At 40.9% G+C, this 72089-nt stretch overlaps 1 protein-coding gene across 1 annotated transcript; it reads right to left on the reverse strand.

The window, feature by feature from the left end:
- Window positions 1-44586: 44586 nt before the first annotated feature.
- Window positions 44587-48072, reverse strand: barhl2 (BarH-like homeobox 2). Its single transcript, XM_085265669.1, has 3 exons — window positions 47108-48072; window positions 46268-46493; window positions 44587-45237 (listed from the first exon to the last, which is right to left on the reverse strand). The coding sequence occupies exons 1-3, from the start codon at window positions 47658-47660 to the stop codon at window positions 44925-44927; spliced, it is 1092 nt and encodes a 363-aa protein (XP_085121795.1). The 5' UTR covers window positions 47661-48072; the 3' UTR covers window positions 44587-44924.
- Between the last annotated feature and the right edge of the window lie 24017 nt (window positions 48073-72089).

Here is a 72089-nt window from a genome sequence, read left to right on the forward strand (position 1 = left end):
GCTTCCAGCCAAGAGTGATACCATATATGCCCCATAGCTGCAGAAAAGGCTAACATTGTTATCTTTTTCCAAAAAGCAGCTGAGCATGAGAGGTTTTTGGACCAATTTTGTGTTCTCTATTCTTTAAGCACCGGTTTGAGCACCGTTTGAGCACCGGCACCGTTTCAAAAGTACCGATTTGGCACCGGTATCGGATAAAACCTAAACGATACCCATCCCTAAGATAAGATAAGATAAGATAGAACTTTATTAATCCCTCGGGTGGGTTCCTCTGGGAAATTCGACTTCCAAAAAAAGCACAGCAACGACCAAAGTTACAGTTACAGAACTGTTATATATATATATATATATATACACACACACACACACACATATATAAATACAGAGACAAATATAAATAAAATATACAAAGGGGATAAATAGAATAAATAGGAATAAAAAATAAAAATACAAGTGAATTGCACATTTCAAGTATTGAGTCTATTGCACTGTTGACTATTTACAAAAAGTATTGCACAAGGTATTGTACAGTGAGGTGCAGAGGCACTACAGCTTAGTTGTTCCCCCCTCCTTTGTCCTCCTGTTTCCCCTCCCTCTCCCCTCCAGAGAGGAGTTAAACAGTCTATTAATAACAGATATGATTCAATGCAGAGAGGTCTGTTAATACATAGTGAGCGAGAAAGGTGACTGGAAAGGAAAAACTCTATGCATCATGGGAATCCCCCAGCAGCCTATGTCTATTGCAGCATAACTAAGGGAGGATTCAGGGTCACCTGATCCAGCCCTAACTATATGCTTTAGCAAAAAGGAAAGTTTTAAGCCTAATCTTAAAAGTAGAGATAGTGTCTGTCTCCCGAATCCAAACTGGAAGCTGGTTCCACAGAAGAGGGGCCTGAAAACTGAAGGCTCTCCCTCCCATTCTACTTTTAAATACTCTAGGAACAACAAGTAGGCCTGCAGAGCGAGAGCAAAGTGCTCTAATAGGGTGATATGGTACTACAAGGTCATTGAGATAAGATGGGGCCTGATTATTTAAGACCTTGTATGTGAGGAGCAGGATTTTGAATTCAATTCTGGATTTAACAGGAAGCCAATGAAGGGAAGCCAAAACAGGAGAAATATGCTCTCTCTTTCTAGTCCCTGTCAGGACTCTTGCTGCAGCATTTTGGATTAGCTGAAGGCTTTTCAGTTTTTTGGACATCCTGATAATTTGGACCACCCTACTATTACCTTCTATTAAATACAAGAAGCTTCTGCTCAGACCAGTATAATTAAGGCTGTGGAAATCCTGTGCAAGACTTTTCTTCATTGCTGATTGATTCATATTTCATATTGTTAATGGGGATGTTTATTGTGATCAGTGCAGTATTAATTATGATAATCAGCCCGACAACAGTAATTAATGTGGCTGTGGTTCTATTTAGATATCCTCTATTAAAAACCAAGCTTGAGCCACAGAGCAGCTTGTCTGCTGGTTGCCTTTCCCTCACTGCTTCTATCCACTAGAAAGAGCAGCAGTAAACTGTGTTATCTCATCTGGGCCTTCTGTGCCATGTATGCAGTGAGCAGAGACTTGGTGGGGAGGCTCTGTAAACACAGCGTTACAGGGAGCACACATGTCTACCTTCTAAAACATCAGTCTCACACTGAGGCTGTCAAAGACACGAGGAACAGGCTCACAGCACAGCACAGCACAATGGGAACGGACCTGTGGCATCGCTTTCAAATGCAATCAGAGCTCAGCAAACCAAACAGGAAAAAAAGAAAAAATGAACAGCTCAATGTATTTTAGTTGAAAGCGTCACATCTGAAAAAGTACAAATGAAGGTTTGCTCAAAGGATAAATAATACCGTGACCTGCATTTAAGGCAGGTGAACAGAAACAACTCATTGTCTTAAATTTCAAACACACTCAACCAAACGGCAACTGATCTAAAGGATACGTTGAAGAAATGCAATGACTATGCTATTTGAATGAAAATAGTCACTTTGCTCACACTGACATGAGAGAAATATGCGCAGAGCTTTCCCCAACACTGCTGAGAAGCAGTTTAATCGCTCATAAACTTGAGATTTTACCAAAACTAGCAGGTTTCCTGTCATTGTTTCAATACCACCCACTCAGAAGCCAAAAAAAGCAGACAGCAAGAGAGTGAAAACGGAGCCATTTATGGGATGTCTTATACACTGAGCACACATCCTGCCATCAGTCTGAATGTTTTGAGCCCTTAGATGTTATAAAAGCAGTGGATAATGATTGCCGGAGACTCTACCACTTGCTGTTGTTCTCACAGAGACACGGGGCTCTTAGTGTCACCCGTCACTCTCTGACTTTAATTGAAACCATTTCCTCTTCTGTATCTCAACGCCTCATCACAGTCTCCAATGAGCTTCGCAGAGGTGCTCTAAGGCAGCCGCGATGCTAAAAGGATCAGACCTCTGGGGTGATCCGCAGCCAGAGAAGAGAGCGTTTATGCAACGCCTTTAAAGCGACTGTTTTCCTGGCTGTGTGACTGGCTTTGGTCCAGGCTTCCTGTGACTGGGACAGTCAGGGAGCCAAGTCGAAGTGGCCGCTGTGATGTCCTCATTTAAAAAGTTCTCGCTCCGAGTTGTGTGCCGTACAATCCCTCGACCACTTAGGGAGAAAACAGCCGCTTGAGAGGGCTTTGATATGTAGAAATATGAAGGCATCATATTTATCCCCTATTCCCTTCATTGAGAATGCTTGGATGAAAGCAGCAGTGGGAGCAGGCTGAAGGCTGAGGATTAACAATGACATAACATGAAGAGGGGTCTGTCAGCACAGTGACACCTCGTTTCGCCTGCCATTGTCTGATTACCCCAACAGCAACCCACCAATGACAGGGATGATCACAGGAAGGCGGGAAGAACACAACTGTCAAGCTTAGGCTGTAAAGCCAATTCCCACCATTTCTGCTCCTTCAAACCAGATTTTAGACAAGAAGAAACAAGAGAGCAGCAGAGAGTGCGAGAGAAAGGGTGGAGGAGGAGGAGAAGGACAGGGAGAGAGTGAGGGAAAAGGACACACGGACAGCTTACAGGGGATACAAACCAAAAGATTATGGTAATCTTCCCTCCTTTGTCCCCTGCGAAATGTTTTCGTACTACGCCTTTTATCTGTGTAAGAAGGGATGTGAACCTCTTCAGTTAGTGACAGTGGGCACTTTCTGTGTGGTTTCTGGGTAATTAGCACCAGTAGCAGGCCCTTTCTTTTTCTCTGCTCAAGCTTATGGTCTTCTTAGGGACGGCAACAGGGGATTTTCCCCCTCCAACCCACTGTCTGTTCTTAAGGAGCGATTCCCAGCCCGGGCCGAGCCACAACAACCATCTGTTGGTGCTAGAAGGATCAAAACCTTCAAGACTCTCAGCACCACTGACAATCAAATGGACAGCTTAAGTTCAGACAGGTGACTGAATTAATTATACTATTCAGGGTGCAACAGAGATGTTTTCAATAGGTCGGTCAATGGACTGCTCATATGCTCTGCTCAGCTTTTTGTTACCGTGTCCGTACTGCGGGAACACCACCCCCCCACCACCACCAAAAAAGTATAATTCTTCTTTGTTCTAAGAAATCACTCAAATCTTTACTTAAAATGACCAGTGTATTTAATCAATTAAAAGCACAAAAAAACTCACTTTGTTTGATGACGTGACTGAAGCTCTGACTTTTCATTTTCCCTTGGTGGTTATTTGACGGGGGAGAATCTGACTGCTAATCTTTTTCCCATGCAGAGTGACAGAAGCCAAAGGATAAATTGGCTGCTGCCACCACAAACACGCCTTTTCAATTCAAGATAGTGCCAATACCAGATCTAAAAGAACACCCAAAGCTTACGCTCATCATATCAACTGGGGCTTTTGAACAGGGGGTCAAAGGTGGCCCTCAGATAAAGTGCTATACAAGAGATCAGTGGGGCCAGGCCTTCTGCACACTAATAAAAGCACACACAGTGTTAATAGTGATACATTTCTTGACCAGAAGTATCGCCACTGCACTCCTGAGTCAATTTCTCTTCTTTTTCATTATCCTTTGATGTTTTCTTAATTTTTCTTCAACAGCGACTCTTCTCTCCACTCCACTGGATGAAACCTCTTTTTGTTGTGGTTCAAGCTGCATCTTATTGTCTCTGTCACGGGTGCTTTGTCTTACCAAGGCCCGCTGCACCCACAGAAAAGCAGGGGGGCTTCATCAAAGCTCAGGCGAGATGGACTCAACAACAGTGGATTAAGGTCTTCTGCATGATAAAGTCCCTACCTAGGGGTGGAATTAAGTTAATATGTGAAAGAATGTTATTGAGAGGGAATAAAGTGCCAAAAAGCTCTGTCATTCTCTTCGTAATGTCCTAATCCAGCGCCTGACACAGAGACCTTGGGTTGGAGTTTGTTAATCACAGAGATGCCCATCTGTATTCCCTGTCCTTTAAGCTATTTAAACTTCGCCTAAACTCAATTATTGTCCCCGGGAGACCAAAATGGCATATTAAGTTACGTGAAAGGGTATTCGACCAGGGGGAAAAAAGGAATCCCAGCCTTAAAGCGAGTGGATGTCAACGCAGCCAATTTAAGTACAGCTAAACAGATTAAAGGCAGAATCTATAGACTTGAAAAACAACGTGACAATGAGTTAAAGCGAGGAGGAATCTCACTTTCAAAGCATCCTCTAAACTGTTAAGCAACCCAGTCATAGAGGATCTGAGAGACTGTGCCCTGGCATATATTCCTCTATTTACAGCTCACACATGCCTGAGATCACTTGGACCTCAGATATTCAGTGGCTATACACCATTTAATCTCACCCCAGTATAAGTCATCGGAGTGATGGTTGCAGTTTTAATTAAAAGAAAAAATCCATTCCTTTCCTGAGCAACAGTCAGAGCAAATATATTTGCTATTTATTATAAAAGGTTTCAACTTTAAACACACCAAAAATAATGAAAAACAAGTGTTTGGTTTGTAATAGTTCATTTTCTGCTTTTAGGATACTTAAAACTATCAGTATTGGTATTGGTACTGGCAATAGACCCTGTATTTACTTGCTATTGGATCAATATCAAAATGTAAATCTAGTTGGGTTGAAACAAATGCATTTTAGAAGTAAAGACATGACACTCAAAGAATCCCAAAATATTCAGTTCAGTTCAAATGACATCTGCAGGAGGATTTTTTTATTATCAGCCAATGCAACTGTTGTGCCTCGGTACCTTATCAAACCAGTAAACCCGACACTGCGCAGTTACACTGACACATGTGGATACAAGGCCTACAATGCTTTTAATTATTTTCATGTTTTTCATGAGTATTTAGTGGTGAGTGTATCACATTTCATCATGAATACCAACTTTGCTCACTGTTAAGTTGCTTTAAATATGACATGTGAAACAAATGCAAATTGAGAACATCATCGTATTCACTTGGAGATAATGACATAAACATAATATGTATATTTCTTAAACATGTACAAATAATATAGTCAATCATTTCTGTATGTGTGACAATCTCGATTGAAAGTTTTTTGAGATTGGCCCATCCATTCAGGTACACATATATACGGTACGATCATTAAAGTAAGATGACAGTTTAAGCTATGTGGTTGCAGGCATGTCAACTTGTTTTTGGTAAATCATTTTGTTAATTGTTTTTCTTAGTTTACTGTATCCACAAGGTCAACTAGCAAGGCGTTTTTTAGTTCTCTAGCAGCTGGAGTTTGTTTTTTGGTTTGTTTGTTTTTCATTTGACTAGTGAAGCTAGCCATTGGAATTACAGTATTAGATATTTCTCCATTCCTTTAGATAAGGGCTTTGGTGTAACTGTGCACACAACCAATAGGAGGTATTACTAAAACGGCTGCTGAATGGCAAGACTTGGATGATACCTCGTGCCTTTGAACACCATATGATATGATTTACTTATGTTGCACAATAATCAAACCATTCAGTGACTCCTCATGTCCTATGGATGGGAGCATTATCTTATTGGATGAGTCTACTTTCATCAGAAAACAAATGCTTGATCCAAGGTCATAGAATATGATTATTTGATATCAATTTTTAGGGATTTTTTTTTCTTTAACAGGACAAGTTGAACCAAATCATGTCATAAAAATGCCTCAAATAAGAAAACAAAGCCACTGTATCTTCTCATTGTACAAGAGGTCTGCTCCATATGTAGAGTAAATGTCTTTTCATTTCAGCCACATGGTTAAGGGAAAGCGCACTGGTTAAGGCAAATGTAATCAGTTTGGAGCACACAATAATGGCAGATTTGCTTAGAGCTGGAGACAGCATCGCAATTTAGAGTCAAAAATTTCCTTAAATGAAAGAATTTGGGCAGTGAGCTGGAAAATTGCTGGCCTTTGTCAAACCATCCATCCAAAATAGCCATACACGCTTGAGTTTGAAAGGAGATGCTGCTCCCTCTGATAAGCATGGTGCACATCTTTTGTCGCTCTGGGTTGTAAATGACACAAGACTATCCAGAAGTCTGTGGAGAGCCAACTTCTCCCCATGTGGCCTGAATAGTGTGATACCGCTCGGAAAACTGTAAACAGGCAGATTAACAGGGTTTGTCACACCATGATTCACACATTTGCTGTAAAGATAAGAAATGCGACTTGTCCATGCAATGGTGATGTGAATTTATCAGAGCTTGCATAAAGATGCATAAAGATGATAAACTTAACTGACTGTACTTTCAGATAAAATTAAATAGCTCTGAAATAGTCTTGATAAATCATTGTTTTTATTTCTACTCAAGACACGTGACAGAAACATACACTCTTACGCACCTTCAACCAAAATCACAGAGCTCTGATTCTCTGATGATTACGGCGTAAAACATTTTAAACTAAAACAAAATTCAAATGTTTTTGTTTCGGTGAAATATTCCAAGCATGTGCACCAGTGTGCACATCTAGTGGAGAGTATGCTTCTGCTGACATGCTGTATGGAGACATTAACCTGGCCACCATCGTGCCAATGGTGAAAGCTTCTGAATAAAAAGGAGGACACGATTGTCACAGCATGTTTACTCTCTTGGCTTCCCTTGTCTGAGCCATAAGGCCTTCACAGTGCGGAGAGGAAAACTCACAAAGAGGAGCTCTCTAATGAAACGAGAGACATCGGGGATGCTGAATGCAACCCTTCACAGAGGCTAAAAACACAAACCCTAAAAAATTCTACACTAAAGCTTGATACCGTCGTTTTCAATAAAAGAAGAAAAAACGGAGAAATGTGAATGCTGGCTGCAGTTCCCTCTAGATAAACCTTTGAGCAAAAACACCACAGGCTATAAGAGATATGTGTGTCTGCTTAAGAGCTGAGCAGGTTTAATTACTGTAAATAAAGTGGTTACGGCATGTGGCCTAAAGGGAACGCTACAGTCTTCACTTCAAGTCTAAGTGTTTCTTTATTACAACTTCGAACATTTTAAAACATCTAAACTAAAGAAAATATTAATATCTAATGTAATGCAAGCATCCTTGTTTAAACAAGTTTCACACCCTTACTGTCAGCGTGGGCAGCGAGTCGTATTTGCCTAATAACAACTCCAGCTGTAGTTTTTTTATTTATCCTTATGATGCTAACACGAAAAGAAAAATGCACTCCAGTTTGTCTTAGTGGTCATCTCCCCACGGACACACTATCGTCTCTTACTGAGAAGAAGCCCGGCCCTCGGCGTTTAATTTGAAGCACTTTCCAAAGTATGGATCTCCTTTTTACCCTCGAGTGTTAAGGACAGAGAACATCGGATGTAGATAATACTCCAGCGTACACGCAACTGATGTCAAAGATTATGCAAAACTGCAGCATAAAAGTCTACTATTTACACCCAATTCTTAAATTTACGTGTCTGTTCTTGAGGGCTATAATTAAAGAGATAAAGCAGGCTTCGAGGGTAGGATGGGGTAGGAAGACGAGCTCACAGAATAAAAGAAATGACCTTAGGATAGTCAAGAAAGAAAAGAAGGTACACATCTCTAACTGACCACTCATGCTCCATCAGAATCATATTTTTTCCACTTCATGCTTGGTTTGCCAATGAATCTTTCCTCCCTCTGTAAACAAAACACATATTTGCACAGAAAATTGCATATACAAGGAGATGTGCGCTTTACACTCAATGCTTTGGACACTGCGGCTTCTCCAAATGGAGCAAAACAACGGCCTTTATATCTAGTTACGGACAAAGTGCACTTCAGCATGGCTAAGTGGTTTTAGAGGGGGTAAGGACGGAGGTGGAGTCAAGATCTGTCTTGACATTTCTTGCACCACAATTCTGTAGGACAGAGAATCCAAAGACAGATGTGAAAACTTACAGAGACAAGCTTTAAAGAGCATTAAACAAATACACTTTGGAATTCAAACCAAAGGGTGTCACAAATGTATTTCCTGAAACTACCACAGTGGGAGACTCTACAAAAATTTTGATGTTTATTGGTTATAATGTGGCCTCCTTGTTGAGCAGTCTGCAATGTTGCTGGAACACATGGCACAACAACTGTAATGGAATCACATCTGACATGTATATATTCCAACTACAATTTATAAATACCTTAATACATTTTATGCTCTCCCGCACCACAATACTGCTACACTAGAAATAAATGAAAGAAGACATTTGCCCTCTGTCTTCTCGGCACACAAATAAAAGAGAGTTGTTAGTAGGTAGGTATGCTTGCATCTAATGTGGTAGGTTAGAGATGAAAGAAACCTGAGCAGCTAGATAGGAGAAAGTCTGCTCATTAAACTCAAATCCTTAAAAGCTAAGTAAAGAAACAAAGTTCTTCACGTGTACTCTCTAAAATGAGAAGCACACTCACTTTTCAACAATTTCTCTCAGCTTAAGACAGCAGTGAAAGAGCCAGTGATGGGAAAAGGTCAATTAGCTTATTAGAGCCTATTCATATAAAGGTGATTTCATGCTGTTGACATGTAATATTCCTTTCTTGTCCACGATTTGACACTGTTCTTACTAGAGATGGCACGATACCACTTTTTTATGTCCGATACCGATACCGATATCATAAATTTGGATATCTGCCGATACCGATATGAATCCGATATAGTGTTTTTTAATCAACAAAACTGTTTTTTAAAATATCTTGCTGCATTTTGCAAGTCTGCAAGTTCATACTCAAGTTTAAAACAACAACTACACTAAAGCTATTCTGTTATACCTGTATACAAAAAAAAATTTCATAGTTCAGCAATACTGATCAATCTAATAAACTTAGACCTACACCATCCTCCCTATTCTGGTATTTTAAAGAGTACTTAGCGTAAATATTAAGCAACCTAACTAATAGGGTTCCAACTCCCAGCAACAACAAAAATAAATAAATAAAAAATAGGGAACCACCCCTCACGCTCCACCTCATGATGCTTAATCGACGTAATCAACCTTAATTTGATGCAGTGTGAAAAAAAATGCACAGAAATCAATTATTTTTCAAGAAATATTAAATAGATTCAACATCTTTCTTCAACAAAATTGCAGACTGCACAGATGGTACCTTCCCAAAGGAAAAAGTACTATAGCTTACTAGGGTATATATATTAGACTTAATAGTCACTATATACAGTAATTGACTTCTATTCATTTTACATCAAATTAAAACTTTGGGTGTCAGATATTTATTTATTAAAAGCTAGACATTTTAAATGAGAATAAGAAAGAAAAGTATGTCTTTGTGCCCCCTTTTCCCAGTTAATGCCCTATCGGCCCCCCTGGCTAAACTTTGCTAGATCCGCCCCTGCACAGTTACCAGCGTCAGCTACATAGAAAAAGATCCTGGTGTAGAAAGTAATATTAAATAAATTCTAACAACAGCTTATCAAGCTTAAACGTGCTGCTGTTGTTCAGCCGCTGGTTTCCTCTTTCTGGTGCAAAGTGGGCCAAAAACAAACAAGAGAGACGGACTCACGACAGAAAAGCCGATCAGCTGATCATTGATCAGTTTCACGATTGAAGTAGCAGCAGGAGAGCGAGAGGCAGTCGCTCGTTAAGCTTAACGCAGGAATGCTTTACAAACATTCAGAGATGGACTTACACACTTGCTTTACTTCTCTCGGGGATAACTTTGTCGGAGATGAAATGCCAGGTTGCTAGCGAAGCTCCAAATGCTATCCAGACCACAGGTCCCCAGCCGCTCTATCACGTGATGCATACTGCTCCGACATGCTAACTTTCTGAGGTGAGTTACGGCGTGTTGCAAGTTTTGTGAGGTGCTTTCGTGATATTTAATGGATCGGATTACATTTTTTATTTTTCTCCGATATCCGATCCAGTCATTTAGGTCAGTATCGGACCGATACCGATACGTAATATCGGATCGGTCCATCTCTAGTTCTTACATTCAATAACATTTGCAATTTACGCTAAAGTAAACCTGCAAGATAGATAGCTATAGTTAGATATTGCTAGATCAAGCATACTGATACAATTCAGACATTCATCTTTTTTTAACAACGTAAGCCTACTTGGAGGTATGAGGTCAAAAACAATCCACATCTTCAGTATATAAATGCTAATATGGTAACTTGGGTCACTTATGATCATGATCCTAATTATGGTGTATATTGAATTGGTCATTTTCTTGATCTTATTGTTAGGGAGGGGCAAATACTAACTACTAAGCTTTGTTTGGGGCTGCTAAATACACATTTAGATGAGACTCAAAATAAGAAAACATTTGCTGGTGAATCATGATCAGAGTTATGAAGTAACAAATTACAAATACTCTGTAACTGTACTTAATTAAATTGATTTTTTTGGACACATTTTTACTTTTAATTCACACATTTTAACACAAAGATAAATATCTTGATGCACGCTCAATCATCCAGGTAAGGAAATCCCAAAAAGTGGATTCCGTTCATCTGGACGTAGCGTTTGTCCCAATGAAAACGCTACGTCCACATGAACGAAATCCACTTTTTGATATCAAAATCTCAACACAAGACAACTGAGGGAAGTTATAATTTCCTGTCACTGCAGGCCAAACATCAAACCCATTTGAAACAGAAAAATGAAAATGGCGATAAACATATAATCTATTGTGATATAATTATGTTTTTGGTGCGGATGCACTGCATTAGCAACTAGCTCGCTTTACAGAAGAGAAGAGAGAATAAAGGGAGTAAGAGTGTAACAGTGTAACAGGCATTTATTTAAATTTAAGCAGTTGGTTCACACCTTTTTACCATCTAGGGCTGAAATAGCCATGGAAGCCATGATAGCTCATGTAGCATCTGCTTGTATCTAGCTAAATTCAGCTGGTTAAATCCATAAAGAGGAATACCATAGCTCAACTGATCACTGCACCACAACAAAACTTAAGGTTGAAAACTGCAAATCCCACTTTAAAGTCTGGACATGATTATTTCCTTCTTCTTCTTTTTTTACATAATAGAAGTGGAAGCTGCATAAATTCATTAGAATTACAATTTAAATTGAAACAGAGTTTGTATTCCCTCAATATTATTGTACGATCATATTAACAATGTGCTTCCGTTTTGCACAAGATAGATGATAGAAATGCCCTTTAGATTAGAAAGCTAGTTTTTACTTTCATATCTTGAGTACTTTTCAGAGCCTGTATTTTTCCACTTTTGCTTGAACAGAAGAAGCAGCCTTTTACTTCTACTTAAGTGACGAATGTGTGCACTTTTGCCACGTCTGCTCTCTTTAGGCAGAGGTTTCGCTAATCTGAGCAACTGGATAACAATAAACAGAATATACACTTATCAGATGCTATTGTTGTCCTTATATCACTTTTTAAAAGTACTTTGTCATCAACTTGGAAGGTGTAGCTAAAATTGTCTCTCTTTTTTTCCACTGCTGGACCGTACGAGAGCTCGACCTGCCAGCACGAGTCAATCAAACACAGACATGAAAGTAGAAATTATGAAGTACTTGAGATTTTTGTTGGATTTTAATTACATTTTGTACAGAGTGGATTGAATATCACTGCTTGTTCCAGTAGAACAACCAATGAAATCCTACATCAACAGCTCCTAACACAACTTGAATAAATTGTGGCAAGGTGAAGAAAAGAAGAAAAAACACACAATTGGAAAAATACCTGCTGGCATGAGCTCCGGAGAGGTCAGCTCATTGATACCGCTGGCCTGTCAACTGTGGTCTTTTTGAAACAAGGCCAGTCCCAGGGGTCACTGCAGGGTAGCCACTGCCCGTCGACATTTGTGTTACTTTTCAACACCAACCTTCTAAACAGAACATTTGTAAGTTTCCCTTTGTAAAAGGAAATCGTTTGTTTGTCATTATTATGACCGTCTCTGATGCACACTGATTCACTTCCTGTTCATTTTACTTAAATTATGGGTCAAGCATAATCATATCTCTTTATTTATTTTAAATATCAATAAATGATTATCAAGACAACCCAGAAGCAATAGAAATAAACTCAACTGTTGTATGAACTGCACTAATGTATCAATAATAAAGGCCTTTTCTTCTCATGTTTTAATACTGGGATTAATGAAATTCATGCATTTAAAACATGCTTTCAGTATCAATTGGAATGCTAACAAAATTTCAATGTGCCAACAGCACACTGTTCCAAGGCAAAGCTGTGCTGTTGAGGATGTAATCTTAATATAGATGTGGTTACCCTGCTCTTCCTATAGTGCTTAATACTAACGCAGGCAGCCAGGCTCGCTCCATCACAACGTCTTCGCCTAATGAACAGTGAAACGCTCCATTGACCAGGAGAGGGGAGGGCACTGGTTTGAGATCGCAGCAGATCTGTCTACAAGGCTAATGATCATTGCGGTTAAATTCAACTAATTAGCCACATGCATGCCTGCTAAATCTGCTGCTGGTTTCAGATATGCGACAAGAAATACTGAGCTGGTGGTTTCAAACGCGGAGACATCTTCAAGTGCAAAAAAAGATTTCCCCCAAAGGCTCCTGTGGCCGTGTTCATGGCACCCAATATAAGTTAAAGACATTCTCATGCTTATGAGAGAGAGCAGGCAGTGTAATTTAAATTCTGTTGACATTTACTGTCAAGGAGTATTAATTCACAGGCATCCTTTGCTGCATGGGCTTACTCAGCACCAGCGGGCCGCAGGCTCTGGAGAAAGACAAGCTCCCTTTACTGTACTCTTAGCAGATTCCCCCTCAGACTGTTCCTGTGATCAGAGGCACACAACCCCCAACCCATAGGTCACAATGGGAAAACGCAGGCATATAGCCTGGTGGAATGTCAAACATACAGGTTGTGTCCTCTAAGCACAGAAACACCTTCAGACTGCATTTCAGGGACTGTTTCTCATCATCTCAAGTCACCGTAATTCGATATTTTGTTCCATTTAGAGGAAAATATCAACCTAGTTTTCTTCGTGTGTGATCTACTTCTGGTCAAACGTAACTATTATTGGGCTAAGCATCGCAACAATTTCCAGAGGGTAAAAGTAACACAACAATGCATCCATTAAGGGCTTGCAGCTACTATCTGCTATCTGACTGCCGTTTCAATTTATGTAGGCTTTTTTCAAAAGAGCTGGAGAGAAAACGTTCAGTGAGATTTGACCTGATTTGATTCCTTAAAACACACCACAAGCAGATCGATTCTTTGAGCTCCTATGGTTCGCATTTGTTATTCAATTTTCTTTTCTTTTTTCCATCAGACTTTTCTCAGATTCTCAGAGTTTACCACATTCATGTGTGGCCATGAAACGTCCTGAAACAAAACACACATGCGTTCGCATGTTCTTTACAGCACGGTTTATCATGCGCATGTATACAGTTATCCACTGAGATAAAGTCTATTGGACAAGGCTCGTGCATGTTTGAGCTTCTAGCGATGACACAACCTTGAGTGAATAATTCAGCTTTAATAAGCAGATGATCTGGGGCTAAAAACTTGAGGGGGAAATCACAAGCGTTTAAATGTAACAGAGAGCAATTATTTGTTTGCACAAGGCTAATGAAATGTGTATTATATGTGTTAAAAGTACAATGTGAAAAGAACAAGAGAGCATGTAATAACATGATCATGGCTATATTTAATAAGCTATCCAATAAAACATGTGGTTTTGCTCCTTAGCCACTGTGTATTTAAACATTTATAGCCAGGAATCAGAGAAATTTTAAAAACCAAAGCTGATAAAAGGGGAAATTGTGCTCATTCAATTTTCTTAAATTAAGAGGTGTGTGTGAACGAAAACCTGCATTCTTTCTGGTGAATTGTGACCTAAATGGAGGATTAAACTGCGTATAACAGAGCCTTTAACTGCCTGTGCTGGAGCTGTGACAGGTCCTTGGGAGATACACAGAGACTGCTTGCAACACATGTCATATATCATAGCTTCAATCTGTACCCCAACCAGTACCTGCAAGCTACAAATGTGCACTTCTCCTGTCATTTCTGTAGAGACAGAAGAGGAGAGAAAAAAGGGGAAGGGGGGTTGCAAACTAAAAAAGCCAAATAGCTTTGCATTGTTTTGTCTAGCCTACATTGTTTGAATCTGGGGGAACGCTGTGATTTGAAAACATAACCATGCATTTATGTTTTTCACCAGAATGATGCCTCTAGACTTTGTCTCCACCATGAAAACTGAATATAGTCGCTTAGATGAATCAGTCATGAGAAATAACAGGCATCCATGTTGATGGGATTAATTAGTTTTTATTGTTATTATTCAAAAAAAGACTCTTGCCCCCAGCCTCAGTGCGTGCAAATTTGATTGCAAAGATGATTCAGGGAGAAGCGTACAAGAAGCTACAGTAAATCGGATTTTTCATTCCTCATCTTCACCGACATTCACCGCCCATGTAATTTCGCACTTTTGCTTATAGCTGTTCAACCATTCAGTGCATACTTTGGCATATTTTTCATTTCATAATACGGCAAATGTTGTCAGTGTATGTGAGATCTAGGAACCAGACTATTAATCTTCTGAGCCATGCTGTTGTAATACAGAAAGCTGTTTGGCATAGTCTTGCTGAAATAAGCACTGTCTTTCCTGAAAAAAGACACAAGTGGATGGCAACATACAGTATATTTCTCTAAACCCTGTTTATACTATTGAGTATTAAAGGCAAGCAATTAACAACTTGTGTTGCCGAAAACCCCACAGTACTGTTGTACGTGCTGGCTTCCAAACTCTGTGCTGATGAAAATGAAGCTGGTCCTCTTCTTTTAGGATGGCGAATTCCAAAAATCTTACTGAGCACATGACAGTTTCAGCCTGGAGAACGCCTTCTTTGTATGAATGTTTTGTTCATTTCAAAAAAATAGTTTTTAGTAGTACTTTTAAACCAATGCATTGGTTTACGTCTGGTTTAGTGCAGTGCTTGCCCCTTGTCCCAGTCTTGTCCCTTAAGTTAAGAGATTTCTACAGATTCATTCATTTTTTTGACTCTTAAATGATATTATGTAGCTTAGATGATTAAATCGTTACAGTCTTTGCAATTTTACATTGAAAAATATTATTCTTTAATTGTTAAACTGTTTGGTACACAGACTTTTACAAAGCCCAAATGACTCAGACCCAATCCCAGTCTTCACACCCACAGGTTCAGGAACTTTGAGGTACATTGCCGCTAAAACCATGATGACCTATCACTGTCACAATGTAAAACTGAAATCTGCATTAAGGCCTCTCTCACAGACATTTTTGAGCCCTTAATGCACATTTTTTTAAGTCCAAGTTCTGAACACTTTGTCTGAGGGATTTATATACATATCACAGGGCTGCAACATTAAACATGGGATTACCAGGAGAAACTTAAAAAAAGAAAAGACAAGAAACAGGAATGGCAGAAGCAACAGATCCTAACGTTACCAGAAAGGTTTACATGAAATAAAATAATAAGCAAGAATATATTCTGTAACTCACTGCTAGCACTTATGTACAACAACAAGGCTACTGATGGTGGGTCATTTAAGCTAACAATCTAACATTATGATTACATGGATGTCATAAGATGATGTATTTAGGGCTTAAGCCTTAGGGTAAGGACTAGTCTTGGGCCTTAGCCACTTTGGGATAATATTATTATACTCAGCCATCTAGTGTTTTGTCAACTGACCTAATTAGCTGTGTGAAGTCTGAAAGGTGTTACTGGCATCAAATGAAACTTTTTTTTTTCTCAGTGTTTCCATCGGAGATTTGACATTTGATAGTTCATGTAAAAAAAACAAAATGTTGTTCATCAGTAAGAACAAAGCAAAAAATATATATATAATGAATTAAGTGGTCTACACATCTGTGTCTGAAAACTTGAATGTCACATTTGAAATGAAATCGGATGTTTACCCAAATCTCCCCGACAATTACCCGAAAAGACAGACAGTAAGTGTAGCTGTGAATGAGGACACTCTCAGGTCAGTTTATAATATTGCTCAACAGCGTAATTCACTGCTACTGAGTGGATCGGACACCAACTGCGCCTGCAAATTAAATAAATCACTAACCAATAATACCACTCAAGCTCTGAGTGCAACATCAGTCACACTGAAAATCAAAATCCTTTTTGCGAGACCTAGCACCTGCCAGTTCACTTCACCTGGTGGATAAACAGATTTCTTTTTCTCATACAGTATCCAATCATCATATGATACTTCAGCAAATCAAATGGGCATGAAGAAGGATTATAAATATATGTAATTTATATAGAAAACCTTGTTTGGATGAACAGGTGTTATGGGTAAATATCACCACAACTTCAGCTAGGGACTGCAGTAAGGCTGCATCCCACACTGTAATTACAGAATTATCAGACAAAAAACAAATCGCACAAAATAGACTGAACAGACTGAACCATAAACTGTGTACTAAGAGCTTCTTGCATTCTGACCAACAGCGCTGTTTGAGTTCTGGACTAAACTCAGGACAACTTGCAATTTAATTTAAATTCAATTCAATTTCATTTATACAGCACCAAACCACAACAACAGTTGCCTCAAGGTGCTTTATATTGTAAGGTAGACCCTACAATAATAAATGAAGAGAAAAACCCAACAATCATATGACCCCCTATGAGCAAGCACTTTGGCGACAGTGGGAAGGAAAAACTCCCTTTTAATAGGAAGAAACCTCCGGCAGAACCAGGGTCAGGGAGGGGCGGGGCCATCTGCTGTGACCGGCTGGGGTGAGAGAAGGAAGACAGGATAAAAGACATGCTGTGGAAAAAAGCCAGAGATTAATAACAACTACGATTCAATGCAGAGAGGTCTATGAACACATAGTGAGTGAGAAAGGTGACTGAAAAGGAAAAACACAATGCATCATGGGAATCCCCCAGCAGTCTACTGTTAGGATGCCTGGGTCGTTGACCCAGGGGTTTTGAGTTTATTATATTATTTATACTTTCTAGTCTTTGGTTTCTTTGAGTTCTGTTTTATAGTTTATGTCTCTGTCTTCTCTAGCTGCTTTGTCTCCCCTGTCAGCTGTATCCCCTTGTCTAGTTCGCGTCTCTGTGTGTCCTTAGTGGCTATATCCCCGTGTCCAGTCAGTGTTTGTGTCTGCCCTGGTCCCACGTCTCTGTTCCCTCTGTTGCAGTGCGTGCGAGTCTGTGTCTTTGTTCAGTCTGTGTCATGTGTTTCCTGTTTTACTTTGAAAGTCCATGTCTGATGTTAATGTGTCTGGTTTTGCTTCCCCTTGTCTCGTTAGGCCTGATTTGCCCCAGCTGTGTTTCCCTCCTGTTACCCATTCCCTGATTGCTCCCTCTGTGTATTTAAGCCCTGTGTTTCTCTGTGTCCATGTCGTGATCTACCGTTTTCTTAGCTGTGTGTTCTGTCATTTCTCTAGTTTAAGTTTGTTTTGAGTTTTGTTATATTTTGAGTATTAAATTAAAGCTTTTTTTGAGTTCACGTCTGTCTCCGGAGTCTGCACCTTGGGTCCTATTCCTGCCTGCACACAGCCTCACCTAACAGAAGATCGCGACCATACTATGGACCCAGCAGACTTTGAACTCCAGGAGCGACGCCGAGCAGCCTTTGCCCAGCTGGAGGAGGAACTCCGCTGGAAGCCATGGCTCACCCCTGACGTCGGGCGCATTTTCCATGGCACTCGGCTGGCTCTCGGCGGTCCCCGGAGCTGCCAGAAGTCTCCACCTGTTGCTCCGCTAGCACGCAAGATGCGGCCGTTTCAGTTGGGAGTCCTCCGCGTGGCTTCAGGCACTCACGCTCCGGCCTCAGCGTCACCATTCTGTGCACCGGAGGCTCAGTTGCTCACGCCGCCAGCTACCTCTGCCCGAAGGAAACGGCGCTCACGTCACCGTCATATGGACACGTCTGAGCAACCTCAGGTGGTGAGTCAAAAGGACTACACTTTCCAAACTCCACCTGAGCCGTTGAACAGTAAAGACTATGAACTCACCTCAGACACTTTTGGGATTTCTTTTCTCGACGAGGATTTGGATTGGGAGGCCAGTTTTGGTTTGAATCTTCCCACGCTAGTTCATCGCAATAAGCATTCGTCTGAGATTTTTAGTTTGAGGTCTGCTCGTTGGGGTGGGAACAAATTAAAACCTCAGTTTGCCGAGTCTGTTTTTTCTGAGACTGTGAACACTGCTAAATCTAAGACTGTACAGACTGTTAAACGTGGTGGGGAAGGGTCGTCACCTGTTTTTGATGAGCCAGTTTTCAGTGAGCCTGCTCCTTTGCCTTCCGGTGCTCCTTTGCCCAGGGCAACTGCGGTCCAGCCATCTCCTGCACCTGTATCAGTTCCTCAGGTGAGGGGGGCTAGGGCCCAGTTTGTCCCTGCTCCAGTTTCCAGGCCAGCTGAGGCTCCGCTAGTCTCTGCGCCCGTGCCTATTCCGCGGGTGGGAGCGGCTACTGCCCAGCAGGCCACTGCACCGGTTTCTGTCCTCGCTGGAGGCTCGGGTGAGCCCATCCAGCAGTTTTCCGTAGGCTCTGAAGACATAGCTCAGCTTAGTGCTCATCCACCACCTCACCCACCATTACTACCATCTTTACAACAGTCGATACATATTAGACTTCTCTCCATAGCTCAGACATTAGCTCACCTATCGGCTCAGTCACCTGTCTCCGCTGGAGGGTCCGAGGGGCCCGTTCAGCCTCCCGTCTCCGCTGGAGGGTCCGAGGGGCCCGTTCAGCCTCCCGTCTCCGCTGGAGGGTCCGAGGGGCCCGTTCAGCCTCCCGTCTCCGCTGGAGGGTCCGAGGGGCCGCTTCAGCCACCCGTCTCCGCTGGAGGGTCCGAGGGGCCGCTTCAGCCGTCTCTTCCTACTGGAGGGTCCGAGGAACCGCTTCAGCCACCTGTCTCCGCTGGAGGGTCCGAGGAATCGCTTCAGCCGTCTCTTCCTGCTGGAGGGTCCGAGGGGCCCGTTCAGCCACCTGTCTCCGCTGGAGGGTCCGGGAGGACCCAGCCAGCACGTCCCAGTGTCTGCTGATGGTTCTGGCGAGGCCGTTCAGCCACCACCGGCTCCACCGCCTGGTCCGGCCTCCGAGTCTGCGGCTCCATCTGGTCCGGCCTCTGCAGCTTCGCCTGGTCCAGTCTCCGAGTGTTCAGCTTCGTCTGCTCCTGAGGTCTCCATGCTGTCTGTTCCTGCTCGTCCTGCACGTCTTGTCCGGCCTGCTCGTCCTGCACGTCTTGTCCGGCCTGCTCGTCCTGCACGTCTTGTCCGGCCTGCTCGTCCTGCACGTCTTGTCCGGCCTGCTCGTCCTGTCCGGCCTGCTCGTCCTGTCCGGCCGATGACTGGACGTCATTGCCGTCATGGACGGCCCCCTGAACTACGTCGCCGTCGGTGCCTCCCGCCTGGCCGGCCTCCTGAACTGTTTTCTGGGCTCTTGGACCATCAGCCTCCGGGCCGGCCCCCTGAACTTTTTTTGGGACTTTGCCTGGGCCTTGGTGCTGTTGTTTTGGACTTTGTTCCTGTTTTTTGTTCTGTTGCTTTCCGGGCTCCAGTGTTTGCATTTTTTTTTTTTTTTTTTTTTTTTTGTTGTTTTGGTTTGGGCTGTCTGGAAGCCAGCCCTTAAGGGGGGGGGGGGGTACTGTTAGGATGCCTGGGTCGTTGACCCAGGGGTTTTGAGTTTATTATATTATTTATACTTTCTAGTCTTTGGTTTCTTTGAGTTCTGTTTTATAGTTTATGTCTCTGTCTTCTCTAGCTGCTTTGTCTCCCCTGTCAGCTGTATCCCCTTGTCTAGTTCGCGTCTCTGTGTGTCCTTAGTGGCTATATCCCCGTGTCCAGTCAGTGTTTGTCTGCCCTGGTCCCACGTCTCTGTTGCAGTGCGTGCGAGTCTGTGTCTTTGTTCAGTCTGTGTTATGTGTTTCCTGTTTTACTTTTGAAAGTAATGTTAATGTGTCTGGTTTTGCTTCCCCTTGTCTCGTTAGGCCTGATTTGCCCCAGCTGTGTTTCCCTCCTGTTACCCATTCCCTGATTGCTCCCTCTGTGTATTTAAGCCCTGTGTTTCTCTGTGTCCATGTCGTGATCTACCGTTTTCTTAGCTGTGTGTTCTGTCATTTCTCTAGTTTAAGTTTTTTTTTTTTTTTTTTTTTAGTTTTGTTATATTTTTGAGTATTAAATTAAAGCCTTTTTTGAGTTCACGTCTGTCTCCGGAGTCTGCACCTTGGGTCCTATTCCTGCCTGCACACAGCCTCACCTAACATCTACACCTATTGCAGCATCACTAAGGGAGGATTCAGGGTCACCTGATCCAGCCCTAACTATATGCTTCATCAAAAAGAAAAGTTTTAAGCCTAAACTTAAAAGTAGAGATAGTGTCTCTCTCCCAAACTGGAAGCTGGTTCCATGGAAGAGGGGCCTGAAGGCTCTGCATCCCATTCTACTTGTAAATCCTCTAGGAACAACAAGTAAGCCTGCAGTGCGAGAGCAAAGTGATCTAATGGGGTGATATGGTACTATACAGTCATTAAGATAAGATGGCGCCTGATTATTCAAGGTCTTGCAAGCTTGAGTCGTCTTGCTATAACTGTATGCTTCTTTCTGTACAGACTTTATATTCTGGTTGTGCAATTTAAAGCAAAGGGGGAATTTCAGGTAGCTGAGTTGTCTTTAAACCTGATTGAGGCGAACTGTTATCACTGGAGGTCTCTACCAACCTGGTCTAGGTGATAACATTTGAAATAAATTCTGTCTTTGATTTTTGTTTTCATTTCATGACTTGGCAGAGAGTTGTTTGAATTAATTATAACAGTTCCACACACTTACATTAATCTCACAAATGAACAAGAACACAGATTGTTAGTTCACCGGTGTTGCCTTTTAAAACTCACACATTGCACATTACTATTCTTATTTTGATTAAAAGCTTGAGTGACACGAAAATCATCGCATGCCAGAAAACTTTTATTTCATGAATTCTAATTTGATCTCTGCCACAGAGAATGAGCAGGCTCATGCTGGCTTCTTAACTGCTGACACGGCTGGTCAACAAGATTTCTTTCCTCTCGGCGGGTGTTTCTCGACTTGAAATGGAGAACATTGGCAGGACTTAAATTGGTGGCATTTTGTGGTCTTTAAAGAAAGGGGACTCATTAAAACTAACCCAGAGAAACCTCCAAGTTTCCTCCATCATTAGCCAATGTAACAGCATATAAGAGAAGTATAATTATAGATCTGGGTAACTTGTGTTGTCAATTTAAAAGTGATGGAGCTGCATAATACCCAACCTTGTAATATGACCCTCTACCCTGCAGTGCTACCCTTGTTTTAATGAGTGTTAGCCTGAGCAGAGGTATAATCACAGAGATGGTCACTGCGGACAGCACACATATTACTTCTGTCGTAAATCACAGGCTGCTCTTCTTGTCACATTCGGGCCGTGTTACGTACTCTGTTAAATAAGGAAAAATATCTTTGAATGACAGATTGTACCTGTGTGTATCAACTGAGCAGGTGCACAGGTCCAGTGTGATCTAAATGAAGTTTAATTTCAGTCATTTGATTTATTGAAAAGTAATTAGCAATTTATTCTTACTCCTCTGAACACCGATAGTCTGTTTGATGAACATGAAAACAGCCATTTTAAAATCTGTTTTTATTCACTGCAAATACAAGAATTAATTGGAATATATATATATATATATGTGTGTGTAAAAGGGCAAAATATGTAGAATTTCCTAACAAAATATTTGTTAGAATAATGATCCAATAAGACAAAATGTGACTAAAGTATCCAACGCCACAGACTGACACAAATTCACACTGGAAAACACAAATAGAGGCAAATATGCATCTGAGCTGAAATTCTCCTTTAAACTGAATTATCCTGATACCACTGATCGGGAAGCTGACGCCGTAAAAGTAATCAACATCAAAGAACTTTCTGTTAATTTGATAATATGTTACTGATTGGTTATGTTTGCAAGGAGGTAGCTCTGTGATTGGCTTGTCAAGACATTTGTGAGTTGTGAAATGTCCAAAAATGTATTTGCACGAGTAACACAGGCCAAAACCTTGCTTCTAACTTGCTCTGAGTACAAATTTCTGTGAGTGTAGGAAATTGAAATTTGACCTGGAGTACGTTCATTGACAGGACTTATCAGAATATGATAAGTGAATTTGAACCAATAACTTGATGAGGAAACAAAGTGTAGGAAAGGAGACATTCAAAGTCCTGTTTGCAGGTAGGTTCAGCCAGTTTAGAGTCATAACAGATTGCAGTTTTATTAAAATAAAGTATGAACACAAATAAATTCAATACATGATCCTGGTGGCGATTTACTGGTACAGATTATTGAAAACTAAGAAGCACTTTAGCTCCATTATTATTAGGAAGCTGGATAAATGGATTCTGATTTTCATATTTAATTCACCATATTGTCATATTCATGTTGTGGTCTTTTTTCCAAAGAATGCTGCCTCAGAGCTGGTCTGGTGAAGTCTATCGTGTACTTCCTAATCTTTGTAGTAAACCCTTTGTGTAGACTAGGACGTTTCCAAATGCTATGTCTACACTCACTCACCATTGTTGTCTTCTGTTGACATCCAGGCCTTTTTATTTCACCAGCACTTTTTGTTTTTAAAACTGTTGATCTTCTTATTCTCTCCATCTAGCTCTATGTATGTGCGTTTGCATGTGTGTAGAATGGATTGGCTTTGTTTTTGTGTCCTATAGATATGTAAGCTTATGTCACACTGAGAATTCATGTGGCATATAATGTGGGTTCACATCTTTTCCAGACATTTTACCTGCTTAATTTATGAAGAGATAATGAAGCAATTGCTCACATCTGTCTATGAAACACCATTTGAGTGAAATAAAATGCATTTGATACCCTTGTGCTTAAAATGGCTCTAAGTCTTCAAAGTTATTTCAACCTTGAATTAAAGCCATCATTTGCATTTTGGGTATTTAATTCAGTTGGTGGTTACAGACACAAAATTGTGTCTGAAAATTTCCAGAGCCAACTGCACAAAAAAAGCAACTCTTCAACTATACTTTAACTTATTTCCTCACCTAATTTGGGAAACACCAAGCATGATTAAACATTAGAGGATAAGGTTCAAGTAGGCATTTTACCATAAAATTGCAGTCGCCCCCACCTCCCTGAAAAAGATCAAAAAGACGGGAAAAAAGGAGCTGCATAGTAGTGCCACACATGTGGTCAAGGGTTTTAAAAAATTAGCAATGCTCAACTGGAACGGAAGTAGCTTGTGGTGACGGCCACAGCAGAGTTCCTCTAATCATATGTAACATCTACCTCTGGAACGTAGCAGAGGGAGTTTACAATAAGCTTAACCCCTACTTTTATATTGCACTCAGCAGGCTTCCCCTTCCATGTTGGGCACTTTGAACACTATTTTGTTATTCTGACTTCACTTGGTTTAATAATCCGCACTTCCGTGGCAATATTTTTTTTTTTCATCATAACTTGAAGGCCTTTGATGTTTTGTGGAAACATGCAGTTGCTGCTTTAGCTCGCTGGCATTTGTGGAGTTAACCGATGATTTAATATAGAGGTTAAGTTTTCTGACTTTTGTTCAGTGGCTAAAATATAACTAGAGTGACATAGGCGTGAAAGCTGAGTTTTTTGTAAGGTCACGGAAGGTAATTTGCTGATGTAGAGAGAGTGGAGGAATTAGGAGCATTCCCTCCCACCAACTCATTTGATATCGCACAACAGAGGCTGCTTGAGAATTTGGCAGGCGTCATTGTGTGGCGTATTTAGGAAGGGTTGAACTTTCAGGAGGTCTGAGTAAACGTGGGAAAAGACAGAGAGCTGTAAAATGGATGCGAATTAACTGAAGTCTGTACATAATTCTGCATCAATGGCCTCCTCTGTCCCGGTGCTGAGCTCTGAGAAAAAGACGGGACTCGATTGCTCAATATTCATCTGCATTTTTTTTCCTTGGATAGGCACAATATGGCGGGCTTAATTAACTTCTCTCAAAGGTGAAGCAGTGCGCACCATCTGCTGTGAGACAATCACATTTGTATGCCTCTCTGAATAATCCCGTTACTCCATTAAAGCAAACCAGAATGCAGAGAAAGAGAAGTCTGGATAGAAAAGACAAAACTTCTCAATTATATATCACTTTGCAAAGCTTAATAGCATGCGCTTGTGCCCTTTTTCGGTGCAACGAAGGAAAAGTTGAGGGTGAACTTAAAAACAGTCACCATAAAACGCTCAAACAATTATGCATTAAGTGTCCAACTCATTCGAATCCACTCAGATGGGTCCCTCTGATACTTTCAAACACGTTATGGCGAGACAATTTCATTCCTTAATATATCTGAAAGACCACACATCATAATCAAGGGCCTGCTGAACTTGCCCTAAAGCCGGGTCATTATTTGATCTTTGTGCATCTTAATCTGATTATCTCATTGTGGAGGTAAACTTCAGACTCAATCTTGTTAGCAGCTGGCCAAGATGGATTACGACGGCCAGTGAGGTGGAAAATGAACTGAGCAGTTCAGCTTTGGCCTTGCTCTCTTTCAAGATACTCACCACCACTACTTCAGCTCCTTCTGCTTTTCTTTCTGCTGGCCCTTCAAACGAGATATTATCCTCAGGAAAACCATTGGCGCGCCCCCCCCATCCTTCCTCCCCACACCCCCTTTTCTTTATCTGTGATGCTTTAACTAAGTGAGCACAATGGCAAAAAAAAAAAAAAACCTGACCTCTCTTAAACACAGATTTTCAGCCACTGGTAAAATAGCTAAAGCCTAACGCCTAGGTCTGAAAGCTTTAAAGATGAAGACTTTATGTTTTAGCTGTTGTTGGGCCATTTTAACCAAAAAATGCAGTAACCCGATAGGTCGAGAGAGGTATGCGTTGCCTCGATTCTCGTCTTAAATGAAGAGGGTTGGTTTTTTGCCTTTTCTCTTTTTCCCCTCCTTAAATTATGCAAATGCCTTAGATGTGTGGTCCCGCTTAAGACACTCAGTTTTGCTTGTGGTCTTATTGCGGCATTGAGTGCCTTTACAGTGAATGCACACCACAGTCCACAGCACAAAAAGTCCCCCTAAAGGCTGAAAGGAGTTCAAAGCATTCAAAAGACAAAAAGGACTAAGCTGGGATTTTTTTATGTACACTGAAAAGAAGAATAAAATATAAGTTCTCTATTGGTGCCTGTTATGGCTGTGCCACCCATATTAAAGCATTATGTTACGATATAAAGGCTGCCTGAAATTTTTCTCGAGCACCATATGCAAAGAAGAAATGAGAATAACTTAAAGAAGCGGTGATTTTGTAACACGAAGCACTGAATGCTCTTTTTGACACACTATTGAGGGAACAAGGAATTCAAAAGAGGTTATATTCGATCAGGTTTTCTGCCTCAATAGGTTATAATCACTCCTAAAGTATTGAGCACTACACAGAGAAGAGAGCTTCTAAGGAGGCTAATCAGCAGGTTTTCTCCCTATTATCGCTTCCCATCTGAGGGTAACAGCGCACAGAAGTACCCCCTTCTATTGATTATCTGGACTGGAATTTAAATATTAATACACTGCCCGGCCCTGCTTGGCACTCTCTCTAGAGCTGGGCTGCATGGCAAAGCACTCATTCCTCAGATTAAAAACCCCTTCGCTCTCTTTTTTAAAGCACAATCCTGCTCTCTTTTCAGCTACAAGAAAAAAACTTCAAGGGGGAAGTTGAGAGGAGAAAGGGGCCAGAGCTCTGTGTCTCTGCAGCGAATTCAAAGACGACACTTTTCCTTTAGGCCTGGGTCTGCTGAAGACGCAGGAATCACATGGCAACCATTTAACCACTGCTGTCTGCTATAGAGAAATAAAGACTAAGGAGCTATGTTCTCTTGTTGGCTGGTCAAGTTAAAAAAAAAAAATCAGTGGATTCACTTTTACCACTTTATGGCGGACTAATTATGTTGAAAAAAAAGTTGGTGAGCGCTATCTGAAACAGTCCAAAGAGAAGGTGGCATAAATACAACATGATAGCTTTTCATATTTTCCGTACATTACATCCATGAACCCAAAGACCTTTGTCCACTCGACCTTGTGAATGTGCACATTTGCCTTCAGGGCTTCGGTCTGCAAAGAGGGGACAAAAGCACAATGACATCAGTACTGGTGTGGAACCCAAACACACAAGTTATGGCCCCACTTGACATGTGAATAGTGAGCCACAACAGAGAAAATAATATTTTCTGTAGACTGAATATGAGCAGGACTAGATAGAGGCTATTGCACTTAACTGTCACACACAGAGGCAGTCTACCTCTCAAGTGTCAGCTGCCTCAGCACAGATGCAAAATGTTGCAAAGACTCTTTATAACTAGCACATCAGCGAAAACACTGTTCTTCAAGTGTTTTAATATCATCCAGCTTTTTTTCTTCATACACTATCTTTATGGTGTTTTCTCCTTTTCAATTACAAGTCAGACAGATCGGTTAAATCCTAGAGTAATCACCTGAGAGCTATATAATGAAGAGATCAGCCCAAAGCGCAAGACAAACAATTTAGCATGGTGTTAAGTCCGTGTCTCATAGAGTGAGAGATGTCTGTTAATATAGCTGCTATGATTTGCATTCATTCTGGCTGGGCTGCAACATCAGACAGCTATTTTTATTCTGAAGTTGTTTCCTAAATTACATAAAGCTTTCCCTCTCTGCATGGGATGTATTTAGGCTGTAATCGAAACTGTTGCCGAATTTGGAATGGCAGACTCTTCTCCTCTGTGACAGTGCACACAGCCTCACTTCTGCATTAGACAGTTATTTTATTATAATGAGAAAAAATAAATAAACAAACAAAAAAATCTGTTTTCTGCACCGAACCTGCCAGATGCATTGTGTAACAAGATCTATGTCAGTCCCATGTCTGTGCTTTAAGAATTCAGCTGAAGCTAAGACGTGGCTAGCCTAGATTAGCATTGAGGCTGGAAACAGAAAGAAACAGCAAGCTCTCCTAAAAACAGCCTAGAATTTCTTTTTGCCATCTAGTCTCCATTGCTGTCATAAATCAAGGGTGAGGCAGGCTAAACCCTGGATACATCACCAGTCTGTCCTTTCACATAGAAAGTGATCGCTAGATTCAGCAAACAGTGCAAAATTTGCATTGAGCTGTCCGCTGCTCTCTCCATTTACTGTAATTCTTTGCAACCGGCCAGGGTTTTCAAATGTACTACAATTCTGCATTTCTATTAACTGCATCAATATAAGTTACACCATGCCACACACGAGTACTGGCAGGCTTGCACTGCTCTTTGCTCAATGCAATGGCAAATTGTTACTGTACAGTGCAAGTAATAGAAAGGTAGATGTTTTAGAGCACAACACAGTGCATGCCGCTTCCTATGTGAAAGGACAGGACAAGACTCACATTCACACATACAGCAAATTTAGAGTCACCAATAACATAACATGCATGTCTCGGGACTGCAGAAGTAAGCCAGCCAGCCAGCCTCTTCCATACAGTTCACTTTTCTTGTGTAATTCCATGATGCACACACAGTTACAGTATACTGCTTATGGACATGTTCAAAGGGGTCCAATGCAAACCTTTGTGGACACACAGACCCAAACAATGATATTTTTGCTCTTTACATAAATGCCAAATAATTTAGGAATTATGTGTCCTATAAACTAAGCCTAAGGTCCAAAGAATATTGAGTCACAAACAATGTCTGACACTGTTGTAGTTGATTATATGAACTTTTTTGCCTATCGCCATCATTGCTGCTTACCCCTGCACGTCCTAAACATCTAAGCTCATTCCAAGCATTAGTGGAGCTTTTTTCTGGTTAAACTGTTCCAGAGAGGTGAAGACCTTGCCATACACCTCTGCCACATGATAATGTGACAGCAAAGGTTATTAATGCAAGAGCATAGAGGTCATTAGCATCACTCCATGGTGTAGCATAAAATAATCACCTCCTGAGATCTGTCTCCTGTGACTGCTGTACAGTCTGTTCTCCCCCTGTGGTTATTCTCTACATGTGTAAGGTCAGTTAATGATGGTGGACAGAGATATCTGACCAGGGGAGCCACTCTGGCAGCTGATTATGCTCTGCGCCTGACACTTCTTAATCAGCCACGAGATGACAAGGCCGACACTGTTAAGGATTTTAAACATTGCCCGCTGCTCATCAAAGATTTTGCAGTGAGAGCAGGCTGACCATAAATTGGACAAAGCAGGTAGGTGTGAAACTCTGACTTGCCTACAACATTACTGCCTTTCATAAAGAAATGTTATTCCTGAATAATTTTCATGTAAAAAAATATAACTTAATTTTATGAACAGTAAAAGATGCACTGTAAGGAGGTTACAAAAATAAGTAACTATAATCAGTATGGATTACATGTTGAAATGTGTTATATATGTTATAAATGTGTTATAAATATGTTATATTAATGAGTACTGCACGAGTATATATTGATTATAGCTTTAAAATGCCAACAAATCTTTAAAATTATGGCATAAATAGAATGTTTGTAAGGTTTTATTTTATCCGTGCATGCTTAATGTACATTTTACTAACTTAATCACTCACTTTGGAATACATTTACCTCATTGTTTATTATACCTTAGTTAATATTAGCTTTTTTCATTAAGAAAATAGTCAATTAAAACTAGTGAGTATTTTGTCCAGTCTTCCTTCACTCACCCCAAGCCAGTCACAGATGGCCGGCCCTCTCTGAACCTAGTTCTGCTGGGGGTTTCTTCCTGTTAAAAGGACTTTTTCCTTTCCACTGTCGCCAAGTGCTTGCTCATAGGAGATCATCTAATTTTGGGGGTTAGCCACTTTAAGGCAACTGTTGTTGTGATTTGATGCCATCAAAATAAAAAGTGACTTGAAATTGATTAACAGCAACAAAAATAAATAAATATTTTTTAAAAAGAGGTTATTACATCACTTCCATGTAATTTTTATTCAGTAGCTGATGACATTTCAGAATAATTTTACCCATCCCTGGTCCATCTAAAAATGACAGTATAATGATTCAGTGTTATAATAGGTGGGCAAAACCGTGTGAAAGTGACCACCTGAAATACCAAATGACATCTGTACTGGACTATGGCAAAATTTACAGCGTATGGTCAACATTCAGTGGCAGCACAGGAAGTACTGCACCCTGCATGCAGCACGGTGGAGTGGCACTTTGTGACGACGGGTTTTCAAAGTTCACATAGAGACCTTTTTATCAACCATAACCACACTAACCTTTTCCCAGTCTTAAACAAGTACTTTACTTTTCAAAGCTGTAGGAAAAAGGAGGCAAAATGCACTCATATTTAAGGTAGGTACTGGCTAGAGAGCAGACATAGAAAAAAAAGGAAAGAAATGCAAAGGTTGGACATTGAAGGGTAGAATGCAATCACAGAAGACTCTCTGACACCGTTTCCTTCCAAATAATTCAGAATTAAATTTGCAGTTTGGTTAGTGATTTGTGCAGATTTTAACATAATTGCATGACAATACATCTCAAGTCATAACAAAGAAGTAATGAGACATACAGCCCAAACAATTACTTCCTACTGGGATCAAATAAGTCATGTGTCATGTATGACATATGACAATCACACCTTAAGTGTACTTTAACTGGCATTCAATTTTCCTTCAATAATACTGTATCTACTGGTTATATATTTTGTAGAGCATGATTATTTAAAAACAGAGGCCTCAAACATAAAGGGAGAAATATTGCTGCTACTGAATAAGACCAGGGATTACACAGTATCGCTACTTACACCACTTGACTTGAATAGATTTACCATCTTGGTCAAAAGTTTTAGCAGTGGCACAAAGTTTATTTTTCATGCTACTTGAGTTTTTAATTTAGATTATATTTTTACATCCATGTGAAGAAAAATTTAAAAAACTTCATACGTTTTAAAAAGTTTACTGGCAAATAAATAAAAGTTTAGTGGCAGTGTGTTGCCACTGGCAAAACTTTTGGCCATGACTCTTTGGCCATCAGAAATCTGGATACACATGTAACCCCTATAGACATGGTTACTAGTATTTTCTTGTTTTTTACCTGGTGAATGAATGAATCACGTGATTTGAAGCAGGGCAGGATGTGTTTAGGTGAACGATCGGGTTGATATGAACCCCTTAAAATCAGCTGTATAATCTGATGATCTGATCACCTAAAACACTGATGAATTTGTGCTGTTTTATCAGTAAAGGTGTTGTTGTGAAGAAAGTTTGAGTGGCATTGGTGTATTGCCATTCATATTTTCATGTGTGTGGTCTGTGCACGAAGAGGGTGATTGAATCAAAGCAGACAAATTCACCAGATCTAACACCTAACTTCCTTTAAGCACCTTCAAGAAACCCAGAGAGGCGTGTTACCATCGGTGATGCTGTGAGGAGACCAAACAAAAGGAGACAGCAGTGACAGTTTAAGCATGGATGACAAACAAAGATACAAAAGAGAACATCATATCAGAACAATATATCACTACAGCTGATGTTTCTCCTTCACACAAATGGCATCTGAGTCATTTTTCTTTGAGATATGTGAACGATGTTTGCTGCCATCCATCATAAAAGGACATAACGGAGGTTGGGGAAGTCTGAGAGACTTGACACTCAAGGGAGCTCATTACTGGACCTATTAATCTGTTATTTGACCCCTGCGAGAGCATTCCCAATCTAAAAAGACCTATGCTTCCTTAATCCAAAGATAAAAACAAAACCTCTGCTGTGTCTCAGGGATCAAGACTCCAATTCAGACAACAAAGCAGAGAAATAACATCAATGCCTTAGATTGGCTTGTTCTCAATGTTGGATAAAAGCAAGTTGATACAGTTTTCTTCATCTAACTCAGCCCTTTGAAAATGAATTCCAAGCAAACGCTGAATTATTGATATTCAAGAGAAATCTTAATGTTGATGCTGAGCCACAGTGCAAATACAAAATGAAGCGGGAGGAACTAAGAGTATGAAAATCACTGTCCAGCAGACCTTTGTTATGACTGAGGAACTAACCACAGGAGTATTAAGCAGTGAGTGCTTTCCACTTTCCCTTTAAAGAAGAGTCCTCCTGCCATTCTGTGTATCACCCCTTCCTTCAGGGGTGGTTGTCTCCTTGTTAGTGGTCTGCTGTTGAGCTCAGCACTTTGCCAAGTCAAAAACAATGTCATGCCTTGGAGGCCTGTGTGTCTCTCTGTCCTTCTGTAAGGCTTCTGCAACACTCAATTAAATTTTCCTACATATAGCAGGCAATAGGCACAGGTATAACATAATTTGTATTTTTTGCAGCATTTTTTCAGAGACTTATTGCACTCACTCTAATAGTTCAGTTATTGCCATGGTAACTACTGTACTATCTTTATTTTTGTAGCCTATCATCAGGCCTGATTATGTGACACTTTTTACATTTATATCTGTCGTATATTCGTCTTTACCCAATATCCTTCTAATTTTGTATGCAAACTCTAAACTACGTAACTATTATGATAAGGCACTGACCAATAAAAGGCCAACACACTAAAACAAAATGTTTTGTGATTTGTATTTGCAGAAGCCAGGCTTGGCATCCATCTTTCCCTCCAACAGCCACAGTCAAACCTTTTACAAACCTTTCCAAATGTAATATAATCATTTTTAAAAATTACATTTGCAATAAGGAAGTGAATTAGCTGTTGAGAATTTAAAAAAAAATCCTCGATCAAGCTGTAAACACATTTATTTCTGGTGTAAAGCTGAGCATTTTAACATGGGAAACTATAGACACCAAAACACTTTAAGAGTCACCCCCTATTGGCCATTTGAGGAACTGGCACTTTTCCACTGGCTTGTGTGCAACACATTCTTCTAGAATTAGGCTGCATGTCCTTGAACTCTTATTAAAGTATGCAAGTATACTATTATAATAAACCAAATTGTGGGATTTTTTTTGAAATAGTTTCACAGCTGTGCTACTGTTTGTGGGGTTTTATTATAATGATATTAGCACAAAAAAAAAGCCTTTTGGAAATATGGTTTTATATGGTCTGCTAAGTTAGTTTATGCTTAAATTTATATATAATAAACAGAAGTAGAAGATGTTTGACCTGCCATCACATTTTAAAGCTCTGCCCTTTAGTGTAAGTTTTCAGTGTGCAGGGTGAACACTGTGAAAAAGCAAATGCCTAGATTAACCCAAACCATGATCTTTATCTAACACTCACAGAGCAGTTTTGATGGGTAAAACTACACAAATAACAAAGAAAACAAACTCTAACAGTACAGAAAGTTACCCACAGAACAGGCTGACAGTCTTGCGATTGACTCCATCACCACCACCCTGCCTTCCAATGTGGACTTTGTCAAACGGAAGCATTCGCCCTCTTCTTCCAGTATTACTTTATTTCATCCCTGCCGCCCAGGTGGAAAATAACGAAGTACAAATACTTTATTACTGTACTTGAGTAGAATTTTTGGGTAGTATTCTACTTCTTACATTTCCAAAACAGACTTTAGGTTCATCTATGGCATTTATACTTCAATTCAATTTTATTTATACAGCGCCAAATCACAACAACAGTCGCCCTAAGGTGCTTTACATTGTAAGGTAGACCCTACAATAATACATACAGAGAAAAGACCAACAATCATATGACCCACTATAAGCAAGCACTTTGGCGACAGTGGGAAGGAAAAACGCCCTTTTAACAGGAAGAGACCTCCGGCAGAACCAGGCTCAGGGAGGGGCGGGGCCATCTGCCTCGACTGGAGGTTACTTGGCTTTTGCTTGCAGGTTAAAGTGGGCTGGAATAACTGCTGGTCTGTAAGTTTTGATTGTAGTACTTATCCCAGCTACTGTATTTCATAGTAGAGAAAAGAGTGTGAGATAAATTAGTCAGAGATGGAGAAAGATGTAGGAAGACAGACATGACAGCAGAGGAAGAAGACAGAGAGAAGTTATATTTGAAGGTAAGCACTTTTCCGTGACGTTTGATAAACTGTCATAATTTTAATCAGGTATTGGATTTGTACAGGATGTGCTTTCACAAATTATGTATTTTCATTTTGTGAAACATCGTGCAAAAGAAATTAAGTTATAAATAACTTGCATGAAAATACTTGGTAACCTTGTCCAGGATAAACAGGTTAATGTGGTGAGTTCACAGTAAAGTTCTGTGTTGGACTGGTCTACAGCGACTGTGGTGCTCATGGTCAGATTTAGGTTACATCAAGTGTAGCAGAGATGAATTTGCATTTAAGCTGATGATAAAATGTTGTTTACTGTTTAGGTGTGGAGGCAAAGTCACCCTCAACCAAAAGAAAGTAGTTCTTTTTTATTCCCTTTTACTGCAAGTTTGTCTGTCGATAGACCTTCTCTCTGCTCGTTTTCTCCACAATGACAATGAGAGACAATGGGAGATGCTATGAACTTTTATCCTGAACCTTCAGTAAGAAAGTTTGACTGAAGAAAGGACTGAATGAAAGAAGTGAAATTAAAGTCTTTATGTCTGAGTCTTAAGCACACAAGAATCAATAATCATAATCATATGTCAATTATCAAAAGTACACGGAAACCGTGGATGAAACTCAAAACACTTTCTGACATCAGTTCCCATCATATTGGCTTTACTGCTGTGCTGATGGTATGAAAATGTTTCTATTTTTTGCCCAGCACAAATTTGTTTGAATCTTCCCAGAACTGTTGCCTTCAGACCAATCATTACAAAAGTTATAGTGTTGTTTTTTATTCTCATATTGACTGTGTATAAACTCAGCATCCATCCCTGAGGATGTCCAAAACTGATTGCCTCACACGACCATGTAAGGCCATAATCTGTGCTTATTGCCACACATTTAACAAGTTGCAAGTGGTAACCGTGTCCTTTTGAACTATGTGGCTCTCTCATCACTGTTTTCTGTATTTGTATTTTTATCTCTGTGATCTGTGGCAATATGCAGTGGCAATAGTCCACGTTCATGTTTTGAAGGTCGCAAAGGGTTCTGCGCTAGGTATCAGGTTAAGAAATGATGACACCATATAGACACACCATTTCAAACTGATTCTCACAGAAACTTCTGGCTTTGATTTCCCCCTCAGATGGCTTCAATGAAAAGGACAGTTATACATATTTCAAGGCCCAAGGCTTTACAAAGGGACTTAGGAATAAAGAGGTACGAACCTTTGAACTAAACAAAGGTCCATCACCCACATTTCATATCAGATGTGCTGCGTAGCCCTTGTAAAGACGTGGATGTGGAAGAATAGAAGAGAGGAACCAGCATGGCTGTGCAGACAGGTTGTCTGAGTGTTGTCTGTGTCTCCCATGACCCCCATCTTCCCTGTTCCTCCATCTAACCCCCCCAGCACTTGTTGGCTTGCACAGGTCTGCAGAAAAGCCTCCACAGCGTCGTCCATCTGTGGGCCTCTTTGAATCGGACCGGAGGCTCATAACAACAGGCAGTATCAGTTGCATTAAGTTGATTAAAGTGCTTGGCGGACTCGGGCACTTGTGCTCTCACAATGCTAGATGAAAGAGCAGCGTGGCGGCGGCCCCTCTCCTGGTTGTCAGAGAATCCGCCTTTGCTCTCAGCAGAGGTCAACAAAAGACCAAATAATACCAGAGTGAAAGCAATCGAAAGCTTCTTTGCCAAATGATCTCTAATTGGCCCTTTCTTCCTTGTGGATCAGTCGTATGATTTTGGTGGTGACTATTGACTTACCCACAATTCTACCTTTAAAAGCTTCTCTTGAAAGTGGACTACTTGAAAGAAGTGACCATTACCTAAACTACAATTGGGAGAGAAAAAAAATGGAGGAAAAAAAAAAAGAATTTCCACTGAATTGTATCCATCAAAAGCAACAGATAATTGAAGGCATTTATCAAATAGTAAAAAAATACACATGGCAAAGGTAGCAGACGAATTATAGTTTTAAGAAAAAGAACAGAATTTGATCAAGATCTGACAGTGCTTCAGTTTCATTTATGAGTGCCGCACGGTAATTTATTCCAATAATTACGATGCCAGATGCCATCCCCTCTTTAACCATCAAAACAAACTACAAGCTTTGTCCCTCCCGTGCAGCTGAAGAGGTGTCAGGTGAGGCAAGCTTTCCTTTTTATTACAGATACCATTTGAGGAACATGCCATATCCCACTTTTAGAAAGAAGTCAAGACAGAAGCTGACAGTATTGTTCTAGTATCAGTGTAGGAAAAAACAGCAGGAAAAACAAACAAAAGCTTTGGCACTAAGGAGCTGTTCCAGGGACGATAACAAAAAAACACACACACAAAAAAAGCGAAGTGATCAATGCTGTTCTGGATTTTGATAACACAATGCTCATGACTGAGACAAATGATGGAAATTCTTAAGGAGAGAGGGCCTGCAATATGCCAAATATGCTCCAAATTAGCCTTCAAGAACAACTCTCAGTGTGTATATGGAAGCTGCGTGAGTAAATAAAGGGCCAGCATAAATTACCTTTGGATGTCAATCGTGATAGCAAACCCTGTTTTCTTTTTGTTATCGTGTCGCCTATTCGTCTCGCTGGCGGATGACATGAAATGAAAGTATTCTCTCTCTAGCACCAGCAACAGTACTCAGAGCGCTTTCTGACACTTGAAAACGCTACGGGTTCGTGAAACCACAGCTGGGCCCCTACTGATTGGCTTGCACGCAGGCTGCCACTAAACTTTCGCTGCTTGAGGAGTTGTCTGTGCCGGGACAGGTGGTGTTTATGCAGATGAATGAACACATTACTGTGTGCTCTTCCTTTTGGTTTAAACATTAGTGTTTCAAATGTGACAAATCAGATGTTCATCTCCTTCTATATGCAGCTATTGTGTATGCTGCTAGAAGACCTTTGTATATGAATTCCTCTCGGTGCACATCCATAAAGTACGGACAATGCATACAGACTGGGAATTCTCTTTGAATTTTTGCGTTTGTGATTGCACACCCTATGATAGCAACACTTTTTTCAGCTAGTACTTCACATACACAGGATATTACAGCCATGGTTTGGTATATTGCAATGGCTGTGCAGTATGAATATGTTTCTCAGACGCCATCTGAGTGAAGACTTAGCTGCTGGCTCTTAAAATGGGTATTGTGAACACCGTGCAATTATCTCCCTATTATCGCACATATGTTCTGTTATAATTGGGCCTCTCCCCTTGTCATTTCAGAGGAGTGAATCATTGACAGTGAATGGCAAACTCTAATGATATTACTACATTCAAGGCGTTGACTTGGCATTCATATTCCCTGGATGGTCCGTGTGTGCTGAAAACTCTAAAGGTCATTCAACGAAAAACACATCCATGTAGGTTTAAAAAAATATCTATTTAAGCGCTCTATGGGAGCAGCTAGAAACTACTGCTTATTATCTATTAATTTGCCAGCTAGTCTAAAGAAAATGTTAGTATAACAAAACGAACATTTCATCTGTCTCATTTTGTCACACATGTGTCCAAAAAATGCCAATATAAAAGATAATCTCATAAAATAAAACGTAATATATATATCCACATTGTCACAATTATTTCTGTGCGTTTTTGCTAAAGAATTTGAACACAGATGGTTAATCAATTATTGATTAAAGTGGTTCTGTTGCAGTTTCACTGGTAAATGGTGTCTTATGGAACCTCGTTTTTTTTTATTTATACCCACATATAAAATGTTGGTACCAAAGAACAGGCTTGGAAATAAATGTCCTGTAACATCAATTGGAGTTATAACGGGGTCTGGAATAAGAAAACTATTTTTTCCAAATATTGATATCTATTCAGAGTGTAAGAATAGATAAAAGTCCTGCTTGATGAGAAATAACAGATTAGACAGGACATTTATAGACTGAGGCCACGACTTTATGAAATGTTTGCTCCACTTGCTGCGAGCTGCTTTGTTTCTGCGACACTCTGTGCTGTGGGTGAGACACTAAAGTCCCTATTGTCTGAGTCAACTTGACCTGACCTAGCTGGTTAAGCTGAGGCATTGTGAACAGCAAATCGCTTCAACTAGGGGGGTAGCTGCTTTGTGTGACTATGGGGAGAATAACTATATAAAAAGCCCATAGCAATAGTTAATGCAGAGAAAGACCAGTTTTGTCTCTTGAAAAAAAGCTCTGTTTATTTCCAACTGCAGTGAGAAATATAACTATTGTTCTGTTGTACCATTCTGACTCCCTTGGTGATCTGATCCTTCCTTATCCATTTAGCAACACATTTAGCGACTCTGTGTGTGCGCATGCATATGTCCAAGTTTCTCACCACTCTGTGTGTATGAGATACAGGCATATGCCCGTGTGCATGTGTTAAAGTCATTCCACTTCTTGCAGGAGGAGATGCTTGTGAAATATCTAAAAACACAGAGCCAATCAACAGCTTGCATTCTGGCCCGAAGCCTGCAGCACTGAAGTGGTGAGAGGGCCAGACAGTGCTTAACACAAGCTCCTAATCACATCTCACCACTCGGCAGGCCCGTGCTTGCGCGTCACAGGTACTTCTCGTCACACCCAGTGCTGTTCTTAATGTCAATCTTCAGCAGGTTGATCTGGAGACCGCTTTAATTTAAAAATGTAATTAACTGTGGCATGACACAACCTCCGGCAAGTGCTCACTGCTTACTGTTGTGATTCCAAACAAAAACAAACAAAGCGATGGAATCGAGGATCACGGCATCATCCTCATTTTTCCGAACTGCAAAATGGCAACGCAGGGTCCTGCTTAGTTGGGGTTTCTCTAACTGTTACCCAACCAGCGCACACTTGTTTTTGAAAGTAGATCATCATGCACGCTTTATTCTATAGTGACAAACTCACAGCTTTTATAACAACAAATCTTGCCTTAAAGAATACTAAACCTTTATTAGCAGCAGTCGTGGCTGTGTGTCTTGACACATACACACCACAGCTGTGAAAACTATCAAAAGCTGAATTAACTGGTGGTTTTGTCCAGACCAGTCCAAACTTGTATGATTGTCTGAACTGGGCACAGCTCTTGTTTGTGGTCTCCCACTGAATACCGAGTGGGCACAGAAGGAGGGAAGCCTTTTTGTCCCCATAGGCCCACTGCCACCACCTCATTTCCTGCTGGACCTCTCTTCTAGACACCTTCCTTCCTCTAATTACCACAGTGTTAGTTGCATTTCCAGGAGCGGCAGCAGCAGCAGCAACCATTCTCTCCAACAGCACCTTATCCCTGCACTAAACCACACTGCTAATTGTTCCATTACATCAACAATAACGCATCTCAAGAAGAACAAAAGATGAAAAAAAGAAGAAAAAAAAAAAACAGAGGTAGGGACTAACTTGACATGCTAATTTTCATTAACCCTGATCTTTCTGTTCTTTCATCATCCGCCCTCTTCCCCGTTGCCTTGCTGTTACAGGGTGGCGAAGCACTCAAATTATCCACAAGCGTTCCAGCTATCACTAATTATCCAAAGAGTTCCTCATTAGGCTATTTCAAATCCAACCTTAGATCAACACTTACTCAGACCTCAGGGATTCTTGATTCCCAGCAGCAGTTAAACAAACAATCAGTTCAAAGGATCAGGTATTCTACTTTAAGAGGGGGGGGAAAAGCCAAGGGTAAACAACTGCTCAATTGAAACGACTTCAGCAGACTTCTCTGGCATGCATGCCCCAATCCATATTTCATTTTGCTCAAAAATGTTCACTTTCTGTCTTAAATTGGGGTCATTAAGATATGAAAAGGTCTAAATGTAAGAACATTAGCTTAGCCCAGACAAAAGCTAGAGCTTTCAGCTGCCTCCGGTTACTGCTGCCATATCTTTGAGCCGCTACAATCAATATCTTATATTAAAAATGGATTACATTTGATTGCCCATATGTAAAATAATGAACTGACACATCGTTACCTGCAGTTTCCCTCCATTCTAAGGTGTTTTATATTATATCATCTTTCAGCTGACTATTTTGGCCATCCGGCCTATTGATATCACAAAACAGAAAGCAGTGAAAATGCTCTACAAACCCAGGGCATGAAGCACCAACTAATTGCACAAAATTAGCAAGTGTAATGGTGAATATTCAGCAACTAAGGAGTCAGATCATTTCCAAGAAGTTCGTCAAAAACGAAAATAATTCCAAACGCCAGCGTTAAATTGGTCCTAAATTTGTAAGATGCCAAGTGACATAAACCTAAATCTTAACATTTCTCTATAATCTGAAGGAGCAAACAGGCATTTACTGATCATATTAATATAAAGATAATCATAAGAGCTGCGGTTACAGTTTGGTTCTGATGTAACAAAATTGCAGGCCTAACTGCCTAGAGTCGTTTAACGTGATAGAGGTCAGAGGTCAGATTTTATTTCCGATAAAAATCACAAGAACTTTTTTTGTTATCTGTGCTGTTCTCTAAAAAAAAATCCTGGGTATTACAATATTCATATCTCACAAAACAATACGTTTTGACAGTCAAGTGACGTCAGAATTCATTACTTCAAGGTTTAAGGAACAGATTTTGTATATTACTGTTCTTTTTGTGAACTTCGCTAGGTTCAGGGGTCTCAAATAGGCAGTAAGTTAACAAAAGACAAGGAAATTGTCTTTCTTCTTTCTTATGAAAGTTTGTTAACCTCTCAGCTTTTAAAAAAAAACACCTGAGAGGTTAAAATGAAAGGACCTCACAGAGGTTAAAACAAGTGGAAAGATAAAACTTTGTAGGTTTGGCGCCGTCACAAGGAGATGCAGGTACAGCTGTATACTGTAATGCTTCGATGGCAGGTGCAAAGTCTGAACAGATATTAGATTTTCCATTTGTGTCTCATACTAGATGGATACTTTATACCCACAAGGGCAAATAGACAACTCAAGAAGGATGTTCTGGAAAATGTGTTTTCCAAGTACAATGTTACATTGTCCTTTGTTTCCCCTTAAAGAGGAAGACAAAAACAGCAGTAACCATATGTTCCTTAGAGACTTACTACTACTTTAACCAATCACAGTCCTAATGTGCAGTAATTCTTATTGCTTCTCAGCCACCATCCTCCTGAGCACACTCCCATAATGTCAGAGCTGTGCTCTGTGAAACACCACCAGAATTTCAGTCTGTCACTTAAAATATAATGCCGTCAGATCTGTTACTTTAACCTTGAAGCAATTAGCTGTTGCTGAGCCGTAATGAATCCTGACATCGCTCCGCTGTGATGAAACCCCTAATTGCTCTGTAAAAATTGAAGCTTTTGACATCACTGCTGACAGACTTTTTTCTTCCTGGTTGTGCGGTCGCATGTGACGGCGCCTGGTTGAAACTTGAAAGGTAGCGGAGCTTCTCTGCCATCAGCTGTCCTGTCACTTGACAAAAAGAGAGAGGGAAACTGGCTGGATTTGCTGAAATGATGAGGCCATTTAAACTATGATATGTCGCAGCTATACGGCATCATTCAGACGGGACTGTTGCAGATGTCCATGCTAGTCTAGGCTGAGCTGTGAGGTGGGTGTTTGTAAGGATGATGAGTGGATGGCTTACCCTGTCAACAAGTCTGCTCACCGGATACTCACTGCTCTTAACAACCAAACTTAGTATTATTTTCTGTTTGAAAAAAACCTAAGGCACATAAAGAATAATAATAATAATAATTCAATAACAAATATTTTGCATCACTAATTTCTTATATCAACACAGAAGAACTATAAAGGTAAAAAAAATGGCCACTCTCTGTATCTCATCTTTCAGCTGCACAGAGTCCTACACACTGCATGAATACAGTGTATTAAACTCACAAATATATATAAACGCTTAAGAAAATAATTAAGTTGTTAATTGATGCTGAAATAAAATGGATTTTTATTCATTTTATGCAAAACTTTTCTGAAAGTAGGTGCATTTTCAATCATCCCTAGAATGTCAAATATTCATAACTAGAGCAGTAAAAAGCAGTTAAGGAACTTTTTTTTCTATGTTTTATTAAATTATTTAATGCATACTGGTCGAGTAGGTTTAAACTTTACAATCAGCTCGACTGACTAGCACAACCTTGTGTAAAACTAAATGACACCTGTATATTTTAGCCTATAAATTAATACTCACATATTTGCTAAATAATACTACAGTACTGGGAGAGTCTTTGGCTTTTCAAATTACTTAAAGAAGTTGTACTCAAATATAAGCATTTTGCTGATCAGTGGATAAAGCCACTAGCTGACCATCTTTCTGTATGTGTGTGTGTGTGTGTGTGCGCACGCTTTGGACTAAAAATCCATTTATAAGCACCACCAACTTGATGCATGCACGCCTCTGAATAGCACAGCGCCTGACCCGCAGTGAGTCCCAGTGATGCATTTTTCTAACTGAAGCTATTATTTACACCTTTTGAATGTGATTCTCCTGGAGGCTCTTAAATAATGAAAAATGTTTTACTTCTGACAAAACAGAAACTGTTGGTGATAATGTGGCCTACAAGATGCAAGATGTGACCTGCGTAAGAGATCTTAGCCATCAATTCTTCTTTTTTTCTTCTTTTTTTTTTGGAAGAAGGCGGGGCTGGGGGGGGGGGGGGGTTAAATTTGTGTTTAGTGAGTGATGTAGGAGCTGTGATAATGAGAGGCCAAGGAGAGCAAGTGTTACCTCATTATTGTAATGAAAAAGATATCCCACCATTACATCAGTTGGAAAAAGTGGCAATTAAAGTGCCCAACGAGGTTCCTTGAGGCAAGAAGAAGACGAAAACGACTCTCTAAAGCCCATCTGTTCTGGATAATATGCGCCATGTAAAAGAAAGGCCTAATCCTCTTTATTCAAGTCTGCTGCCCTTTTTTTTCCACCAGTGATTGTGTTTCCTCAAGTATTGCTCATCTTCGCCCAAAAGTCCGTTGTTTGGCCTCACAAGCGAATTCACGGTCTAAATAACAATATTAGCCTATATTTTTTTTCGCCATCTAACAGTTTTGAGAGACATTTAATTTATATTTAATCGGCAGATAAGTATTCTTGCATTTACCACAGATTCTACAACAAAAAAACTAATAATGCTTTAAACTGGAGCAACTGTTAAAATAAAAAAATACAAAAATCTGATTAAAGCAGTGCCAAGAAATTACCGATGGTATAAGATAGTCGGAGGCTATTAATTCTGCGTTGCTGTATGGCTTAGCTTATTATTAATGAATTGGAAACAGCCCCCACAACCGCCGACACCCACAACCCTCCCACCCGCAGAGTGCAATAAATAAATAATGCTGTTGAAGTCATGCATATGAACAACATGCGTCGGCACTATACCGCAGTAATGGGAAAAAGCTGCAGGGTCAATACAGTGGGCTAATATTTTTCCGCGTTGGTGATACAGGCTAAAGTTGTTTTCGCAATCATTGCTTACAAGGCCGAGAAGGGAATGATTTATCCTCCAACAGTCTGCTCTCCAAAACGCTTCTTCTGCGGCCTGATGCGATTTCACTCCAAAATCCACAGACCCCGAGTTTTGATGAAAGCGGAAACTGTGTTTAGTCGAATTACAGTGCACAAGAAGCGCGCAGCGACTGCACCCCGAACACTCGAGTCCATAATAATCCCGGCCCTGTCTCAGAAATTTGATTAAAATGGGAAAACACGAATTTAATTGGTCGAGTAAGTCCTTTAGCGTGCAGCCGTGCACGCCGAAGGTGAAACCAGCAGGACTGTTTTTCCTCTAAATGGCTGAGAGAGGTGTCCACAGAGTGAATGACAGGCAGATGGCTTAAATAGGCAACATTAACATGTGCTCAAAGTATTAAGGAACGGCTAAACTTAAGCCTGTGTTTACGGCTTCCACTGGCAAAGTGACAAAGCTGACTTATGTGCGAGTCCGTGCAATAGATGGTGTGTGTGTGTGTGTGTGTGTGTGTGTGTGTGTGTGTGTGTGTGTGTGTGTGTGTGTGCGTGCGTGCGCGCGCGCGCGCGAGGAGGGAGATTGAGAGCGCTTTTCTTAGAAGACAGGAATATAATATGCGAGAACTGGCATTTAAATGCTGGAATGTTGTGGCTACTTCTTTCAAAACGAGAATGGAATTATCAGAAACAAAATGTGTAAAAAAATATGTTTTATCTCTAACTAAAAATATATATATAAGAAAAATAATATATAGGCTATGGTTGCTGAAGGTTTGCATGCACTCCAGCAGCAAAGGTCAATTTGGCCCAGATAAGTAACCCAAACAAACGGGCCCCGAGGCGTTAATTCACACCAAGCGCCCCCTCGCCATATTCTCCAGAGTGCGCGCTTAGATGAAGCTAAATAAAATCAAAGTATTCCGTTAACATTTCATTTCAGAGCCGCGTTGAACATCTTCAGGTTTGCTCCTGCAGCAGCTTCTATTAGCGCAGCACAGACACATTCAGAGAAACGGGAAGGGTGTAAAAAACAGAAAAAAAAAAAATCACGGCTCCCTACCGTAAAAACATTCTAAGATTATTTTTTACTCAGTGCTGATGCATAACGTTGCAGATGATTTAAGACTGATGCAAAACTTCCAATGACACCGATTCTGCTCTGGGGTCACTGGAGATTATTTTCCCACAAAACCTCAAGAAAGTAAGTTCACTAGCGGCTATTGGTTATTGAGAATGTGCAGATTATCGGCAGTTTTTTCTTCTTCTTCTTTTTTTCTTCTTGCAGGCTTCTTGTCCTGATCCTGCTGCACTGATCGTTCACGCTGAGAAATTCAGGCTTATTGTCTGCTGTTCTCCCAGGGAACAGCTGCTAAGCCAAGGCCACATTCCCAGTATACCCAACTCATCAAAACCATTCATCTCACCACCAATCAGCTGCTGCGCATCCATATGCATATGTGCTGGTAAACACAAATATAAAGGGCTGGAAACTGACCTCCAGTCGGTGATCACCGGTTCTGTGTCTCCCAATTTAAAGACCATATGCTCCTGTAACAAATTATTTACCTTTAAATTAAGTCAGGCTAAAAAGTGATTAAATTCTGCTGGTTATCCACCGCTATAATGAGGTAGGTTAAAATATTAATGCGCGCGGTCGATTATTGTGAAAAAGCGCACATGAAAACTTTTTTTATATCTGTTCTTTCGCAGATTAATGTAATTTCTGGGATTATCAGTCAAAAAATAGAAGGAAATTTTAAACAACTTCTGTAATCTGTTGCTATTTTAAATGTGCTTTATGAATAAAATTGGACTCCGGCTTTTGCATCTTCTTGAATGAAGGTTTGCGTTTAAAAGGAAATTAATTTGGACTCGAGTTTGAATTAAAGCTTCTACAATTCAATCAGTATCATTACTTCTTTATTCATTCAGTTCTTCTCCATCTAATAAACTTTATAAGTTTATTTGCTAATGTAAGTGTATTTGTACAAAAGACAAACAAACAAACAATCAGACATGAGCAGTCCTCGCGGTGTGTCTGGGCCCGGACAGAAAGTCTTTAGGACTGGACTTAGGCTATTCGGGCCTATATTAAATACCTCCTTTACTTCTGTAAAATGTCTTTAAATGTGTCTTTTTGGGGGGTCGGGTAGAGAGAGAAAGTCCTGCAATGTGGTTCCGATGCAGTTACTCACATCACGTGTTCAACCAGGTTTCTGGTCAGCGTCTTAATTTTGCGTTTTACCGCGGGTGCGGCGTGCCGGGCATGGGGTTAGACATGGGGTTTAGTGCCGGTTGCCCCCCCGGCCCAAGGCCATGAATGAGCACCCTCGGGACAAGAGGTCTCTGGAGGCTGGGATGCGGCGAGGAAGGAGTCCGGTACATACTGCTGTACATGGCTGCGGCCGCCGCGGCTGCCGTCGTGCTGTCCACGGTGCCCAGCAGGCTCGGGTGGTAGAAATAGGGCGACGGGAACATTCTCTGTAAGGCCGAGTAGTTTCCTGCTTCAGCCAGGAGCTCTAATCCGACCGCCGTTTGCCTCTTCCACTTCGTCCTGGAAATCAAAATACAACAGATGAATTATTTAATCACTTCGCTCTCTTGCTGATTTCCCAAACGCCCCTTTAATCGGTATGCAGAGGCCTAATTATTGCGGGCACGAATATATGGTTATGGTTTAATTAGGCAAAAGAGAGAAGGAGATGGGGGGAAATACACTTCAGTCCAAACTTAGCTAAACCTACTTTTCTCACACCTGTACAAAATATAATGCACGCACATTCTTTCAATTTCAGATCAAGTTTTACTGTGAAGGGTAGCGGGATAAAATGTAAAGGGCCTTGTAGTGAGATTATTTTAGAAACTCTGAAAGACTGGAGGAGTAAGAAGCACAAGTTCCATATTTATAGCGCAGGAAAAATATAAATCAGGACACTTCCAGTAATTAAACAAATGCACCAATTTATTATTGCTGAAATAATTTATGTAATAAGACTTAATGAATATTACAAAACTGAATATAAAAAAGACAAATAATATATTTTCATATGATCTACAATGTCCGAAATTACATACACTTCCTTATTTTACACATCATCTCCTGATCAACGTGTCATCATGTCAGCCTCACATTTGTCCACAAATACTCAGAAAATAAAACTTGCTTATTTTTCTATTTGTCTGTTTTTATACGGAATAAAAATGAAACATGATCAAAATCTATTTTTTTTTCCAGAACGACAATTAAATCAATTAAAATACGAGATTCTTTTGTGGTGTAATTTATTTTCTCCCTCCACGTGGATTAGAAATGTTAAGATCACGCAGCGCAAAAATATAACCAACGCAGATCTTTGTAAGTGGCTGAAAAACACTTTTAAAAAAAATAAAAGTATCAATTAATAAGTCAGATTGATTTTCATAAGTGCTTGCAAACCCGATCTTTAGATTTAAATACCCAGTGTTGGCCGATATAACAGCTGTATTCATTTGTTTTACAGAGCCAAAAGGGGTTCTTGCTCCCCAGTTTGACCTCGTCTCGCTCGTTGTGTCTGCAGCAGTTATTAAAAATGATGGCCGCTTACCGTCTGTTTTGGTACCAGGTCTTGACTTGTGTGTCTGTCAGGTTGAGAGCCGCGGCCAGGTCCATGCGGTCCTGCACGCTGAGGTATTTTTGTCGCTCAAAGCTCCTCTCAAGCTGGTTGAGCTGGTGGTCGGTAAAGGCTGTCCGTGCTTTGCGAGGTTTTTTCGTGCGCACCGGCGGACTGTCTCTGCTACTGGAGATTTCCCGGTCACCCTCTTCTTTAGTCCCTATAGGCGCAGAGCAAGGCGGATGAATTGTGGTTAACCATAAAAGGCCTGCTGGAAATTTTCTTCACACACCAACGTTTTTTAAGTCTTCCTCCCAACACCGACACTCGAATAATAACCTCGCAGAGGCGTGCGTGCGTCACCTCCACTCAAACTTTGACCAACTTTGTACAAATACTTCCTTCAGCCACACGTGGGGCAAGACAACAGCAATAAAAGAAACGTCTGCATTTGATACCTGAAGATTTCTTTTTTCTATCATAAAACGAGAAATCAATATATCAATCCATCTCTATTTGTAGTTGTGTTTCAGTGCTCCATAATCCCCCCTCCAGGAAGAACAATAATCTCTCTAATTGACCCACTAGGGAGGCCCCGCGCACGGGGAGAATCACCAGGCATACATCTGTTTTCACATCTATTAGACTAATAAAGGAAGCTGGAACTAAGACAACGAGCGCTATTATTATTATCATTATTATTATTATTATTATTATTATTATTACCATCATCATTATTATTCTTATTATTATTATTGAGTCCCTGGCTCATCCTGAACTCTACTGTATTGAAAATGTGAATTTAACAAGCCTGCTAGTATGACGAGCTCTTACCCTTGCATTTCATTTCGATCTGAATGTCGTCTCTTTTGTCCAACTTGCTTCTGTTCTCGTCTTCTTCCAGCTTGGGCCTGAAGCCGTCCGGAGCCGTGGCACTTTCTGGTTTTGGTGTGTGATGGGGTGAGGATACACTGGTGCTGTAAGGTGCGCAGGCAGCCAGGGGTTTGCTGTCGCCTAAAATGTCTTTGATTAAAAAGGAGGAGGTGGCAGTCCTCGGGGCGCAGCCGGCCCCGGCGAGCGGCTGCTGCTGCTGCTGAGGCGACAGCGGCAAACTCTGCGGCTGGTTGTGGTGATGGTGGTGATGCTGAAGGCTGTCCTGGACCAGATGCGGATCGGCGGCGTGCTCCATGGTGACCGAGATGGGGGACGAGGGAGCGGTTCCCACAGTGTCTATCTCCGAGCATGGCGACGGGGTCGCCTGGCTCCTGAAATCCGCTGTCCTGCTGTCGAGCCGAAAATCTCCGTTCATTAGCACAGGGTTACCAGAGTTAGACGCGCTGGATAAAATAGTGTCTATCCCAAAACTCGACCCGCTGGATCCTTCCATATTAAGAAAGGACGGATGAAGTCTTCATAACAACAGCGAGATGCTTCTCCTCCGGCGCAAATCACAAGAAAGTCAGCGAAATTAACTCGGAGTTAGAAAAAAAATAATTAAATAAATGAAATCAATTTTTTTTAAAAGAGCTGAGAAATAAACCCCGGAGAGAGACAAAATCCACGTTTACAGGCGGCTCACACAGCTTATGGTCCACGAAGTTACATTCAGTGAAAATGCGAAAAAGCAAAGTGTGGGTCTGCGTAGTCCACGTCCCTTTTTGTGTTTGGATATTGAACTTTGTGTTAAAAGTTGAGGCGTATAGAGAGATATACATAGGGCTGACTCCTCGACATCAGGCTCCCCCTTTTTGCTGCTAATCGCTTCAGTGTAGCTCTACAATGACTTCCTATACTGACGTCACGGCCCACGGCGAGGGGGAATTAATATTTTCTCCTTTATAATAAACACTCGACGCCTTTTTCTCTCTCCCCCTCCACTTCCCCACCCACCTTCCTCCTCTCCCATTGGTTCGCGTCCTGACCGGCTCGGGCACCTCACCAATCAGCGAGTTGTTTCTTTATCTAGGTAGTTCAATCCAACCATTGCACCGAGTTTAGTGCAGGTCTTTAAAAAAAAAAGGGAGGAAAAAAAAAACACGCGTGTGCTTTAAGGCCAAACTGGGAACATTTCATATTAAATCCTGGCCGTCAAGAAAAAGCTACAGATGTGGGAATTTAAAAGAAAAAGAAAAATTAAATTCAGATTTGAAATAATTTTATAAAGCGAAAAAAAAGTCCTCAGTGGAAACTCCAGCATGGTAGGATGAAGTACAAACATTTACTTTATTTTCCAGCCGTCAAACTCTTTTTAAAGCTTTCTTTATCCTCGTAGACGATAAAAGAAAAGTGCAGCTGTTGCCAGATTTGACCACAGCCAAATTCCAGCCCTGATTTATTATTTTAAAAATAGTTTGTGGAGATAAAAAGCTAAATATCAGATCAGATGTTTGTGCGCCCTGAGAACCGGCTCCAGTGTCGCTGCTGGCATCTGATCTATCTTTAAGGATATATTCTAGGAGCCGCAAGGTCGACATATTTAGGAGCGGGGAGGAGTGGGGACTGTCATGACAGCGCATCTTGTTAATAACCATGTCACCCTAATTAGTAAAGTAATTATGAGGTGCTAATGAGCGTTCAAAGGTAGTAGAAATTCAGCACTTTTCCCCTCTCCATGTGGATCTGAAGGATGCGGAGGAAGAAAAAAAAAAACTGCGGCTCAAGCTGACAAAGTGTCTGCGGAGAGAGGCTCCACACTCTCCGGATGATGGGAAACGCCACTTCTTGTAGGTAGGCGAATGTAGCAGCACGTTTCTCTCTCTGTTTGGCAGACGCGTGTAATTTCTCTCAGATGGAATCTTTTCCTCTCTCCACAGCCACTGCGACCTTTCTGGAATTTGATGCAGGGACATCGGAAAGGGTTCATTTATTATTCTTCTTATGATTATTGTTGTTATTTCTTTTTCTCTTTTTTTCTGCTCCTTCAGCAGGTGGGCAGGGAAGACGGTGCTGGTGTTGATTATTCATGTGAAGGGGAGGAAGATTTTTTTTTGCTGTCCAAAATCCGGATTTGTAGGTTTGTTCCTAATTTATTTATTCATTTAAAAATAATAACACCGGGGATTTAAAACAGCAAAGTGTTTTTTTTATTTATTTTGAATTCATAGAGCTTTTATTTTTAACAAATTTGGAATCTAATATATACTTATTACTTTGCTTAAAAACAAAATAACTATATTTATTTATTCGTTTATTTGTTAGGAACGGCACCATAATTAAAATTAAAACGTTTGTGTTAATTAAATAATTTAAATATCTATTATTACCTAACTGCATAAATATTGTATAAATATTATTCACGTATAGAAAACGTTCAGTGCGGTGTAATATGAATATTTTCATTGCAAAATAATGTCTCTCTTAATCTAAATATGTTTGGGGGGGTTTTCTTTAAGATTTTAAACAAAGTCTATTACATTTCCTAACCTTATTTCATAATTGTTTAAATGAAAAGCCGCGGACACTAAGAAGATTAAAATGATGTTTTACCTCTGGATCATCTCAGCTGATGTTGCCCTCCTCCAGCGTGAGATGCAGGCAGGCTTTAAACACAAGGCGGCGACAAAGCGTGACCCGGCGGTGCTGGAATGAAGTTCACGAGCAAACTGGGGCCTCAGCTGCCCTTTAATGAGTCGCATTGCTTCGCATTTAACTTATACAACTTATTTTAAAATAGTTATCGATCACGGATGAAGCTCCAAAAATAAAACAAAGATTTCGAGCACAACATGACACACATGGCTGTAAAGTGCATCATCCCCGCGGTGGAGAGCCAATTAGAATATCCTGTCCACATGCAGCCTGTAATCGGGCCTTTTCTGAGCCTTATTCCCTACAAATCGCATAGATCGGATCAAAGCGATGCTTAAACACGTCAGTCAATGTGTGGAGAGGCGCATGGGCAGCTCATCAACTGCAAACAGGAACAATCAATCGCTTTATTAGGTTTAAGGCGCCGCAGGAGCAAATTGAATGCTACCAGTTAGAGTATCGTCTTATTGGCCTCAGCTGATGGTCGATGATGGGACGGTGTAACAGTGGCTGGCACCATATTGATTCTCTGGCGGCTTTGCGTGTAAGCTGTCACTTCACCGCTGGCGACCTTTAGGTTGCACAGTTGCAGCGTTTACGCAGAGACACCCCCGCATTTAGCCTGTCAGTCACTGCGGGGATGGAGGGTGGTGTCGTTAGGAGGATGCTGCGACAGCCGGACACGCACGGAGAGGTGGAGGAGTTTCACAAAAGACAAGTTAAAAAAAAAGAAAGAAAACAAACAAACTTAACAGTCGGCTGTAGTGTTTATCTAATGAGAATGAATTCATGGTTTGCAGCTTGCCTTATGACCGCAGACTTGAGATCTCACTCAGTTATATATTTTTAATTTTCATGAGCAACGTCATTAAAAGGAGGATCCAATCAGGACAGGAGGAGGCCTATTTAGAGATTTATTTTAATTATGCAAGTAAAAATGCCACTTTTCCTATTTTAGTACCTACAGCTTTAAATGTTATGTGTCACGCTTTGTCTGTCAAGCAGTATTACAAATATTTTAATAATACATCATAACACTTTACACATTCAGGGGCCAGTAAAACAAAAGTTAGAGTGACTGAGAAGCATTTCAGTATGTGTATTGATTTTTTTCTGCTTGGAATTCAGAACACAGTTATATTTAAATCCAAGTTTATCAGCTACTAAAGTGCCTGATTAACATAAGCCCATAACACTGCACAAGCTAAGAGGACAATGGGTCTTTTTGTGGATTTCTATATGATCTAAGCTACTATTACTATTCATCAATAAATAAATGTTAATATGAATTTTAAGCTTTAGTATAACTTTTATAATTTTGCTAAAATATCTCAAATTAGACACAACAGAGCCAAGTGCTGCATGCAGCAGTTCACATTGTTGTGCCGTAAAAATGGCTTAAGTGTCAGTGTCAGCATACGGGCTGTGACTGACCATCCCATCACAGATGGTGGGAATAGGATGGGAAGTATTGCATTGATTAAAAGCTGCAAAAGGACAACAACAAGGACAGCAGGTATGTATGAAGTCAGAGTATCACATTGAAAAATAAAACCTGTATCACCCACACGTCACTAATGTTAGGTGGTCAGTGTTTAAGAGGGAGAAATACATTTTTTTAAAAGAATAATTGTTTGAGTCCCTGCGGGAATTTGGGATTCTTCACAAATCTTTTCCCAGAAATCTACGTCTTGAAAAATTGGTGCATATCAGCTTGTTGCAATGATGACCTCTAGTAAAGAAAACAAATAAAAATGCAAAAAATTAACTGGGTGCCTAGAGGTCCTCTGTGTTTTGAAATATCCAGCTCTGGCAAATATCACACACTTAACCTTTTTTGGTGTGTGTGCGTGTGTGTGTGTGCGTGTGTGTGTGGCCAAGAGAAACCACAAGAGAATTGTTGGTTCAGTGAAGAACTGGTGGAAAGAAAAACAAACAGGGTGAATTTGACACCAGTAGAGAGATGTCTTAATTTTGTTCAGAATTGCTGCTGACACAGAAAACCTCTGCTGATCCCAAAGTTTGTCCTTTATTATGTCGGATATCAAAATATGTTTTGCATCTTTTTTTTTCTGAATGTTTTAGAGTTTACCAATAGTGAGGCTGCGGCACTTGAATTTAATTTGGATCGACCCTCTGTGGGAGATGTTGGCACAACTGTTGAAGTAGTTTGCTAAACTCTGACCTCATAGCAAGCTGAGTAACACCCCCCCTAACGTTAAACTTTACATCAGCTGACCAAAAGCTGTTCCGAGGAGTCTGACAGCGAAGGCAGATGCTATAAACGTGAACACAAAGTTATGCAATCAAATCAGAACCTTCCTGGCCAACATTTTTGTGAATATGTTAATATAGCCTCTCTGTTTACCACTAAAACCCACTGAAAAATATTTAACAGATGGTTTATGACACATGTTGTTGCAATGTAGCTGTAATCACATATAGTATCAATGAACATGTGAGGGTTCTCTATAACCACACAATACATCATATGCATGACATCATATGTCATAAAAGCTGTTTTACACAAACAAATTCTTCAAAAAAAAAAAAAAAAACTTAACTCGAAGGTCATTTGTTAGGCTTTTTTTGTGATTTTCAGCCACATCTAATTGCATCAGCAAATATAACAGACATGTTAATAAAGCCTTAAAAATATCTTATGTGTTTAGCCTCGTGATAAGCCAGTTATTCACCATTTATATTACTCTTATGAGTACTCTGAAGGCGTAAAATGAAGTGGTTTATTTAGCACGTTGACCCACTATTGATTTAACTCGACCTGGATACTGCAGTTGCCAGTTTAAAAGTTCAGACTAAATAACAGAAAGAACTCTTGACTGTTTGACATAATAAATAGATGAGTTATCAATGGCCCATCAATCTAAAAGAATTGTGTGCCAATGTTCACACCAATTATTCTCTTTGAGACCATATGGACAACCTAGTTCTCTGCTGTCAAACATTTTTCATTTTATGTGGTGAAATAAGGCAAAGATATGACAATATGCCGATGGGAAGCAAATTCCAATGGTAATTTAGATCTTTGAAGCTCTGGAATTAAAGGTTGGAGCGTTAAAGTGACCTGACATTTAAGATGGAAACACTGTATATTATTTCAACTTCTACACATCACGCAATAACGAAACATGTGACATTCAAGTTCAGATTTGAAGTGCCCGTTAGAGTTATTATATGCCATGAAATTCTAAGATTGATACAAGGAAGAGAGTAAAATCTACTTTTATTCATCAAGCCTTAGCAACCTTGAAATTTGCAATTTTTTTGCCTCCTATGAGAAACAAATATGCTAAAAATGTTCATGTTAAGTATATTTTTTAAATGTGCGTTTTAAAATCTCTTTTACTGCCATGTCAATTATTAAAGGAAAGCAGCGTCAATGCAAAGAGTTCTTCTGTCTGAGGTACATGATCAGAAATGCTTAGGGAGTGGAGAACACATTGATTTGAGTGTGTTCCAAACACAGGCTGGCCCTGACAAGGTTGTTATAACAGTCGGAGGGGTCTATACAATCACTTAATTACCAAAGCTGTCAGTCAAAGATGGTCGCTGCTGGCTCCATCTATGGCTGTGAGCGGCGTTCCACTCGCAGCCTCCCTGAGTGATTGATCCATGCTGATGGCATCGCAGAAATAATTACAACTCGTCTCCTGATGTGTGATTCCATACCACATTCACGCTTCACGAAGGTAATCGGGGGGATCAGGAGGGGTCAGTGCCATTTCCTATTACCTGAAGTCCAAGCAAAGGAGTAAAACAATGCAAACAGAGTGAGGCGGGGAGAAAAGACGAAGGAGGGGGGGTGAACAGAGGTGGATGGTAGACATTACGAATAGCCAAGGAAGCTTAGGTACACTTTGTCAAATTATGCTGTGATTTTTTTTCCCCCTCCAGAAACACCACATACTGCAACAGATTGATGGTGTCCAACACGGGGTAATGGAAATTCAGAACAATCACAGGGTCATTAAGCTGATTGGCATCACAATTGTCAAGCTGTTGGAGGCTAAATGGGGAGGAGGAGTGCAGCTCATTCACAAGACTCTGCTCTCCTGACAGAAGCAATTGGTGCCTGAAGTCATTTTGAAAACAGTGATGGAGTTTGGTTTTAAAATGTGTAGGTGTGCGAGCATTTCCACCTCTGCAGGGCGCATTGTGAAGAAAACTGATGTCTGATAACACTCCTATCATCTCCAGCCTTTAAAAGGTGTCAGTAAAACAGCAGAAATCTGAGCGTTTGAAGCATTTTGTTCTTTTTCCCTTTCCAGAGAAATCCAGTGTCAGACACACATTTAAGTCTCAATGCAATTTGTGATTTTCCTCATTTGGAGTGTTTACAAATTTGCACACATTTGCACCAATCCCTCTGAAAATCTCTCCCTTCTAATTTTGTTTAGTATTATTGCTCATTCAACATGTCAGCGACTCTTCTCTTCATAGATATTAAGAATGAAGCGTCACTGCCTCTATATTAACTGACAGGGAAATGAAGCCCAAATTGTGGAGTCTGTCACAGAGTTTCAGAGTGCTGTGTGGAGGCATTCATATTCACAGTGAAAGCATTAACCACTTTAACTGTTTCCCTGGTCTTGACACAGCATCAGGAGGACTGGCAAAAACACGGTGAATGTGTACCCATCCTTCAAATCCTGACAGCACTCAGTCGTCGCACCGTAAACAAACAAACAAAAAAAAAAGAACATGCAGAGAACACAAACAAGACAATGTAAATCGGGAATCAAGCGAGTAAACAATGTACATATGGTATCTGCACCTGAAGGGACCATCCCATTCTCCTCGTGTTGCTGCGAGAGCAGGCAGAGAAGGGGGGATGATGTCACTAATGAACCCTGCAAAATACGGCGGTGAATAATGAAACACAACACTGCATTTTGCAACAGAAAGAATAAAAGGTGAGATCATCAGCAAGCAAGGGAGGCAAGAGTGAAAGAAAGCAAGCAATGATTAAATGATCAAAAGCTGGCAGAGCGAGTCTATGTGTCACTGCAAGGCACACTCATCTACCCACAAGTGAAAGTTAGGTTTCAAGCACAGTGTAATTATAGCTGGGGATGTCAGTTTGACATTAATGCAGCCAGCAGAAATTCTCTAATTGGCCTCAGAGGAGAAAGTGAACCAGAAAATATATTAACATTTTAAAAAAGCATATTTTGCCTAATCCTTTCACTTTCCAACAATATTTGAAGACCAAAATGCCCCAGGCATGAGAATTTAAATGAGCAATTTTGTTTTTGAAGGAAACAGCCAATGAGACAGAAAATAGACTAAAGGGAAATCATTAGTGTATGAGAGATCCTGACAGGCTCGCCTTGCTGACTGGCTGGCCTGTCACTAGGAGTCTGTGTTCTTCAGCTCCACGCTATGAGCTAAGCTGATAACATGAAAAGACCCATAAACGTGCAGCCAGAAGTCAAAGCCTATTATCTAGAAATTCAAATGTGGGGGTAAGGATGAGCGAAAAAAAAAAATTGGGAGGGGGAGTCATAGCTCTCTCTGTCTCCTGTAGGGGAAAACTGGCCAGATCGAGAGATCTTGTAATAGGCCCTGTTATCCGACACAAACGTGTGGCAGCAGCACTGCCAGAAAATATTGCAGCAAATCATAACATCACTCAAAAAAATGGGAAGATAAAAGCAGAAAGAACGTGGATGGCAACAAACTGCTTAAAGTTAGGGAGAGATGCAATGTCACATGTGCCCAGGCTGATGTGATATGACCGTATCAGAGAAACACAGCTAAGTGCAGTCAGGAGACGTTAGCCCAGTCCCCCAGTGATGAAGCAGCTGAGGCAAGCATCGCCCCTGGCGTGGGACTGCAGGGCAAACTGCTCAGGCTGGAGAGCCTTGCCCTTTTGAAACAAAACAGAGAGGAATGGCCAGGGGAAGCTAGCTAGCCTCAGCAAAAGGGGCCAGGTTTATTTCCTCCAGCAATAAAAAGAAAAAAGAATGATTGAGAAGACAGAGGAAAGTGAGAACAACAACAGATCTCAGAGCCTGCGTCTCTTTTTGTGCGACAACAAAGGGCATATGATATTCCAGCCTTCCTTACAGTTGGCTGGTCAGAGGTTTCTTCTGGCACCTAAACATCCACTTGCTTTATTCTGCTCACAATCATACAAGGACTCCTTGCCAAGGTATAGGGATTTCACTTTTTTTTTTCTATAAGGCTGTTACCCTGAACACAGCAATTTAATCAGGCCCTTTGATAAACATTTGACACGAAGCAGTGGGCTTCTGTCTCTGCTGCCTACAGCCCAGGGCAAGAGATTGAGACTGACGAATTTTCATCCACAATTTTCTCTATTTTAACTCCACCTGTCAAATAGCATGCCAGTCAGTGTGACACAAAGATGGGGGAAATCAAAGCCTCTCTCATCTTAAAGGAACACAGGCGAGCAGAGGGCTACAAGTTTAGCGGGGATTACAACGGCATCCAGATGATGAGCAGATGCAAATCATCTCACAGAAATTGAATTTTTGGGGGCATGAATTAAAAATGAAGATAAACAGTGACATAACGATAATCACCAATCAGTATTTAGCTCATATTGTATTCGCAAGCAGCACAAAACACAAGCACAATCATCACCTTGAGCAAAATGTCAAAAACATCCCAAACCCCTCCCTGCTGGAGATACCTACTCAGCTATCAGCCCTCCCTCTTCTCAACAGTCATTTGCAACAAACATCTAACTAGAGGAAACTACAAACTACAAAACCATTTGACCCTGAAGCACAGAGTATAGAGCAGCCCTTCCTCACCCAATGGAAGCAGGCTCAGGTCACCAGGGTCAACACCTTCTTCACTGAGCCTACAGCAGGATGGAAGCGGCAGACCCGTGGAAGCATCAGGGGACTTAGCATGGCCTGAGAGCTTTGTGGACCAGCAGCAACCCTCCCCAGAGACCATGGAGGGAATGTGGGCTACAATCTTGCAACACAAGCAGCAAATCTAAATGCAAAATGTGATTATCTATTCATTAACTCCCATAATTGAGGTGAGCAGCTCTTACTTACTAGACTGTCATTGAAGCAGCTCTTATTTGCCCCTCCGGAACCAGCCTGCGATGTAACAGCAAGAAGCAAAAAAACATCACATACAGCATTCCAGAGGCATCAATGCTGAGAATTAAATGATATGACCTCTGGCTATAGCATGGCCTTCAAATCTAAATCCCTACCTGACCAGCAAGAATCATCCTCCTTTAGTCATTCCTCCTGCATACCAAACATGTTCTGTACTGAATCACATCTCAACGAATCTTTTGATTCCTTTCAATCAGTTTCAAGGACTGTAAACAATGGAGCCGCGAATATGATGGGGAAGTAAATCTACCTCAGCTCAATTAAGGAGCTGCCCTGCAGTCTCCTGCGGCCCTGAGAGATAGAAGCTATAATTAGAAGAGGGCAGTAAACTCGCAGACATTATTGATGATCCGCTCCTGACACCTTCCTCGTGTTAGCATTAGCATTTTCCCTGAGCTGGGGCTCATGTCAAGAGAGGCTGGTCTCTGAGAGTCCGTGTCAGCAGGGGGGCTATATACGAGCTACACAGCAAGGCCACATTATGGCTGCGGAAAAGAGGAGAGAGAGAACGAGCGAGAGAGACACCTGGGCTCTCCTTCAGACCCCTCTTAGTGCTCGTCCACCTGATGGGAACACGGAGACTTGGCTGTTCTCCCTCTCATCAATACAGCGGGGCTCTTTGTCAGTAATTTGCAATAAGTGTCCACGCCACATCTTAAGGGACCTGGAAATCATTACTGGCTGAGGCCCTACTCTGCTACTAATTGGATGCGTTGGGCCTTATCAACTGAGGATTTTCCGAGACCTTTGACAGATACCAATTCGAAAATCATTGTTCAGTTGTCAATTTAAGAGACCGTTAAAAGAGCTTATTTTAATTTTAATTGGAACTTCCTCCTGCCTTCACAGTGAGCCGCGAGGATTAAAAATGAGCTCGGGGCATGTGTGTACGTATGTGTGTGTTGATACTCCCGTAGAAGAAGAGGTAAACTATGCAGGTTAAATTGACGGGTAACAGTTCGGACCAGCGTACAAATGAAGACAGCATGCATGCACATTTAGTTTACAAGAATCTCACAGCCTTCCTGGGACTTCATCATCAACATCAAATAAGTCGGAATCTGAGCGGCAAAGCTCCCAATTAAGCAAAAGCCGCATCCGCTTAAGATGTTTGTGCGAGTGTGCCATGACCATCATCGATCACCCCCCTGTAAACTGACCGGCTGATAGCGCTGCCCTAACATATTTATGTGCTGCACTCTCTCGATGACCCTGAATTGAAACACTCTCTTGGTTTTAATAAGGCCTGGGAAGCCTCAGCCCTGACTAGATATGCAGTTACGCGAGGGAATAGCTGCAATGCAGGCACATGAGGCAAAAAAAGCTAATATGCATAAACAGGCGCATGGCCGGGATGAGCCGCTCGTGGTGACACGGCCACCCAGGAGCGGAGGCCACGCGGCTGAGGGCGACAGGCAGAGGCTTGGCAACGAAAGGGAAGTGAATTGTTTTGACACCGCTGATGATTTAGGATGCCAGCAATCTCTTTTTTAAATCATGGTGACTTTATTTGTGCAGTCAAACATCACCCCAACATGACTGAAAAACACAGCGGGGTTCACACAGAAGCTTCATAAAACTGCGCAGTGTTTGAGAAAAAAAGATAGCAAGCCGTGTTTTTATTTTTTTAAGTAAATAGAGCTGTCATTTGATAATAAACCCAGCATTAATGTTAATTCTCTCATCCAGTATTTGCAGTATTAGAGGCTTAGAGCAGAAGAGCAATACTGTTCAGAGGGTAAAAAGTCTCTAATTAAGGACTAGACAGGAGGAAAATTGCCAAGGTATAAAAGAGCTCTCCCCCCTTCTCTCTCCTGCTTTTTCACAACCATGTCTCTGGGAGCCGGCGTTGTGTTTGCCGGCTGTTTTACTCGCTGTCAGAAAGGATTTGAGGCGAGGAGCCATCTAAGCATGCGTACGAGAGGATTCATTTGACCTCATTATACATCAATAAAGAAGGAAGCCGGTTTACTAAATATCACCATGCTGCCCACACTTCATGTCAGATCAGGCAGGAGTGTGCTAAAAAGATGATTCCAGAAACGTCTGGTGAAGAGGGAGAGAGAGAGAGAGAGAGAGAGAGAGAGAGAGAGAGAGAGAGAGAGAGAGAGAGAGGGAGGGAGGGAGGGAGGGAGGGAGGAAGAGGGGGGTGGGGGGTGAACCCTGACTAGCCAGGAGGGATTCTGACAAGCAGAGGAAAAAAGCAGATACGCAAAGCCCTGTTTAAGAGCAGAGCAACTGAAGAAAAAGATTTATGCTTTTAATTAATGGCAATTAAACCATGCCTGTTGGGCTGGCCTATGGCAATTGTTCTCAGTAAAAAGGAGGCCGAGCTGGTGACAAGCATTTGAATCCACTAAGTTCTACCAAGGGAGCTGACACTGCAGGCATCAAACCTAAACTAAATCAATAAAAGAATTAAACTTTTATAAATTGCATTTTGACAACTATCAGATAGCGCTAAGCTTTGATATTACGAATTCCTCCGAGGTGATGCAAACAAGGAGAGGCACACTTAGAGATCCAAACAATCAAAGGGTCTCGTTAGCATGTGCTGTCAGATGCGGCAGTGCTATTAATTACTACAAATTAATGTGACTCTCTCCACCTCAGCTGATTGGAATGATAATCAAGCTCGGCTCTGCACGGGGAACATATGCAACCCTGCCAAAAATAATAAGGACAGAAACCAACAGACGCTCCTCTATGGTTGTGTTTACAAGACCAAAATGCTTGTTGCTTTATCCTGCAGCCACACACACACACATACACATACATATGCAAAGCTGCACTGCTTTTTCTAATTCGCTATGTTTTTACATACATGTACATAATGTGATTCTCCATTTGATTTTTCAATGAAGCCCTATATCAGTTGAATAGATAAACAACACTTCAAGGTTGCTGATCATTTACAGCTCCTTTCCTGACACACACACACACACACACACACACACACACACACACACACACACACACACACACACACACACACACACATATACTCACACACACATGCATCTATTTGTAAGAAGAAAAAGTAGCAGTTAAACTGAGCAATATGTGTTCAGACAAATGTAGGCGTGACACTGACTTGAAGAGAGACAAAAAAAAATAATAAAAAAATGGGGGGTTAGTAGGAAGTGCTCAAAGCTGGCATGACAGCTCAAACCTCCTGTCACTTAAATCACTGTTCATATCTGCGCATCACAAATCCAGAAACGCATCCAGCATCGCAGCGACATCGTGCTCCCGAGTGCCAACAGGCTTTCTAAATGAGACTGAAAGCAGTAATTACTGTACGCCCCCACGCTAAATTGTTTACCATGAGACTGATCCAGCTTGCTAGTGCTGCTTACTCACCCAATTTTTCATCCTTAATATCAAACATCTTTCATGGCATTCAGCTAACACTAATGCACTGGAGCTCACACCAGGCTAATTTGTTCAGCGGTTATGTATTATTCATAATTATTCAATGCATTTTCAGAGTGATTTGCAAATTCTATCAGTATACTTAAGTTTACACACATAATACAAAATGTAAGATTTTATGTTTCCCTACAAGACACAATAGCTTTAAGGGAAATACATTTTACAGAAGTTGGTAATGTAAATCTAATGGCACAGATAAATGGATATTCTGCCTTGTGAGCGTTAATATGTGGAAATTATTTTAATAACTTTAGACAGTAGATGCCCAGCAAAGCATTTTAAGGGAACGATACAAAGCGAGGCGGCGTGATGAACTGCAGCAGTGATAAATATCTTCATTCTTTATTGGCAGGTGATTCTTATCAGTGCCACAGAGCAGCAGCTGGCCTGAATGCATTTGGCCTTGTTGATGCTACCTTAAAGTGTAGCTTACATGATCTCGTTCCCAGACTCCACCTGGCTTCGGCAGCCCTCTGACCCCGGCCTGATCAGCGAAGCACCCCTGAGGACCCTAATCGGGACTTGATGGCAACTGGGAGCGTGTTATCGGCTGTTGTTTGTGTGTGCGCATGACGGGTAAAACTGCAACCAGTCAAGTGGGTAAAACAGGGCCTGTCAAGGTTCCAGCAGATGAAGCTAACCTCTCCTCATTTCCAACTGAGGAACAGGACGGGGATGGAGGCGCTGGTTTCAGATTACTTTTTATGCAATTCTCACTCTCTGATCTCAAGTTAAAAGACAGTGTCGACACTCTTAAGAGCATGCTCAACTCTTTTGTGCATAATATGCCTAAAATTCAGGTCATCTGTTGTATTTTTAATTTCTGACAAAGTCTTCCACCTTCATGAAGAAATATGTAAAACAAAGGCCCGACGCTGTGCTCTGTGATTAACCTGTTCCCATTGTCACAGAGGTATTTTAAGAGTCATGAAATGCGCTCCAATGCAAATTAATCCTGCAATATTAAGAGTAGAAGCTATAGACACATGTATAATGATACCTTCTAATAAAGAATGTATTGCATTATATGTAACCTCCTTCTCTGATTTTAATGCTTAGCATTTATATGCAGTTAGACCTCATTATGATAATTTGATATTTTGACTGAATGGCTAGAGGCAGGATTATAAGAGAAGTCTGTTTTAGAATGTTAATGTCTGCCTTTGAAACTAATGCATGTATTTATTGATTTTTCACTCCTAAATCTATCCTTCTTAAGTTGTCATGGTTTAGTTGGAGGGGGTGGGGGAGCGACGGGAGGAGGGGTTCTTTTTTAACAAAGTGGTCAGGGCCTGAAGTGAGCAATGTAAGCTATGCGTAATCATTAACAGCGAATCCTTCACAATCGTGTTTTACGCCTCATCTTTGTCTTTTCTTTTTTTTTCCACCCCAACTTCAATGTCACATTTCACAGATGTAGTATTAGCTACGAGACACAAGCACAGGCAGGAACGAGGGAGGGGAAAGGGTGGAGAAAAACCTGGCGGAGGAGAATCTGAGAGACAGATTAATGCCTTGCTGGTACTTCAGTGTATCAGGACAAGGATTACGGCGGTAACAGCTGTGCCCATGAGTCCCCTGACTGAGAAGAATTACAAGTATTATCACCTACATCATTAAAGTAGGGTTCATAGATGTGGAATGGCTTCAATCAATTCATCCCCAGATAACACCGAGCCAGCTGGACCCCCTGCGTGAGAACTTGACTTAATTGGCCAGTAAGTGGTGGGGAAGGGTGCGTGCTATTTGATCAAATTACAGGGGCCCTGACTAAGGGATTACAATTTTCAGATGACTGCAGAAGGAGGTGATCTGCGATGGAGACAGACTGTGGGTCGGGTCCACAGTTAGCGCGGGCCCGTATAAAGCTGTCCGCAGCTAAGTGTGAGGCCAGTGAAAAATGGTGGCCCACTTGGCACTGGGGAAGGGGAGGAAGGAAGCAGTATCCAGGTCAGCCGTTTGCTTGGGGAAATATACTCATTCATCATCCCCCCTTGGCCTCATTTCTGGCTGGCGATACTTGTAAACTAATAAGTTCCTTGTGCTATTTAGTTAAGATCCTTATTCTACAAATTCACTTACTTTTACTTTATTCAGACTGGAAAGTGGGGAGTGAAAAGATAAAGGAAGGTACGACGAAAAGAAATAATGAACTCCAAAAACTAACACTACCAAAAGCATTTGGGACATCAGTGATGTATTTATCAGTCTTGAAAATCGGGATTTTGATTCTCACAGAATAGAGGGGCACCCCCTGTGTTGAACTTCCCAGATGATTATTCAAATGTTTAATTAGCATTCAGATGTATGGTTAGGCTCTTGTGGCTATAATGCATACACAACTAAATCTGCTCCAGTAACCATAAAACCAGCCAAAAGAATTGGAGAGATAACAAGAATTTAAATTAGTTAAAATGCCAACGCTTCGCTGAAATTACCTCTTTGCAATATTCATGGGTGAAATGGCTTGGCTGAAAGGCATTTTCATTATCATTATTCCTAAGTAGAGTACAATTTAGTCATCAGTGCCCAACTCGGCTCCAGTTTTTCAGGGTTTTTTTTTCTTTTTTCCAGAGGTGGGAGGGAATTCACCTTTACAGGACATAAGGGTAAAGAGACTCTAATTAGTTCTGGGGCACTAAAGGCAACAGAATATCTTTTTAAAAAGGGGGCGGGGGGGTTGGACTGGACTCTGTTTACAAAACAGGATTCATGATGCAACCGCAGAGTGCGTGTTCGTGAGTGTGCATGTGGAAAAAGAGTGGAGAGTGAGTCTTCGTGGCCATTTCTCAAGATAATTCCATGCTGGAGAGCATGTTTGTCATCGCTGTTATAGTGTGGTGCACATTAATTCTAGTTTTTGCCGTAGTGTAATTCTGGCAAAATGAGCGGCCCTCCAGGGGGCCCTGCATGTCGACTAACTACTGGACAGAATTAGACTCCACAGTGCCTGCTATTCATAATGTCATTAATATAAAGGCAATTAAATGAGTTTTTAACCTCCAACCTCTTATCGTTATTAATGAACAAGCGGATGGAACAAAAACCCACCGAGATGAAGCTGGTAATTATCTTTTGCATCAGGCCTTTGAAACAGGTTTGAAAATTAAAGCTTAGCGAATGAATTGTTAGGGTTTGTTTCCAGGCAAACCCAGAGGGAGATGATGTGGTTTAATTTAATCACATGATGTCATACCAGGCGGGTTAATTAGATGGCTTTTTACTGTCGCTGGGCTCCTCGGTCGACGCGCTGGCATCCTCGAACACACGCAGTATTTCCACCAACTATCAAACTGTCAAACTGGTCATTAGCGTCTCATACTGTTTCACTGTATGTCGCAATAAAAAAAATCGTGTATGATCAGGGTAATTAAAAAAAGTATGGAGACAGAGTGCCTGAAGGTCATGTGTCTCGATATGCTCATTATGGCTTTTTTACTATAATTATTATGTAAGTGATTGTGCAGCTCAGCCAGTGTTAACAAGTTCCTAACACGCTGACATTATGAAGCACACAGGGTGAATTTCACACGTCGAGAATGAAATGCTGCTCTTCGGCGGCAGCGATTCATTCAGAGGGAGAACATTTGAGAAAGCACCACAAAACTTGTTTCATCAAAGCAAAAAAGCAGCGCAGAAAGGACAGGTTCTTGTTCTCTAGCCCTCCCTGCTCCCCAGACGGCGTAGGCAAAGGTCAGAGGTCATTGTCACTGTGTACCCACTTCTGCAAACAGCTCATTAGTGAGTCGGCAGTCTCACCGTAGACAGCACTCTTGGGAGAAGGGTCACGTTGGTACCTGCTCCACGCCCCGTTTGTTTAGAGGTCTCTTTAGGGACTGCTCCATGATTTCCTCACTCCTGCTTCTTGTTTAATTAATAATTAACTCATGTCAACCGCTTGTTTACCCACATGGGGTGACAAAAAGGGAGACGAAGATGCTGCAATGCAATGACAAGGACCTTTCGCATTTATTTGTGAAAACTGAACTCTTCTGGTTTTGTAATTAATACCGTTTCGTTATTAAAAGCACATAAAATCTTTCATTTAAAATCAAAAGAATTCTTCTTATGAAACATATGAATACACGCAGCCAAATGCAGCTGAGCTGAGTCTCGCTTTAATCTCACAATTTCCAGTCTCACATGGTTCTCAAATTGGAATACATATGAAGTGTGATATTTCACAAGTCCTTGGACTGCTAACTAAGCTGTCAAATGGGTAAACTGCTCTCCATCTCGCTGACAACAATCTGCAAATGAGCTACAAGCAATTTACTGTGATTATTCTGGCAAATCAGCCAAGTTGGGGTTTTTTTCCCCTGCAATCAGTCTGTCTCAGAGGAGGACAGAAAGGCTACCCATCAAAGTCTTCACCTTAGCTCATTTGGCTAATGCATTTGTTTGAAATCTGAAAGTTATTCAGCAATCATGACAATTACTGGTGAAATGAAGAGAGACAGGGGTCAAAGCCTGACGTCTTTATTATGGTTGTCTCCGATTGCAGAAGGCACTGCCGTGGTTGGAGCGCCGAGACTTGACAGTGTATAAATCTGTCTGTCTGAAGGTCAACAGAAGTGAAGAGGTTCCCCAACCCCATGACCCACAGGTCTGACTTGACATCTCTATCTATAGTCTGTGCCCATGACAAAGGCACAGCTGACAGATAGAAAGAGAAAATAAAAGAGCAGACTGCGCTTCTGATGATGACCTGAAAGGTATCTGTTGAAGGAGGATAATTGCATGGTTAAATGTCAGTTCTGTGGCTGATTCTGTATGTTTATGATGTCTGAAATGTTTATGCTGATGTGTTTCCCACTCTGTTGGAATATATTTTAATTACATAGCAAGCCTACATTGTTGACCAGCAGTAGAAAGTAACCAATTCTAAGCAGGTTGCTTGTGCTTAACTTTTTCATTTCATGCAACTTTACATCCCCATTTCATTTCAGATAGATACAGTTTATTTTTTATTCCATTGTTTTTGCTCTGGTTACTGGTTACTTTGCACATTCAGCTACATTCAGAACTTAATTTTCTTAAATATGATGCATTTCTATAAGTTGAAATTGTCCCCTCTTAACTGAAATATGCTTATTATTGCATTAACAATAACAATGTAATTCCATAATAACCGAACAGGGGGCAATTTTGCTTAAAAACATGCCATTGTACTGACAGTACATCTATGCTTTTCGCTAAGTAACATTTTGAATGCAGAACATACTGTATTCTTTTACTTGCCTTATTATTTTTATGAAAGTGCATAATGTGAAGGCTCGATCCACCGCTGGCAGTAGCTAAATGTTAACCTTAACTGGGGCTGGGTTATGCAGTCAAAATCACGATCATGCTGAAACATACAGTCAATGTCCAGTGTACAAGGCACACTACTATAGCTTCATTACATATAGTTTATATTACAGTTGTCTTAGTATAAAGTTAATTGTGACACTGCTAGCAAAATAGATTTTTAAACCTTATTCCTGATATACGATTTAGCACTGTAGTCACAGGGATGTGCAGAGTTTGAATATTGTAGTACAGGTACAATATTTAAATGACGAGGTCTTACTATGAAAAAAAAAATTGTATAGAAATATAATCGTAACATCACAAATTGGTAAAGTTACAATTGAATCCAGGTATTGGACTGCAATAGACTGTACAGGTACAAAGCAATATACATGATGAAAAGTTGTTGTTTTTTAAATAAATTGGCTAATTTTAAAAGAAATATTCTAGGCTGATAAAAGAAATTGCACTTTCTCACCATGAAGTGGTACTAAAATGTCAGCTGGTTATTTAAAAATGAAACATGGAGGTCAGTTGTCGGCCTTCAGGAGTCCTCATCCTGGTTAGATATATTTGAGAAATCGTTGATTAATTGCAACCCCGCTAAAAGTAGAAAGTGTCCTCTGATGTTAGTGACCGTATCATTTTGCCAGTCCATGTGTCTGGCTCAAGCCCCTGTGGCTCTGATGGCTTTAATTGACTGTCTCGCTTTGATTAATGATCACATGTTAAACATGCACATTGTGGACATTCTTACACAGATGTGGAGGGCAATTTGAGGGAGCGAGGCCATCTCTGGAGAAGCACTTATCTCTGACTGTGAGCTCAGCATTTGGGATGAGATGAAAGAGAGGAGTACCGCTCTGGTCTGCAGGCCCCAGAACCGACCTACGCTGCATCACAGTGACATTGAGGATATTTAAAGAAATGGCCTCCCCCCACTGGGCCTCAGACAATAGCAAGGAAATTCATCGCTGAGGTATGATAGAAGATTTTAACAAATAGAAACGCTAACAGATACTGATTTTTTTGTCTTGAAACTGGAGATAAATGGTGCCAATAAATCAATTTAAAACTCAAGCTGGTATTTTACCTGAAAGCTACATTTAGTGTCCACGAAAATCCCCAAACACTGTCAAGTTATGCATGCGATCACAGTCCTGTGATTTCCAACATGCTTCCTTTTGGTTACTGCTGCACATTACAAAGCTCACCACTGATCTAGGCTTTAAGGGACTAAGAGATTCACTGCAGTGACAGTGTTTACACAGTGGGGTCTGCATGGCAGGGCTCTGTATGGAAGCACAAGCCAGCATCAATCAACCAAGCACCAGGCAGCCACCAGCTATCAGGACCAACCACTGTTCAGACTGATTATCAGAGAAGCTTTACATCTTTGGCCCAACCCCCTGCCCCTTTACCCCACCTCCTGATGACCAACAAGGCTTGGCAGGCTGCAGCTGAAATGTCTTGGCCAACATAACCAAGGACCCACCATTACCAGAAGCCGCACAAACACCAAACAATTTGACCCTGTTTGCCGAGGGGCAGTTGAAGCAAAGTGCAAGAAAAAAGCAACCAAAGAAAAAGCCCTTGAAAGCGAGAGGTCAGTATTGGAGCATGTGATTGAGCTAATTGAAATCAACATCCATGATTGGACACACAAGCTAGGGCATTTGGCAGCACATCTCATGCCAACATCAGTCACCATTCGATGCTGCCCTGCCGGCAGAGAGGGCAGCCTGCTGAGGAGTGGCATGGGTCGCATGCCTGTCACAGTTTTAAAAAAGAGAGGGATCACAGAGGGGCTACTGTAACATCACCGCTGCTATGTGCGCCTATGTCAGCCCTGCTTCGCAAGGACATCATATATATATGGATCAGAGGGAGCTCTGGGCCTGCAGCCCGGGTCGAGGCTGGACTGAGTGTAGAGCACTCTCACCTCCCAGCAGGCTGCTTTGGGCCAGTGTTAATGGTGGCTGCTCTACAGAGCCATGCCAGCCCCCCCATACACCCCCTGCAACTCTACGCTAGCCCAAGGCGGCACACATTAATGCCACACTAATTAGCAAAGGAGCTGACCAACCAATTATGCACAGTTCAGTCAAGATTCAGAGGTTAAAGGTTAATCTAATGCTGCATGACATACCTCAACATGATTTAATCTACAGTATGAATGAGACAGCCGTATATGTAAGTGTGTTAGTGGTTGGCATAAAGGGGTTACATACAGTCCCCTAAACCTACTTTCCACACCCAAACATTTTCAGCTCAGTAATTCAACCTCAAACCCACTTTAAACTGTGCAGAAGCCATCATGGGAGCAGTTTGCGCAATGATTTAGCAGTCAGATCGTGTAGCGTCTGGCAGTATGTTGTGTTTATGCAGGATGGAGAAATTGTTTGTTACATAAATTACACAACAAAAGCTGAGTTGCCAGCAGCAACCTCCCGGTACCAGACAGTCTCTATTTGAAATTTTAAGCTGCACTGTGATTATTACAAACTAGATTAATTTAGTTATTGTCTGCTTCACATTCAATACAAATACACAAACCAATGCTCGTCTAAATCAGAGATCTTCTTATTGTCATTATAACTTTGGAAAAAAAGGAGGATATCAGCTTGATTTATCAGTCATTACTTCATTTACGGTAATGAACTATAACTGTAAAAATATAGTGACCTATTTGTGCCACTTGCTTTTGTCAGGGTTTGTCACACACTAAAACCATGCAAGCCCAATCATCCAACGAATATTACACTGACAAAATATGACAGGAGACATGCTTTTGGTTTAATCTGATGAGTGACAACTGGCCAATCTCACATGGTGTAAAAACTGGTGATACCTATAACTTCCAATTGCTGGTTGTTAATTATATACAAGTACGTACACATTAACGGAAAGATTTGAACTCATTTGAGTACTACTGTGGGGTTCAGCGTGTTTCAAGCTTTTTTCACTAATCTGTGCTGACAACTAAACAACAAAGCCTAGGTTGTCATCAACAACCTGACAAATTAAATCAACATTTTATACATGCCACCTTAAAACTCACTCAAAATGCTGTATTTATCAATCACAGGGGGCAGAAACGTCTGTGGCAACACATGAGAAGAACCTCTTGCAAAGAGCTGTCATCTTTTGTCCTGTGTGAAAAAAATGCTGTGCTATGAAAAGATGGAATGTAATTGTAACATCTATGCATTCCTGTCAAAGAATATGTACACTCCGTGACTGAACAGCTTGTAGATAATAGCTCTTAAGGTCCCACCAAAGCGTCTAAGGTGGGTTGAAGTCTGAACTTGGACTGGGCCATTGCAGTGCCTTCATTCTTTTCTTCCATATATGAGGTGTTTGTGCTAAGATGCTATATTTGGTTTTCTCCAAAGACAGCACTTTGTGTCACGTAAAAACATCTGCACGTTGGTCTTCTCTGTCTAAAACAGCGGTCCCCAACCTTTTTTGCGCCACGGACCGGTTTATGCCCAACAATATTTTCACGGACCGGCCTTTAAGGTGTCGCGGATAAATACAACAAAATAAAACTAGTGCCGGTACCGAAAAAAAGAAGATTTATTCATAACACACGTGAAAAGACCCAGGAAAACAGAGTTAACGATAAAAAAAAAATAACACTGAAAACCGATAAAAACCCTGAAAACCATACATTTCACACCTGAGCCTCAACTCTCGCGGCCCGGTACCAAACGACTCACGGACCGGTACCGGTCCGAGGCCCGGGGGTTGGGGACCGCTGGTCTGAAGGACATTGTTCCAGAATCCTTGCAGTTTGTTCAAAAAACTAAGCCATGCTGCCATATTTTTGTTTTTTTGTTAAAGAGAAAATGTCTTCTTCCGGTAACTCTTCCAAACACGCTATACACATTTAATCTTTTTCTAATTGTACTGTCATGAACTTTAACATTTAACATGCAAACTGAAGCTTTTGAGATGTAGCTCTTGGATTTTCTGCAGCTTCTACAAGCATTGCATGGTCTGACCTTGGGGTGAATTTGCTGGGAGATCCACTCAGGCACTGTTTTTCACTTGTGAATAATCTTTTTCACTGCAGAATGATGGACTATCTATATTTTCTACAATTCATAATTACAAGCCTTTCCAGATGTCTTTCCTCCTTGGTGTTGTGTTAACACACACCTGAATGCTCCAGACCAGCAAACTGTCAAAACTTCAGCTTTTATAGTTGTGGTCACACTTTCTTATGATATTTGTAATAATAGATGATAATTAGAAAATAATGTTGCGCTTACCCATTCTATATATACTAAAATTAAGTCCCATAAAACATAATTTCACTCGCAAAGTCAACAAAGAGCTTCCAGTTTTTAATATTTATTAGTTTCCATGCTGCCACTGATTCCTTTGAATCCAGCAAAGCAAGATTTTAATCATATTCCAGAAACAATTCCTGAATCACATTTGAAAAAAAATTATTTTCTTGCAAACAAATACAGTATATTATCAGATCTAAATTTACACATTTCTTTCCTAATTAGTATAAAATCAATGATGCAAGCTACACCACCATGACCAACAGTTGCTGCTGAAGGAAAACACCACCTCAATGCTTAATGCTTGTAATTATGGCGGTAAAGGGATTATGCAGGCCTGTATGATTCATTCATGGGTCCAAAAAAGTTTTACTTTAGTCTCAGACACCTTCAAACAGATTCCTATAATTTTACATAACTTGCTACTTTTCCCTCTTATAAATTCACATCTACTTTTTGGAAAAAGAATAGAGTGGGCAAAATTTCCAGACTAGAAGCCTGTGCTTGCTCGGTGTTCAGTCTATACTGATGCTTTTGTTCATGCTTTCATCAGGCCCTCCCGGAGGTCGGTAATACAGCTAACTAATGGGTAAGGACATAGCAGAAAAATTAGATCACATCACATCAAGTCATTAAATGAGATTTGATGTGATGGAAATCTTTGGAAAATAAAAACTGCAGGGAAGATTAATGAAATATAATTCTCTCTCGGTATAAAACCTTCTTATTAAAGGCCATGTTAACTACTGTTAAAGGCTTCGTATGCTTTTACTCACATTTTTAAGAGAATGCGCTTGTGACAGAGTAGTGTGATCAAAGTTTCTGTCTGGCAGTGGTAACCAGGGGAGAGCTGGTGTCTTGAACAGTTTTGGAAATCTACCCACAGCCCAATTAGCAGGGATATTTAAAAGACCAGGCTTGTGACCAGAAGGTTGGAATCCCAGCTGGGACGCTGCTGTGTATCTTAGGTACTTAACCTGAATTGCCTCAGTAAATATCCAGCTGTATTAACAGATATAGCACATACAATGGGATCACACTTACCCTTCATATGGGATTTAATGGGCAACATGAGCACACTGTCAGTTTTGCAGCTTTCTGCAAATAACTTTAATAACTTTGCACAAATGAAAAGTTTGTTTCAATAAAATCACCAAGAGCAGCAGGCTACGTATTATCCCAGAGGCGACCATTACCGTGCCTTTGTCCTAACGGGATGTGCAGTTCACTCTGTTGGACTGCGGTCATTTGTATTCTGTTAAGGCAGCGCTGATCATCAGCCACCATCTGCATAGTTTTACTACTTGTGATGATGGCGCTGTTCAGAGGGCCCTGTCATTAAGCTTTACTGCATTGTTAAAGCCTTTCTGGGTGCAGCATCAGAAGAAATGGCTCATTCAAACATGGCTCTCCCCTCTGCTTCTCCTTGTATATGTCTGGATCAAGGGTTACAAAGTACATCTCTTCTGCACACAAGTGCCTCAGGACAAATCTGACCAGCACTTTGCAAAGTGATACATGGAGCCATTGAGGCAAAGCTGGATTTAAAAGGTCTACATTTTTCAGAGCTGTGAGGAACAGAGACTTTTGACTTTTTATTAGACGGGCACAACAGACTCAAACATAAAATATCCCCTCATACAGCTTGAAAACATGCAGCCGCTCACATATGTGGTAAATTACTTCAATGTGAAATACAACGATCCCATCATTCTCATATGTAATACCACATTACAAATTCAGTGTAGATAAATCATGTGTTTTAGTGTGCTATGAAAACAAAAATATAGACCTTCTTTGAATAATGACTTTCCAGTGATTTAATGCCGAAGTCTACTTCCTTTTGAGCGTCCCAGGTGATAACACTTTGCATATTGTTGTGAATAACATCCGTTTGTGTGATGGAGGAGAACGCATTGGCCCCTTGGCAATGTAAAGCAGTTCTTTAGTGTGAATCACATAGCTGGAGGTTATCGCTTCGTATTCTTAAAGTCAGAGGCAAATCAAAGCTCAAGAAATATAATTATTCAAAATACAAAATACAACTATTTTGTAAGTGTGGGTGTTCATCCAGCTTATCTGCAGCAGTGCTTTTAATAGTTTGAATCATAATAAAAGTATGTCATTAGTAATGTT

Source organism: Mchenga conophoros, linkage group LG23, assembly GCF_057382185.1.
Source record: "Mchenga conophoros isolate Kocher_MC1m ecotype Shallow Benthic linkage group LG23, M_conophoros_male_GT1.1, whole genome shotgun sequence".
NCBI classification, from domain to species: Eukaryota; Metazoa; Chordata; class Actinopteri; order Cichliformes; family Cichlidae; genus Mchenga; species Mchenga conophoros.

Bases quoted from the DNA above. Each gene is read 5' to 3' on its own strand.
- barhl2 (XM_085265669.1), bottom strand. From the start codon at position 47,660: ATGGAAGGATCCAGCGGGTCGAGTTTTGGGATAGACACTATTTTATCC. The intron at 46,494-47,107 runs GTAAGAGCTCGT...CTGCGCCTATAG, and splicing joins GATCGAAATGAAATGCAAGG to GGACTAAAGAAGAGGGTGAC. The intron at 45,238-46,267 runs GTAAGCGGCCAT...TTTGATTTCCAG, and splicing joins ACCTGGTACCAAAACAGACG to GACGAAGTGGAAGAGGCAAA.